The sequence below is a fragment of the Eleginops maclovinus genome, chromosome 23, assembly GCF_036324505.1.
Source record: "Eleginops maclovinus isolate JMC-PN-2008 ecotype Puerto Natales chromosome 23, JC_Emac_rtc_rv5, whole genome shotgun sequence".
NCBI classification, from domain to species: Eukaryota; Metazoa; Chordata; class Actinopteri; order Perciformes; family Eleginopidae; genus Eleginops; species Eleginops maclovinus.
Window position 1 is genome coordinate 3065697 of NC_086371.1, and position 71304 is coordinate 3137000.

Consider the following 71304-nt stretch of genomic DNA (forward strand, 5'->3'; position numbering starts at 1 on the left):
CATTTCCTTGCTTCCTCTCTCTAAACGTGGCTTCCTTGCGTCTCTCCCTGGTGGGAGGGACTAAGACGCAAGGAAAAGATGCAAGTGAGGGAAGCAGGGATGCAAGTTAATCGACTTGGCATGTACCCAATGAAATGAGGTGACAAAGAGGGGAGGAGACAAGGAGAGGAGAATAAAAAGGAGACTAGGAGACAAGAACAGTTGTAGAGAAAAGAGGAGACAAGGGAACAAGCTGCTTCATTCAGGCCTCTGATAAGTTAATAAGGATACAAGCCGATAAGGGAAGAAGGAGAGATTGGGCCTCTGGGTCTGTAATACAAAGACGTCTTTCATCCAGGGCAGGCAAGAGTGGTTAGGAAAAGGGGTTAGGTAAAGGGGTTAGGGAAAGGGGTTAGGATGAGGCGTTAGGATGAGGCGTTAGGATGAGGCGTTAGGATGAGGCGTTAGGATGAGGCGTACTAGCCTAGGATTCAGGAAGTGTTTTCCAGTTTGAGTGACGGACAGGAAGCATCTGTGTCATCATTAGTGTCCTAACCTCTGTAAATATGCATCTTTCTCCAGTGTGTCTCTCACTGAACACATGCATTATGGATGCTCTCCTCCCCTCCTCCTCCCCTCCTCCTCCTGCTCCTCCTCCTCCACCTTTTTATTTCATGACCAATGCAGTCATGTTCCCTCCCACAGTCTAAACACGGTGCTTCACTGCCATCAAGTGGCTGCAGATAAACAGTGAGTCTGCAGTTCAGATACTGTAGTCCGGTTTGGGGACGAACGGGTTACATATATGGCATGACACAATTACATTTAAAAATGGATATACAGTATTATAAATTGTCTTTATAGTTCATATTTGGCTTTCTTTAATTCTTCTTTATTTGCAATTCATTTTCTTGTTATTTCAGAAGGTGGAGAACGGATTCATGAAACAAAAATACTATACTTATGATTAATGTATTAAGCTTGAACAGCATTTGTAAATTATTACTGATAGAAAACACCTTGGCTTCTTCTTTTCTAACCTTGTTACAAACACTGAAGTAAAAACATCAGTTTGTTGTTTATTTTATATTGTTTTACTTGCATTTGATAATGAGGTAATCCAAAAGTAATGGAAAGTGAAGTAAGTCAACAGTGAGGTTATGCTGTTTGACTCAGACACCTTAGGTCTCTCTTCTTTCTCTGCATACTCTCATGTTTCAAATAACACTCAGGACCAGTGTTGCTCTGGCCCTGAGTTGTGGATCCCGAATGGTGGCTGTTGCTGTGGTCCTCAGACGTGGATCCTGAGTCTTAGCTGTTCCCGTTGTTGTGGTCCTTAATCATGGCTACGGCTTTCGCTATGGTCCTGGGTTGTGGTATGAGTCGTGGCTGTCGCTGGGGTCTCTCCACCCCCAGCACCAGGTTGCGGACTTTCGGTGATAGAGCTTTCAGTGTAGCGTCCCCTACCCTCTGGAACTCCCTCCCCCCCCCCGAAATCTGCAGCGCCCCAACTTTGGACACTTTCAAAAAAGCTCTCAAAACGCACCTTTTCACCAAGGCTTCCCCCACTAGATAGTTAGTTTGATAGGTTCATTATTCCGCTACTTGCCCCCCCGAACCTGTCTGCCTCTTTTCCCCTACTCCCCCCTACTCGACTTGTAAAGCGACATTGGGTTTCTTGAAAGGTGCTATATACATTTTATGTATTATTATTATTATTATTATTGAGTTGTGGTATGAGTCGTGGCTGTTGCTGTGGTCATGAGTTGTGGTAAGAGTCGTGCCTTTCACTGTGGGCCTGAGTTATCGTCTGAGTCGTGGCTGTGCTTTGGTCCTGAGTCGTGGATCGTGAGTCATGGCTGTTGTTGTAGTTGTGAGTTGTGGTCTGAGTCGTGGCTGTTGCTTTGGTCCTGAGTTGTGACTGTGACTGTCGCTGTGCTCCTGAGTTATTGAATGAGTCCTGGCTGTTGCTTTGGTCGTGAGTCGTGGATCCAAAGTCGTAACTGTCGCTGTGTTCCTGAGTCATGGATCCTGAGTTGTGGCTGTTATTGTAGTCCTGGTTTGAGTCGTGGTTGTGCCTGTCGCTGTGGTCCTGAGTCGTGGATCCTGAGTCGTGGATCCTGAGTCGTGGATGTTATTGTAGTCGTGGTTTGAGTCGTGGTTGTGCCTGTCGCTGTGGTCCTGAGTCGTGGATCCTGAGTCGTGGATCCTGAGTCGTGGATGTTATTGTAGTCGTGGTTTGAGTCGTGGCTGTGCCTGTCGCTGTGGTCCTGAGTCGTGGATCCTGAGTCGTGGATCCTGAGTCGTGGCTGTTATTGTAGTCGTGGTTTGAGTCGTGGTTGTGCTTGTCGCTGTGGTCCTGAGTCGTGGATCCTGAGTCGTGGATCCTGAGTCGTGGATCCTGAGTTGTGGCTGTTATTCTAGTCGTGGTTTGAGTCGTGGCTGTGCCTGTCGCTGTGGTCCTGAGTCATTGAAGAGGTTGTGGCTGTATCTAGAACTGTCTTTAGGATTAATATTATTACCAGTATTATTTGACAAGGAATTGGCCTTTCTAGTTTTGTATTTCTTAGCAAAGAAAGGGAATTGCTATTATTATTATTATTATGATGATCATCATAATTGTTGTTGTTGTTGTTGTTATTATTATTCTTTTATTGTATTTAAGGGTGTTTCTTTTTTTTAAAATAATTTTGTATTCACGTGTGCCAACATCCTTGTCCAAGAATAAAAATAGTCATTAGCAACATTATTATTATTATTATTATTATTATTATTATTATTATTATTATTATTATTATTATTATTATTATTATTATTATTATTATTATTATTTTTTATTATTATTATTATTATTATTATTATTATTATTATTATTATTATTTATTTATTTTAAAGCCCTGGTGTTGGATTGCCCTCAGGGAATTTCTTCTACTTAATAATGTTTTGTTTCATTTTAGTTGATGTGATGTCCATCTCCCCCACCTCTCAGCTCCCATCATGCCTCTGTGCTATTGACAGAGCATTAGAATATGATTTCAGGCATCTTCATTTGTTTCCCCCCCACCCCCCCCCCCACCCCCCCCACGCTGCTGGTAAACATAAATCACAGCATGCAGAGCCCAGAGCTCATATAAATGTCAGGAGAGACAGCGGAGCTCATAAACCCAGTGCCGCCGCTCCCATAACGCGCATTACGCGCTGTGCGTAGGGCACCAAGTGTCGAGGGGGCACCACCAAAAATAGCCTAATGAAAAATCGTCATAATAATTATAAGGCCGAAATTATTTCAGTAGACTATAGAAATATGAGGCACTTTTTAGGCATACTACTCAAAGGTACCGATGGTGCCCCCCTCTCCCCTCCCCCCTCCCCTCCCCACTCACTCATCACAACTCATAATGTTTTTTTATTGGGGGGGGAGGGCATCATGAAGGAATTATGCTTAGGGCACCAAAATGGCTAGCAGCGGCACTGCATAAACCTCTAATTTGATCTTTAGTCATCCGGGACACGGCGTGGATAAAAGCTCATCTCGTAAATCATGGTTTTCTGCTCTCTGTCAGCTGCCATGTGGACGCCAAATGTACTTAAAGTATCAAAAGTTAGAGAAGTCATTCTGCAGGAAAACACCTCCATGTGTGATATATATATATATATATATATATATATATATATATATATATTTAACATTATTGAATGTATTTTATTTTATTTGTATTATTATTATTATTATTATTTTCTACTTTTTAAAAATGTTTTTTCAATGCATATTTTTTATATTTATTGTTGATATCCAGCCCCTCCTTAGGAGTTTTTATTTTATTTTATTAGGGTTAGGTTTAAAATATTTTTGAATGAATTATTTATTTTATTTATGTTTGATATAAAGCCTTTTTTTAAATGAATATTATTATAATTATTATTTTACAAAGAAAAGGAGGATAAAATCCTAACCCAATGCAATAAAAAGATACATTTATGCAAGAACCAATAATAACAATAATAATAACAATGACAATAATAATCATAATAATCATAAAAAATACAACGTATTGTAAATAAATAGATATAACATTAGCATTGACATCAACAAATGACCACGAATAAATGCAAAATGATTAAAAACTCACACAAAATGACCAAAGAAACAATGCAACAAACTTCAAAGGGATGCAAAATGAGCAGTAGTAGAGCAAAAATAATTACAAAGGGAAACAAAATGAACAAAAACACAAAAAAAAACTATTGGAAAAAGACTACAGAGACATGCTAAACTACAGTCTCCAACAAAGAAGTGACCCAAGTGAAAAGTCAAATATCATCCAAAGAAAATATGTAGAAATGTAAATTGACATCGTGTCTATTGTGACTTCAGTGAGGGGTTTGTGTGCAGGCAGACGGAGATGAAGCCGCAGTTATGAACAGAGGGCGGTGTTCAACAAAGTGGCACAATTTAATTTGTGCAGCAGGAACTGCACGGCTGCGATAGACTCAGTAATGAAACCTCTCAGCTTTAAGTTCTGTCTACTTTATATTCACAAAGAGAAACGAGCGAGGCAGCCATTGTGGAGACATGCAAATACGCTGATCTCTTTAATACGAGCTGCACCCAATTGGAGGGCGACTTTGACAAGCAGAACAAATGCCCTGCGAGCGCAAACATGTGCAGGTCAGGAGGAGCGGCGCTGATGGACGAGGAAGCATTCAACTTTCTTTATCCTCTTTTCAACGCCGGCAGTCACATTCTGCATGTTCGCATACTGTTAAATTAGTCATCTGAGATTAGAGACGGCTTAAGGAAGGAAAGTTTTTCCCTTGAAAAGTTGATAAAGCTTTTCGACTTCATGTATACTGAACATATGCAAAAACAAAATGTGGGGAAGTTTGTATTTGTTGGAGAGTGTCTGAAGTTTGTTCTGTGTACATATACACTGTGTCCGGCTGCTATTCATTACAAACTACTTAATGTCATCGGGGGCCGAAGGGATGACCTGCAAAATGTCACTGAAAAGAATACAAAACGATTACAAACAGGTGATGAATAGAGACAAAACGACAATTGACAAACACATAACGCATTCAAACGACCCATAGGGACCACGAGATGCAAAGTTAGTACAAACAGACACAAAATTATAAGAAATAGAAGCAAAAAACTGTCCCAAAAAGATGCAAAATGCAAGAAAATAAGGAATTTGATACATAATGCAAATCATAAATGTAAAAGGACTATAAATGGATGCAAAATCACAGGGGGAGAAATCATCATGAATACATGCAAAACAACTAAAAAGGGAGACAAAATCACCAAACAGTAATGCAAATAGACATCCCTTTTTATGTTATTTGGTTGATTTATTCACATTTATTTCCCTATACTTCCATACTGACATGCCTACGTATATTTTATGAATTGGTTGCGTTAACACAGATGATTTTCAAATTAATAAACACATTTGTTTTTGTTCTTTAGTCAAATAACTTTCTATCAGAATTTGAAAAAACTGTTTCAAGTTGAAAGTCCAACAATCCTTTCTTTGCATTGCAAAGGACAGACACCACACCCTGCCTCTGAACATGCACTCTGTGTGTTATGCAGTACACAGGAAGAAGAGGAAGGGTTAGTACAAACGGCTGATGCCTCATTCTCTGTTGAGTGTAAACGAGAGGAGGCGGAGCAGAGATTGCTTCTGAGAAAGTGAAACCATTTGACATTCAGAAACACTGAGAGGCAAAATGGCGCAGCAAGAAAATCCGCTGGACCAAGATAAATTCAGCTGTTCGATCTGTCTGGAGCTACTGAAGGAACCGGTGACTATTCCTTGTGGACACAACTACTGCATGAAGTGTATTCAATGCCACTGGGATGAGATGCTAATCTACAGCTGCCCTGTGTGTAGACAGGACTTTATGCCAAGGCCTGTCCTGGCGAAAAACACCATGCTAGCAGATTTAGTGGAGGAGCTGAAGAAGACTGGACTCCAAGCTGCTCCTGCTGATCACTGCTATGCTGGACCTGAAGATGTGGGATGTGATTTCTGCACTGGGAGAAAACTGAGAGCCTTGAAGTCCTGTCTGCAGTGTGTGGCCTCCTACTGTGAGAAACACCTCCAGCCTCACTATGAATCAGCTCCATTCAAGAAACACAAGCTGGTGGAGCCCTCCAAGAAGCTCCAGGAGAACATGTGCTCACATCACGACGAGGTGATGAAGATGTTCTGCCGCACTGATCAGCAGTGTATCTGTTTAATCTGCACTATGGAGGAACATAAAGGCCACAACACAGTGTCAGCTGCAGCAGAGAGGACTGAGAGGCAGAAAGTGCTCGATGAGGGTCGAATAAACATCCTGCAGGGAATCCAGGACAGACAGAAAGATGTGAAGCTGCTTAAACAGGAAGCTGAGGCCATCGATCGCTCTGCTGATAAAGCAGTGGATGACAGTGAGAAGATGTTCACTGAGCTGATCCGTCTCCTGGAGGAAAGAAGCTCTGATGTGAAGCAGCAGGTCAGATCCAAGCAGAAGAGTGAAGTGAGTCGAGTCAAAGAGCTTCAGGAGAAGCTGGAGCAGGAGATCTCTGAGCTGAAGAGGAGAGAATCCGAGCTGCAGAAGTTCTCATCCACAGAGGATCACACCCAGTTCCTGCACAGCTACCCCTCTCTGTCAGCCCTCAGTGTATCTAAACACTTATCCAGCATCAAAATCCGTCCTCTGAGATACTTTGAGGACGTGACAGTGGCCGTGTCGAAGTCAGAGATAAACTGCAGGACATCCTGAAGAAGACATGGACAAACATCTCACTGATGGTGAGTGAAGTGAACGTTTTACTGCCACCACCAGAGCCAAAAACCAGAGCTGGATTCCTAAAATATTCACATGACATTACACTGGATCCAAGCACAGCAAACATACGGCTGGTATTATCTGAGGGAGACAAAAAAGCAACATTCTTGAGGATTTCCCCGTTGGTGTTGTTGCGGGTTTTTTACAGTTACCCAGGCAGATTCAATGTAGGGCCTCAGGTCCTGAGCAAAGAGAGTCTGACTGGACGTTGTTACTGGGAAGTGGAGTGGAGTGGGAGGGGAGTTTGGGTTGCGCTTGCATACAAGAACATCAGCGGAACAGGAAGTTTGGATGAACGTTTGTTTGACAGGTCTTGGGCATTATATTGTGACAATGACGGTTTTACCTTTTGGTACAACAACATCAAAACTCCCGTCTCAGGTCCTCAGTCCTCCAGAGTAGGGGTGTACCTGGATCACGATGCAGGTATTCTGTCCTTCTACAGCATCTCTAAAACCATGACTCTCCTCCACAGAGTCCAGACCACATTCACTCAGCCGCTCCATGCTGTACTTTGGTTTAATAATTGTCTTCCTGCCACTGCTGAGATCTGCACCCTCAAGTAGACAAGGGTCATTTAAGTCCAGCTCAGTCAGTTGCAATTATGTTCAGTCAGTTAACTTTGGGGTAAATTTACTACTGAAGTACAAAAGTTATTGGACAAAAAAAAGATGGCGAACAGTTGTTTCCTTGGTGAAAGTCTTGTGTTTGGTGTTCCTGCAAGAATGAAACTATGCTGATTTTAGAGCATATTTTTGGCTCAGAAACTGTTGGTGACAGCAGGTTTAACACGAGATGTACCTTTATTAATCTCTGTGGAGAAATGTGAGTGTTTATGCAGCAACAGAAGAGAGGAAAAACAGTACAGGTTCACACAGGGATATGAAACACAAATTAGAAATTTAAAATTCTAAAGAATAAAAAATATATTCAGATAAGTAACGAGAGAATTGTTAAAAATATACACATGTACAGTATGTGTTCAGAGACAGAGTGCAGGTCAAAGTTATTGTGCAAGAGTGCAGGCTTTATGTGCAGTCCGGGTTACTGTCAGTGAGTCACATGGTTAACCCCTTGGTGTGCAGCCTGATGGCTACAGGCACAAAGGAGTTTCCCAGGCGCGTAGTGCTGTGCCGAGGTGGGATGAGTCTGTGGCTGAACGTACTCCTCATCTTCACTAGCTCTGCATGGATGGGTGGGTTATCCAGGATACTGTCCAGTTTCCTCGTCATCCTTCCTTCAGCCACCTTTTCCAGATTGTCCAGTTTAACTCCAACAACAGAGCTAGCTTTCCTCAGGAGTTTGTTCAGCCTGTCAGCATCCCTTTAGTTGGTGTCCCCCCCAGCACACCACGGCAAAGAAGAGCACACTGGCCCCCACAGACTGGTAGAACGTCTGCAGCAGCCTCTTGCACACGTTGAAGGACCTGAGCCTCCTCAGCAGGTAATTCTGTTACCTTTAGAATTTATTTAGACTGCGTGTTGGATTCTGACAGCTAATAGTTGTGGCATTTCTTCCACTGTCAATCAACGCATTGAAACGCCTCTATTTGACTGCTTTGTTTACTTAGGTAACGTAATGACATTTGGGAACATTAAAGCATGAAGCAAGCAGAAATCTATTATCACATTTATGCTTTGTTATTTTGGGATATTATACAGCTGTAATTATCCTGATCATAATCAATAGGAGATGATTCATTATTTGGGATTCTGATCAAACAAAGGGATGTGTGGATTAAATGATTGAACCATTCATTTCATAGACTTACTTATGGGATGTGTGAACAAACTGCAGCATGATGAATAAGAAAGATAAGATAGACCTTTATTGATCCCTGTAGGGAAATGCATGTGTTACATCAGCAACAGACTAAGAGAAACATATGAGACACACAAGGATTAAAATAAAAAGAATGTACATATTTACAGATATGTGATCAAGGTTTAATATATACATTTAAATGTGCAGGTAAATTAACAAAGCATTTTTCTTCTTGTCTTCGTTTAAGGTATCATTTGAAGCTAATGTGAGGGTTAAACTGAGGCACTTCCTCCTGAAACACCATCAGTGTTCATGCGAAGAACTTTTTTTTTTCTGTCCTGCTGGATATCTTACATGTCAATATGTTTAATCCCAATGTGTATGAAATAATAATCTGAATTTGTAAAGTTACTAAAGCTGTCTTATAAATGAAATGAATGAAAAGACGACATTTGAGTTTCTAATTTTAATATTGCAGTTGCTGTTTTGATTAAAGTTTAAAATAAAGTGCTCAAAAACTGTTGAAAAGGCATTTATTTGCTTTTAATTTCTTTTATGTCTGTTGTGTTTTTCTGTTTTTCTGTTTTTCGTACTATTATATTTTACCGCGTTACCCGAATGATTTGGAAGTTTTATTGATACTTTGTACGTTGACAGTTTTAAATAAAGTTTTTCTAACAGAGCTCGGTCGCCGTTTGAACATGGCGGCCGTTAAGGTGTTGACAGTTGTACTTCTGAACTTCTCCTTCACTTTTGTCTCGTCTTTGTACTTTCACATGGGGGACACCGAGAGGAAATGCTTCATAGAGGAGATGACGGAAAAGACGGTGCTCATGGGTGAGTTTAACCCGGGATAAAGAGGGTTTAACCCGGTATAACGATACGTTAGCTCACAGGCAGATCAGCTGATCAACTAACTATGCGGAAGTTCCTTTAAAGGCACAAATGCACAGTAATAAACAGCATCAACTCATCGACTATAAATACAAGTTACCATCACATACACTGTATAAAGAGTTTAGTGGTATATGATTCAAGATTCCAAGGCTTGTTTATTGTCATATGTACAGTGGCTACTGTGTAGAAATGTCAATGAAAAACTCAAGACCCAACAATTCAACATGAATATAAGACATAAATCAATAAAACACATTTATAAAACAACAGAAAAGGCGCAAGAACAAGTTAAGTTAGCTCACAGCTGAGGAGTTCCTTTAATGGCCAAATGTACAGTAATAAACAGTGTTAAAGTAACTGTCAGATTAATTTACTGGTTTATCATGAAGGCTTTTTTTTAATCTAACCTGTATGAAGGCTCTTTTGAACAGGACACATAAAAACGCATCTCTTTGTTTAGACTTTATTTGTTTTATGTCTAAAAGGGAATATATTACAGCAAAAAAACAACAGAAAAACATTGGTATCTGCAACAACATGGGCCAATAGTGTCTGCTAAATAAGGGTATCGGCTGAGAAATTGGTGCATCCAAATGTGTATTACAGTATCTCTAATCGTGTTGGATTACCCTTTTTAATTCATGGGGATAGAAAGTGTTTAAAATCAGAGGAAACTAACTCAGTAACAGAAACACCGGAGTTTTGTGTCACAGTCCTGAAAAATACTACTAATAATATGGTCACATTTAAGTAAAATAGGAAACATGTTACAGGTAGGGTGGCCAGACGTCCGGCCTTAGGTCTGGACGCGTATTTGTCCTCCTTCTTGACTAAAGCCGGACGTCTGGCCACCCTACTTACAGGTGTATCGATACCTTTCCAGAAGTGGGATTAATTTTACATTTTATGTCACTGTAATTTAAATATTTTCCAAGGGAAGATAAGTCCAGGAATTTGGGATATTTTGCAAAATCACATTATTTAATAGGGAACTTATTTGGGGGAAAATACATCTACCAAAGAAGATTTAATGGATTTTAAAGATGTGTTACTATCTGCATATGATGTAGAAAATACTGCCTGAGCTACATTTTCATTGTACTCCTGCTAATGGAAAGTATTATCGTTAGTTTGACCTAGTTTCTCTTCGTGTTGTCGTCTCTCTGCAGGTACCTATCGGACCCAGCTGTTTGACCGGCAGAGAGACGAGTACCTGCTGGCCTCTCAGGACGTCGCTTTATCAGTCGAGGTCAAAGATCCTAATGACAAGGTTTGTCCTGGTGTGCAGTTGCTGACTAAATAAAAAATATATACATGTTTTTGACCCATCCTCCACACTCAGCTGGAGGTTTTTTACACCTGAAAAACTTAAGTTAGAAAACAGCATCCAGGGTTTTCACAGTGATTTTGTTTTACTAACCGAGACGGAATAAAACAGAAAGGATTAGCTGTTAATCAGTGTGAGCGTTGACATTAATCTGAAATAAAAGGACAAAAAAACACCAATTTGAACAAACGTTATAAATAACAATAATTACATTTTTCTATAAGTTTTGATTTTATGTAATTTTTTTGTTATTTTCAGAATTTGTTTTTTGCTTGTATTCATTTTTATTTTTAGGTTAAAAAAAAAGGTTTAGTTTATATATATTTTTAGTTTGTTATGACAAAAACAATCCCGGTTGGTTAACATCTGAGTAGAATACCTTTGTTAAATGATATAAGATATAATAACATTTTTAAATGACGTTTTTATTCAATTCTACAAAACTGCATGTTGAAAACAGTGTGTTTGATTTATTCCTGCAGCTGGTTCTGTCTCGGTCTCACGGCTCGGAGGGAAGCTTCAGATTCACATCGCTTGAACCGGGAGAATACCAGATCTGTCTGCAAGCAAACTGTTCACAGCGCTGCCTGCCTGCTGCAGTCCTGCTGGTGAGAGAACACGCTTTCGTAGAGCGGTGCAGAAATGAGTCCTAAACCCGGAAAGTACTTTTACCACCTGCGGTCCCCTCGTCTCGAAGTGAATGTTTTTTTGAGCGTGTTTGTGGTGAAATGACACCAGCACATATACAATACCAAAACCACGTCATCTTTAAACCGTAACAACTACCTTGTGTATAAAAGCTGAGGCATTGGAGGTTATTTTAAAAAATAATAACACATTTAATTTTTCAAGTTTATCCAAGATGAATGTCCCTCCTGCAGGCGGTTCACTTGGACATCAGAGCGGGCGAGCGAACAAACAACTACGCTGAGATCGCTGCTAATCTGACGAAGCTGCAGCTGAGAGTCCGACAGCTGACGGAGCAGGTCAAACAGATCCAGAGCGGACTCTACTACCACAAGGTGTGTGTCTGTGTGTGTGAAGATTTATTCTGGCAGTATGACACCATCTCTAGTTTTGTTTCTAGTTTTCCATTGTTAGGATAATTCCTTAGCAAAAACACTGTTTAATTGTGTTGAATCTGTGTCTGTTTGCTTTCCAGTTGAGAGAAAAAGAGTTCCTTGATGTGACACAGAGCATCAACATGTGGATCTTCTGGTGGCCGGTCGCTCGCTCGCTCTACGTGGTTTTCATCATCTGCTGGCACACCAAGTCCTGGTGAGACCTGCAGTGACCCAGATTCCTCCTCCAAAAACAGTTTTACTTTAACGTGGATCCTTTTTACATTTCTTCATCCATCATTATAACTTGTAAAACAAAGCATTGATCTCAGTTCGTAGAAAAACAGATTTACATTTTAATAGGAAAATACAAAGTTTTATTTACAACACTGGAAGAAAGCTCTGTACATTTGAACATGTAGTGTCCGCTCTGTGTTTCAGGTGACGTTCTCCTTCAGTACACTTTAGACCTACAAGGGAAACAGGAAAGAGAGGGACTTACCAAACTTGTGAATATTTCCAAAATCAAATACTTTTTTATAGGACTGACCTCCAATATTCGACTATTCGATTCGGAGAGGTCTGATTCGACTATGAACCTCGTAGTCGAATCTTCGTAAAATGTTGTTATACAACAAAGACCATACCATTCTGACTATATGGGGTGCCCGCGGCTGCCGAGCATTAATTGTTACATAGAATGTCTGTTTTTGTTATATAAAAGCCTATTTCAATGCAAAATGTGTCTATTTTATGTTAATAAAGAGTTCCAATGATTTGTTCGTTTAAATGGTAGTCTTAGTTTATTACGGTAATAAATCACACCCACTGCAGTTGCGCAATCCAAATGAGCGCAGGTGAGCAGCACACAGGACCGTTTTATTGGCTCACTATGGCTACTAAAGAGACATCAAATGTGTGGAACTATTTTGAAAAGGTTAAAGATGACCCGAAGAAAGTGAAGTGTAAGTTGTGTGAGCAGGTTCTTGCATATCACACGACGACAACCAACATGGCATACCATTTGAAGCGGGTAAGGCTTGTTAACTTTACAAACAAACAAACAGTTCTACCACTCTTTTATCAATACAGGCATTAAAGTATTATTGTTATATTATTCTATCATTTACAGTTACACCCGGAGTGTCATGACGACAACTCAGCCGGCACGTCTGCATCAGCGGCGGCCCCGAGATTAACGCAAAAAAAAACTTGATTTGAGACCACCACTTTCAGAGAAGAGAAAAAGGGAAATTACTGAACAGATTGCGGAGTTTGTGGCACTTGCTATGAGGCCTGTGCGCATTGTTGAGGGTGGGGGATTTAAAGAATTCTTGCGCACACTTGAGCCAGGCTACACCGTCCCTACAAGAGCTACGGTGATGGATATCGTGCACACAAAATATCTGTCGACACGGTCAGAGATATACAGGGCAATACAGGACTGTGAAGCTGTCAGTTTCACAACTGATGGACCTCGCTTCAGATGGAGGCTTATCTCACAGTCACATCACATTTCATCACTGGAGACTGGTGACTGGAGAGTTTTGTTTTAGAAACAAAAAAAATGGAGGACAGTCACACAGCCGATCACATTGCACGAGAACTGACGGAGATAATTTGCGAGTGGGACATTCCAAGTACCAAGATTGTTTCTGTGGTGCATGACAACGCAGCAAACATGGTTGCATGCACCAACCATGGTTGCGTGCACCAACCAGTTGGTCCAGCAGCCCTCCTGGGGAAATATGAAAGGGGTGCGCTGCGCGGGCCACACATTACAACTCTGCATAAACAGCGCTCTGAAGCAGGACCCCATTTGCCGCACTGTTGCTGCTGCAAGGCGCTTGGTTTCTCATTTAAAAAAAAGCGCAAAGGCCACCACAGCACTTCAAGATAAACAGAAACAACAGAACGTTCCTCAGCATAAACTGATGCAGGATGTTGTCACCCGTTGGAACTCTGTTTATTTGATGCTCGATCGCTTGATCGAACAGAAGGGGCCAGTTTCAGACGTGCTCACAGATGACAGTGTGAGCAAACGGTCCGATCGTGACCTGGAGCTATCCACATCACAGTGGCGCACAGCAGAGGACATTGTCGCTGTTCTCAAACCAATGATCACTCTGACAGAGCTTTTGTCCCAAGAAAATAATGCATCCCTGTCTGCCACTGTCCCCATGCTTATGAATATTAAAAAAAGACTTGGTGGTGCATGCGGACGACAGTCGAACCACAAAGATCCTCAAGACTACGCTGTCCGAGGAGATGGACAGGCGATGGGAGCTTAAAGGGCCAGGGCTGGAAAGAAGTGTTATGTCATTTTGCACTAGTTCCAGGCTGTTGCGATAAGTTTAATTATTTATTTATTTTATCCCGATTCCCGAGTGTAAACGGTGAATTGAAAGCCAAGAAATAGGTTCTTAACTCTTAACTTATCTGGCTTTAAATAAATAAAGGTATTTGTTTCACACCTACCATGTTTTTTGAGCTCTTTTGTTTGAAACGGAAAAATATAAAGATCTAGCTGCTATCTGAAAAAAAAAAAGGTTGGACTATCAGTCGACTACGGCAAAATCTGACGAATCAGATTCGACTATGAAAATCCTTAGTCGAAAACAGCCCTACTTTTTTATATACTGAGACCCCCCCACCCGATTTGAGATGATTTGGTCACCTGGAGAAGGAGGATAAGGAGAGGAGTCCGAGCAGGAACTCGAGGGCGTAGAAGACGAGCAGCACGGCGCTGAGGAGGAACTCCAGCCGCAGGACGAAGGTCTGCAGCAGCAGGTAGTAAACGGCCAGCGCCGCGCAGGGAAGCAGGATGAAGAGCGACGCACACGACGCCAGAGAGCGCTCACACAGGTTCCCCTTCCACCCTGAAAACCCACAATGCACCCTGAGGTCAGTATTGAGGGAGCCAGGGAGATGCTGCCTTAAGGGTCCAGTACATAAATACAACATCCTGCTATCTGGAGTTGTGTGAGTGTAATACTGCTTGTGTTCACATGGTGACAGCAAAGAGCAGCATGCAGATTTGTGGAAATGTAATAGTATGCATCTTCATTTAACGTAGTTCAGGTACAGTTAGATTTTTCTGTTTCACCGTAAAAGATCCTGAGGGTCTCCAGGCCGAGGAACAGCAGCAGCAGCACCACGTCCAGAACCAGGTTATCAGACGGGTAGGGCAGCATGATCCCTACACACAGGAAATACATACATGTGACCATACTCTCAGTATGCACTTTGTTTTCCTGACAGTTGTTGATTCACTTTAAGGAATAAAAACTGAAATGTTCCCAATGCTTGAAGCTTCATTTTGTTATTCATCTGTGCACTGGTATCAAGAATCTAATTCTACTGAAACTCTTACAATATAAAAAAAGATTAAGAGAAAAATACATTTGATGTAAAAGGACTAAATGAAGTAATGCAAGTGGTATTTCTGAAAACTATGAATCAAATGTAGTATCTTATATGATGTTGGAACACTCAGAAATCATCTAAAAGAGAACATTGATTTATCCGGGAGAAATATGAAAGCCTTTCTTGTCATAAAACAACAGATGTCTCTTCCAAAATGCATATTTAGAAAGACTCAGTTGTAGATGTACTGTTTTGTGTTTTCCTTTGCTGATTATGGTGCTCTCTGCAGCAAGTCACATTTCCCCCAGTGACAATTAAGATGAACTGAAGTGTAGTGTGAGGGTGTCCCCACTAGATGTCCCTGTACTACAATAAAAAGATCAACACAATGGCTTCAGTGTCTTCACAAAGTTATGTCTCCTCACAATAGGCGTCATTATACTTAGGGACGCTAGGAACATGTCCCCAATGCATTAGGATCATTTGTTGAAAATGTTCTGAAAATAGCGTGCACAAAGATGTGTACATGAACAGAACATGCTTCCAAAAGTTTCCAGACTTGTGTAGGTGTGAAATGCTCTGACAGACCTTTATAGATGAACATCAGGATCTCTGCCAGGTAGAAGGCCGCAAAGTACCAGACGTTCAGGTAGAGGAGGACCTGCAGAGGAGTGGACGACAGCTGAGGGAGAAGGAGTCAAGGACACAACAGAGGAACACACACACACACACACACACACACACACACACACACACACACACACACACACACACCAAAACAGTGGCAGTATGTGTGTGCATAAGTTTCATGTGAAGGATACAATTGGTTGGCTCCCTGCAGAGAAGAAGAAACATATATATATGATTCATAGTTGTTATAAATTGAATACATTTTTGCTTTGCTTTAATATACACGGTACAACTGTAAAGAAACCAAATGACTCACTGAGATATATGATATTCTTATTCTGATATAAAATGTAACATGTAATAGAGTATGTCTACACTCTGGTACTTCTACTTTTACTTAAGTACAAGATCTGAGTACTTCTTCCACCTCTGTTTATTAGTTATATAGAATATAGAAGTCTTTGTGAGAAGCTTCTTAAATGGCTAACATGCTAACGGCTGACGACCTTACCAACATACTTTTTCATTCTTCTATTTGTCACAAGGTAAGCTTAACCACAACCCGTTCAAGTAGTAAATAGCATTAGTTTAATATACTTTTATTATTATTTGTATTTCATGTATAAATGTTTTTCGCCACAAAGAGTGATGACTTACCCGGCGCCATGTTTGATTGCCATGGAAACAGCTTGGGCGGAAGAGCCCTTTCTTCGGGGTTAGGTTCAACCCGCAGCAGTTTCCCTTTACTGCCCTCTACAGTCTGCATGTGGGACTACTAGATAGATAGACGGAGCGACAGACAGACAGACAAACAGACAGACAGACAGACAGACAGTCTTTTGCTATGCTCAGTCATTTTTAATGTTACATTACACCTATGTTCAATCACTTATAATATTCGTCATACTTGCATTACTGTAGCTCATCTATGCTCCTGTGCATCCAGTTCCCATACCAGTAGCATAATCAACATGCCATTCTCCTTTAGCTGCTTTTATCCTACTCTGATGATGATTTAACATAAATATAATGTACATTTAAAATGACTTTAAGAATAGCTGAAGACAAACGATGTTACTCCCAGGTGTTGAACCAGAGACCCACTCATGAAACAACAACCCGCCTTTAGGCCATACTAACATACTCTAAGAATGAACGCCCAACAGTAGGTGTTGCTGTGATGTTTTTAGGAGTTAAATTGTACCTTTAAGCACACAATGAACACAAATGCGGTGTGCATATGTTCTGCAAGAAATTCGATTGGCCACAATGTTTTGTTTGGTGGTGTTGTATTCTGTGGATCCGACATTTATAACTAATGCAATTTCAATTCCTCTGTTTCAACAAGTCTGGGTTTCTTTAACAATATATGTTGCTATTTCACTTTCTTTCACTTCCTCTGACAAGTCCCACTTTTATTTGGAAGTTTACAACACAGCGCAACCCATCTCCTCTATCTTATTTCCCACATCAGTTATCGTATGTCCCAACGCATTAAAAACTACAACACCCAGCCACCCGTACGGCGCGCTGATTGGCCAGACTTAAACGAGGGTTTACGTGGCACTGCTGTTTTCACGCACGCGCAGTCTCTCGCTCTCTGCTCTGATGGTGTCTGTCAGGATGCGGTCGTGTGTGTTGTCGGTTTTACTCCTAAACGTTTTCTACAACGTCGTCTCCTCTCTGTACTTCCACATCGGAGAGACCGAGAAGAAATGCTTCATAGAGGAGATCCCGGACGAGACGATGATTATCGGTGAGTGAGGAGAGGAATTCAACCGGCTAATGTGCTAATGCTAACTAGCTCTCCAACTTGAGCTAATATTAGCTAATCGGCTAACTCAGTTCAAACAGACACACACACGGATCTGTAGCGCTGATGTGTTGATTTACAGCTCAGTATTTAGACTCACACACTCTTAGCAGTTAATCATACATTAAAAACTCCTTTTATATTTGCATAACTCCGAGTTCTATCTTGAATAAAGCAGCAGTTTAAGTCACATTTTATTAGCTAAATCTTTGTTGAATTAGTTAAATGTTAATGTTGTACTACTCTGGACACCCTTAGTATCATGTTAAGAAATGTAATATTCAACCTCCACTTAATAAACTAATTAAACTAGTTTTGAAAGTGTTTGACTTGGTGAAGTCCTGAGTCATGTTTCACACAGTCAACAAGGTCTGCGAGAATCAAATATCAGGTTCATTTGAGTTAACTCTATCAGTTATGCAGGGTGCACTAAAAGTTATTCCATAAAATGAACATTTTTACAAATAAATGTCAGTAAAATGGATTCATTAATGACGTAGATTAAACTGACAATATTATGGTTATGTAAAACTATATCTAGTTAAATGTCACTAACATGTTGCCCAGCTCTAAAGTCAACTCTTCCGGTGAAGAACAAGGTTATAAGTGACCTGACTTACCTCGGTCCACCTGTTTGTGCAAATAAAGCTCAAGCCTGTAAAATGAAGGGACTTTAACAAGTGGCTCAAATATGTTGGATGACCATAAAAAAAAGAAGTGCAGTCTGCAAAATGAATCCACAGAAACAAAGAGTAACATCTGTTTCAACTTAGCCAATAAAATCTAACTAAAAATACAACTGAAAAGTTCTCATTAGTTTTTGAAGCACTTGAACACATGTTCAGCTCTAACTTTTAGTACACAGGTCAAGTGCTGTAAACATTTGTACATATTTTGAATTGAAAAATCACATTACACACCTGTCCCCCTTTTACTTTTAACATATCATACTGAGTACACGTGCCCTTGTAATATCAATACTTGGATAAGATAAAGATAAGACAGAGTACAATTAAATACTGTACAGTAGAATAAATACTGCTGTTAAATACTATTAATATGGTGGCCTGCTGCTACCTCATTATTTTGTATACGTTCCCTTACTTTTTAGTGCTGCTAATTATTTCTGTTCCCTTTTCTTTGGTTTTCTTTATTAATATATGCTTGCTTTTCTATGTAATATGTTACTCCACCTATCATGATTTGGCCTGCACATTTCTTGGCTGTAGTAAAGGAAATGTTACTGCTGTGGGACGAATAAAGGACTTTCATACGACGTCCAACATTAGTCCATTAGAAAAAGATATCACCTCCATGAACCCCGAACCTCTCTCTGTGCATCAGTAAAGTATTTCTGACTCCTGACTCTGTGTTTTCAGGTAACTACCGCACTCAGCTGTACGACAAACAGCGAGAGGAGTATCTACCGGCCACGCAGGGCCTCGGCATGTTCGTCGAGGTGAAAGATCCCGACGACAAGGTGACCAAACACTTGCGACATCAACCTGAAGTACCTTCATCATCCTTTTACTCCTCAGCCTATCAGAGGTTAACCGCGTTGTGTTTTTCCTGCAGGTGATCCTGTCGCGGCAGTACGGCTCAGAGGGCAGGTTCACCTTCACCTCGCACACACCTGGAGAGCATCAGATCTGTCTGCACTCCAACTCCTCCAAGTTTGCGCTCTTCGCCGGAGGCCTGCTGGTGAGGAGACGGGAGTTTAAATAAAGTGGTGCAGGGTATATGCATGCACTATATAAAGTACTTAGAATATATAAGATTCTGCTAAATGAGAAGTATAGTTGATGCTAATACGTTTGCACTTATGGTTTGAATGCAGGACTAAACTTTTACCAGAGAATTTCTACACTAAATCATTTCTATTTTTAATAATTTGACTAAACATCCTTAGCTTGTGTTAACCACAGTCTTTGTTTCAGGCTTCTAACCAAAATAACGTCAAAAAACATTGTCTTCAAGATAAGCAAACAGGAAGTGCTAAACTGCCGACCCATTTCCTGGTTTTGTGACTCTCTCCTGCACCTCTCTCTAAATGAACTTTGTGTTGCAGAGGGTTCACCTGGACATCCAGGTGGGGGAACACGCCAACAACTACGCTGAGATCGCTGCCAAAGACAAGCTGACGGAGCTGCAGCTCAGAGTCCGGCAGCTGGTGGAGCAGGTGGATCAGATCCAGAAGGAGCAGAACTACCAGAGGGTCAGTACCAGGACCAGAGCAGGATCTATGTCTGCTCTGTAGTTAAAGGGACATGCAACATGGGACAGAGAAGGAGTTTCAGGAGTTGTTTAAGACGTTTTGACTCCATTGAAAGTTAATATTGATGTACGCTGGCTGCTAAAAGCTAACGTCAACTAGCCCTTCTCCTTCCAGTATAAGGAATACAAAAATCCTCGCTGCACAACTTTACAGATTTAAGATGGTATTTAAACCTGCTGCTGTTACGCATCCTGATATGTGTGTGTGTGTGTGTGTCATCCATCAGTACCGTGAGGAGCGTTTCCGTCAGACGAGCGAGAGCACGAACCAGCGCGTCCTCTGGTGGTCCATCGTGCAGACCCTCATCCTCGTGGCCATCGGGATCTGGCAGATGAGACACCTCAAGAGCTTCTTCGAGGCCAAGAAACTGGTGTAACCTTTTCCTGTGTGTGTATGTGAGAGCGTGTGTGAGAAAGAGGGTGTGTGTGTGTGATTGTGTGAGAAAGAAGGCGTGTGTGTGTGCCTGGTCTCTACTGATTGATGAAGTGCTGAGAAGAAAAACTGCAAGGAAGACGGGACGCAGGGAAATCCAGCTGCATGAAAAACATCTTTAGATAATAATAATATGAATAATTATACAAGGTTAAATGTAGACGCCTTCAAACGGAGTTGCTTTCACATAAAAACATTTCATACTCAGAATAAAATTACAACTGAAAAGCAGAAACTTGACATAGAAAAGTAAAACAAACATAAAACCACATGAAAGCAATTCTGAAACAGGTTTTTAAAAGTGTGTTTTTTAAATAGCAGCCCTGATCTTAGGCAGGCAGATATTATTATTGATATTATGATTATTGGTATTGGTGGTCCCGTTGTCTTTGCAGTAGACTATCAGGGGAAAATGTGACGACTCTATTTATTTAGTTCTGCTTCTCTCGTCAGAATTGAACCCGTCGGTTGAGTTTTTAAACCTTATTTCTGACTCCCCTCTCTGTGAGGAGGACCACACGTGTTACTGGCCAACTAGAGATTCCATTTTAAGCAAATTAAAATCTGGATTTGAGCAATTTTTAATCATATTGTTGGGCAAAATGCAGGAGTATAACGTGGAGACTCTGCAACAAAACTAAAACTCTTGGCACTGTTTTCAGTAGCGTTGATTCAGAGGGACTTCCCCCTCATGACTGACTCCAGCTTAACGTGTTTTTTTTCTGCGAGAACACAGGAAGTGTGTTGCAGACTTCTCATGCAGAAAAACACGTTTTTAATCTTGCCACAGGCCGCTGGGTCGCTGTTTTTTTTAAAATCCACCTCATTGCCACAGATCAGGTTTGATCTCTGTCTGATTTAGAATAAAACCAGCTGTGTTTCTTTACAAAAATCCAGCTTGTTGTGAAAACGTTTGACATGAAAGCATCAGATGTTGCATTAAAAATCTATCGGGACTCAAAAACGTATCCTATTTTGGCTTCTTGAAGAATATTTTGGAGTTTAAAACACAGAAACTGTGGCCTGATGATCTTAACCTCAAGGTTTTTTTTACTTCCTTTTAAAGTAGAACATAACAAATGTATTATTAAATCATTCAGCTTCCATTTAGTTACAAATCTGAGCCTGAGGAGTAAGAAAAAGTCCCCCATCTTTCAGATTTAAAATTCACATTTTTGAGAAACTCTTACTTAGCAAAGTGTTTCCCTCCTCAGCTTTAAAGATTGATATCATTGTTTTATTCTTTCTTCCTCTCTGGTGGTGTGTGTATAACAGTTTTATGTTGCTGGTAGTTTTCAGAAATGTTTTCCGGGGTTAGAATTAAAAAGGTTGGAAGAGGGCTTTGAATTTATTTTATTTTTAGGGAGATTTTTGTCCATGTGAAATCTGTCTGGAATTGCACTCAAAAATAAAGTTTGTCACATTTGTTTAAAGGCCTGATGGTTTCTTTCATTCTTGCAATATTCCTCAACTAAACATTATTAAAGTCACTGTAGGAGGATTTCCACGGCTGCCACTTTTATTATAGGGGAACAACTCAAACGAAGAAATGTATTTCACTTGTAATAAAGAAATTATGGTTCCTTACGTAAAAATGTAAGTTTTGAGAAGCTATTTCAGCTTTTGTACAGATCCAGTTATACTATTTTTCAAGGGTCTCTGCATCTGACCCATCCTAGTGTTGGGAGCAGTGTAGGGAACGCTGCCTTGCTGAGGTGACCTTCCAATTCCTAAACCAAGTCCCTATGGATGGAGCCACCACAGACCCATCCTTAATTAGAAATACTACACTGTAAAAAACATTTGGTCTTGGTTTGGATAAAAAAGCAATATGTTTTTTTATTTTCTAATTAAAAACAGTAAAACTATTCAGCAAATGGTTAAACATGCACCCAACAAAACCAAGTGACACTTTACCATGTTTTTTTAGGCCCCATCTCTACCTTATTGCTAAAACATTAAAACTTAAACCACCTAAATATTTATGCCTTTCATGTTCTGTTTTAATTGTATTTATTAATCAATATTTATAACAAAAATAATATATATATTTATGTAGTGTTTGTGGGTAGTAAGTTGGAATAAAACAATGACATGTATTAACAGTATTTGAGTACACGTAATTATATACAACGATAATTAATGTACCTTTTAATAGTTTAATATTCGCCATTAAAATGTTGTAAAAGTTCATTTATGGTATGTCTCTACAGGATGCATGTATAAAAAGAACATACAATTGTTATAAGCCCTATATTTAACTAATTGTGTGACAGGCACAGCATTTTTCAGAATAAACAGTTAAACTATTAAGCAGAATTTCACTTTCACAATTGATTTCATTTTCTTTCACCATTACTAATAACAATAGTACATGAGCATTATTATTCATACATATTTATAAGTATACATACTAAATACAGTTTCTAAGTTCAGTTCTTGAGCACAAGTAGTAATATTGAACTGTCACGTTGCATGTTAAAAAACTGGTAGGAACCTTTAGTTCTAGATGTTGCAACACGGTCTCAAATGCAACACGGACATCACTACAATCGGCTTTCTGTTTGATATTTTTCCACCGTGAAATTACCGTTAGATTTTATCTCTCCCGGTTCTGTGGTTCTTTAGTCTTATTCACTGCTTTAATCAAACGTTAACGGACACTCGGTGGCGGACAAAGCGGACCGAAAAACGGGGAGATATTTGAACCCGGAGCTTTGGAGCGTGAGAACCGCTACATGCTACGTGTACAGTAATAACAACTTGGAGGCCAGAAACCGCTTTTAAAGAACATGGATTATTCTCTTATTGTGACTTAAATAAGCAAATGTTTTCCGGCTCTAAGGGGCCGGGGGGAGTTTGGGTGGAGTTAGCAGAAAGTTAGCATGGAAGACAATGTGAAGGAAGATGAAACACTGATGTGAAAAACTACATTTACCTTTTTGTTTTTGAAGAGTTTGTGTTTTTAAAATTTAATCTCGAATCACATCTGGGTTTGAAGATGATGTACTCATCCAGGAGGAAGCCTGTCCTCTACTTCAAAGAGGAGAGAAGGTGAGAGGGATTTTATTCTGAATATTATTAAGGATTGGATTGTATTCTCTATTTCGATTGTTAAAGATTATATTTAATTTCAGTTATTTATTTCCAAATGTTAGAAATAAAGTTACTACATATTTATTTTAAGTAATTATAATTCCAGCCATAGTTAGTTTCACATCCTCCTTTATTTGTGATATTTAAAAATAATATATATTTTCGTTTTGTTTTTTATTATATGTAGTGTTTTGTTATTTTCTGCTGTATTTTTAAGATGCTATTTTACTTTGCTTTTACTACCGATGTATAAATGTGTTTTATGTTTAAGGTGGTTTTAATGGCAGATTGCTACACCATTCTCTTTTGCAATTTTTTTAAATTACATTTATTAATGTTATGTTATAAATTATATATATATACTGTTTTTGGTTTTGTTATTTTCTGTTGTATTTTTAAGATGATATTTAAAGTTTTTTTACTACATATATTTCTTTTTTTTAAGGTGATATAAAAACATTCTACTTTTGCGAATTATATTTATTAAAATTTGAAACATATATAGTTTGTCCACATTATTATTTTTGAATATACTTTGTGTAATGTTCAGTATCTGGAAACTAATGTTAGAATGAATCTAATATAACGCTGTAGATATACCTTCTTTAAATAGTTCTTCAGTATAACAAAAAGCTTAAAGAGAAGGAAGGAAGTTTTATTAAGATACTAAGTCGTAAAATCCTCTTTCTTGGCCTTTTTTTCTTAAAGAAATGAGATCTGTAAAGTTGCTCATCAGCCAGATAAGTGAGTGGAGACTGTGGATCATTATTGCATGGCTCTGATAAAATCACTCAAAAATATTGGAGATTTCTCTCAAATCTAAAGACACTTAAGCTGCTAAATGCTCCGCTATGTTCCCTAACTTGTCTCTGACTTTTCAAATGTATTTAATCCTAATCATTCATCTTTGTATAGGTACATTTGTTCAATCTTTTGGTAGATGCGTTGGGCTAAGAGGTCTGTCACGATCAGTCCTTTAGTTGGATTATATATCTTTTACACAATATATTAAGGTAAACAATTATTGCTTTTTCAAGATCGTGATGATTATAATATAAAAGCATAAATCGCAACTTTTAATTCTTAAGAAAATTCCAACATTAAAATTGGAATGTGAAAAAAACGGTCAAATATCATAAATTAATGAAATAAAAAATAAAAATATTTCGGATAAAAACTTTTGGCAAACAAAGCTTTATCACCTGGAAAGTAAAATTAAGAAATAAAATATCACAACCATAAACAAATAATATAAATATCGAGTTTAAAAAAGTGGCTGATTGTGTAAATGTTATTTTTTGTAATTGTGTTTATTGAAATCTTTTGAGATGTGATGATGAAGGCTTTTAAAAATGTAGGTTACTGTACCTCAAAAAATGCTGGAAAATTAGAATGTTACTCCTTGAAGGAAGATTAACCTTAAATAAGACAACAACAGATTTATGTACCAAGTTTAAAACTAAAAGAATCCATCCCTGCACAGGTGTGTAGGAATATGAGAAAATCCGATGCTGCATATGAAATCAAACGTATGAGAAACAAACAAGATAGAAAAGCTGTGTCCCTTGATGCATGTCAGTGTGTATCTGAACTAACCGCTGCATCCTTTTGATTTATCTGTGCACGTCGGTTTTATCTGTAGTTTGTGAACTAACAGTGATATTGTTCAGAGTTCTTTTTGCCTTTCTTTAACAAAACTGAGGTTAAATGTAGGATATATTTAAGAAAACACTGGGGCTCTGGAGTGTTGTAAGTATTTATAAGAAATGCTGCTCTCATAAAATGACTATCATTTTGACTCCAGGTTCCTCTCCGGTAAATGCACCGTGTACAAGCTGTTCGGGCTGTGCATGGTGCTGCTGCTCGTCTCTCTGCTGTGGCTGCAGCTCAGCTGTTCGGGGGAGATGTCCTCCCCCCTGCATGAGGAGCGCCGCCTCCCCCCGCAGCCTCCCTGCCCCCCCACCAACAGGCAGGCGGAGGACGACCAGTCGTGGGGTCCTCACAAGCTGGCCCTCATCGTGCCCTTCAGGGAGCGCTTCGACGAGCTGCTGGTGTTCGTGCCCTTCATGCACGACTTCCTGAACAAGAAGAAGATCCGCCACCAGATCCTCGTCATCAACCAGGTGGACCACTACAGGTGGGGGGGCGCTGTGACAGGGTTTACCGCAGCCATCGCACAAGCTAAGCTGTAGCAGCGTCACACGCATGAACTTACTTTGTGGATTGCTCATGTTTTTACTCGTGGTTTGAAATGTTTTTAGATGTGACGGAGCAGAGGGTTCTTCTTCTGTCAGTGTTCTTTTGGAGTGTGTGAATGGGTCATGTCTTTTACCTGCAAACCAAATCTATTTCCAGGTACAAATAAATAACCTGAACCCGAGGGAGTCTATAAATCATATTGCATACTTTCATGGATTCTCACACAATATCCAATGTTTGGTTATTTAAATTGAATGAGTTCAATCCGAGAGGATATTATTCCCAAATAGTTTGCATATTTTAAATATATATTTCACACTTTAACAGTTTTTTATTTGTCCATTTAATCACAGATAATATCCAAGTTTTAAATGTAAGTTTAATGTCAGAAAATATTGTACTTTATCTTGTGAATGTACAAATTTAATCTCTTCATTTAATTCAAAATAATCTTGTACATTTACCGCTTTAATCTCAAAGAATATCTACGTTTCTTTAATGTATTGGCCTGTTTAATGTCAGAGAATATTAAAGGTTTTCTAGTAAAAATATAACTTTTATTTCAGAGAGTAATATATTTTTGTCTTTGTCTAAATGTACATCTTTAAATTCATAATAAAAAATGTAGAAACGTGAAAACACCCTAAAAATGTGACCCTAAGTGTACCACTTTAACCCCGGAGAATATAAAAGGAAATGGCAACATTTGCAACCTGTCTCTCAGAGAATATCTCAGATTGTTCTCTTGAAAGTACCACCTCAATCCAAAGACCCAGTGGTATAAAGATATTCCTGTGTATTTCTGGTCAGTCAGTACACCTGTTCTTGTTCCAGGTTCAACCGAGCGTCCCTGATCAACGTGGGCTTCCTGGAGAGCGGGAATGACACGGACTACCTGGCGATGCACGACGTGGATCTGCTGCCGCTCAACAAGGCTCTGGATTACGGCTTCCCCTCCGAGGGGCCGTTCCACGTGGCGTCGCCCGAGCTGCACCCCCTGTATCACTACAAGACCTACGTGGGGGGGATCCTCATGCTCACCAAGAAACACTACCACATGGTACGGCACAAACACACAGAAATATACCATAATGTAATTAACTCTAAAGTCCCATAAGGGAACAAAGGTCACATTAATGTGCACATCAAAAACAGTTCAAGTAAGAAAAGAAGATATATTATATAATAATATATCTTTCTAGTGTTGCTAAAAAACAATTTAGAAAAATAATAATTAAATATAAATAATAATTCTAAATAATATATTGATTATTATTGATTATTACATTTTAAAATTGCACAGAAAAAAAATAACCTTATTTTTGTGTGATATAAATAAATATATTCATAAATAAATAATTATTTTTAAAAATGGATTATTGATTAAAAACATGTTTGTATAGTTTGCACATTTACAGACATATACAAATATATATTTATTAAGGCTGAATGTTTTAACGTATGAATGTTTTGAGTTACAGTCAAGCATTAACCCCTTACTGTCCCGTCCCTAAATAAAATTCTAGGTGAAGGGAAAACAGTTTGGGCACCCGCCTGTTCTTCTGCTCACAGTACATTTTTGCACAAAGTCAACCTGCAGAAAAAATACAACATTTAATTCTGGTTTTTATTTTCCAGTGTAACGGGATGTCCAACAGGTTCTGGGGTTGGGGCCGAGAAGACGACGAGTTCTACAGAAGACTGAGGAAAGCCGACTTGCAGGTCAAAAATCAACCCGTGGAGTTTGTGTTTTTATTCATGAGGAAGCTTTTGTTGGTTTACCAGTTTTATTGGTCAAAATTCAGGGATTTTTATGATTTATTTTCTGACATTGCTACGTAAAATGTGTGCAGTATTGGTCTTTAGTATATTACACTTTTTTTACTTTACAACAGCATTTATGAGTCAGTTTTTATCGATTAAACTCAGCTTAATTTTGTGTTGTTGTTTTTCAGCTCTTCAGGCCGAGCGGCATCACGACGGGATATAACACATTCCTCCACATCCACGACTCGGCCTGGAGGAAAAGAGACCAGAAGAGAGTCGCCTCGCAGAAACAGGTAGGAGATTTCAAATACACAATCAAGGATTCAAAAAATATATGAAAATCTAATGACTCCTTCCCATCTGCCTGCCCCTGCAGGAGCAGTTTAAGGTGGATCCAGAGGGGGGGCTGACGAACCTCAAGTACCAGGTGGATTCGAGGCGGGAGCTGAGCATCAGCGGCGCTCCGTGCACCGTCATCAACACCCGGCTGGAGTGCGACCAGGACCTGACGCCCTGGTGCCTCCTCACATAGACACGCAGGATCTAAAGGTCAGATTTCAAAATCCCGCGGCGACGCTCCGAGCGTTTCCACGCTAACGCTGGTCCTGGTTCGAGACTTTGCAGCAGAGGAAACCGTGACTGAACGGAGCAGAAACCCTGCAGAGGAACGTCTTTATGATTATCAGGTACATCTCAACAATAAAACTGCTGATTCACAAGGAATAAAAAACCGTCGGATGGTTTTAAGACTTTTAATTTATGGACTTTCAGCAGCAGAAACCTCAGTGCACGGACACGGACTTTAGCAGCAAACCACGGCTGTATTATTTCAGCGTTTTGGGATCATTGTTACATTTAAAAACTAACATCTGAAGTGTGTTTCATGGTACTTTTTTGAGTGTCTGCTGTTGAAATGCAGAGGGAGGAAGCAGTAAGTATGTTTTTCTACTTTGTATTTTTTGTGTCTTCAACAAAACTCGCCAAAGATTAAAAAATAATCAATGTATGAGATCTGGAATTTGCATTAAGAGAAAACCTCCCCAAATGTACTTTTAAAAAAATCAATCAAAGACTGCAGCAGAAATGGAACGTGCATGAAGCGGGAGAGGGAAACCTTTGCAGAGAAACATCTCCATTTTCAGGTACATCTCTACGGTGGCCCACGAGTGCAAACGGCCCAAAACTTTTCCATTAGAGAGAAAACCGCTGCAGTTTCAAAGATGTTGACTTAAGGGATTAGAAAGTTGGCCATAATATCAGAAGGCATCATGTTGTTAGAATAAGCCAATAAAAACGTAGATTTTAAGGATGCAGAGACAGTTGTCCAACTTCCTAATCCCCAAATGTCAACAAGCGCTCCGGTGCCAGCTGTGTGCGTCACTTTTAAGTGTCCCGGTTGTATTTTGAGCTTAAAGTAAACACTGCATGTTTCTTTAAGTTGGTGAAGGTTTTCTTGATTAGCACGTGTATGGGCACAGAAGTGTATTTAAATGTGCGTCCTCGCTGAAACTGAAGTGCGTTTCTCCTTTTGGAAATGTTCTGGTCCATTGTAGCGTGTTTGCTCCTGTGGGCCGCCGTACATCTCATCTATAACCCTGCTGATTCAAAAGAGAGTGGAGTAAAAAACCCACCGGATGGTTTTTCAAACTTTTGGGACACAGACTTCAGCATCAAACCACGACTGTATTATCATTATTATTTTTTAGACTGGGATTGTGCAAAGAGCAGTGATTTGAAATAACCTGCATCGTGCTGTTGCGTTAAAGGGTTTATTTAAGGGTTTTTTATCCACAGTTGACGATCATTTTGAAAGTGAGGACTAACATCAACCGTGTCTCATGTTGTTTTTATTTGCCTGCTGTAAGCTCATCTTTAAAAGGACTTTCCAAAGAGAAATGCAGAATTTATTTAGATCTGAATTTATGTAAAGGGTTTTGTTTTGTTTCGAGTATAGAAGCTGGACAAAGCGGGACAAAGAAACACAGAAGTATTGATCGATTTAATATCAATCAACGCTGCAACACATTTGTAATCCGGTACATCTCAACAAGCAAACTGTCACTGGTTTGTATTACTATTGTGGTGGTTCATTATGTTTTCTGTACTGGGATTGTGCTGGACAGTGATTTGAGATATATCTGCGCGACATGCGTCATACTGTAAGGATAAAGGGTTTACTAAAGCTTATTTATCCACGATGGAGGCTCGTTTAGAAATGTTAAAACGGAGTACTAACATCCAAAGTGTTTGGTGATGTTTTATTTTCCTGATGAAGCAGGAAGTATGTTTATTTTCTGTCCATCTTTAAAATAATTCTCCAAAGAAAAATAATGTATTTTGTGATTTGTTTTATTTGTTTCCTGCCCGTCAAACTTTTAAAAATGCCCTATTGTGCTTTTAGGTTTTCCTGTAGTGTGTTCTATAGGTTTTAGTGCATGTAAATGGTCTGCAAAGGCTAAAATCCCTGTGTTCCCTCCAAACGCCTCCATTGGACATTAACTTGATGAGTGACATCAATACGGAACACACTCGCTCCTATTGGCTAGTGCTCCAACACATTTATAGGCTAAGGGGCGGGACATCTCTAAGCAGTTGACCAATCACAACAGAGCCAGCTAGCTAACCAATCAGAGCAGACTGGGTTCTCGTTTCAGACAGAGGGTGAAAAGAGATGCTGCAGCACAGGCAGTATGAAAACATAAAGACCTTTCTGAACATTAGAGCATGGAGACATGTCCCAGGAGAGACACACATACTGATATGAAGCTGAAAGTGAAAATTAAACCTAATCCTCCACAAAAAGATGCAAAACCAGCAGAATCAGATCAGCCCTGGTAGTACAGTTGTGGTTTTTGGGGACGATCCAAAGACAAAGAGACAAAGACAAAGGGACGATGAATCCACCCCCCACCCCCGCCCCATTGCCACCAAAGCTGTTTCCCCCAGGGTGCAATTTTCACCTTACGTCTGAGGTGACTGCGATGAAACACCTCTCCGCTGCCACAAATAGACACGCTGCAGCTTCATGCTAATTTTTTTATTCCCCGCTCGGTGATTATAGATCTATATTATACCTTCGCAGTAATGTATGATTGTATTGTAATAACTCGGAGAGGTTCGCACATATTTACAGACGCTGAGGGCTCAGGAGCAGATATGGTCCCAACACTTAATTTTCAGCCTTCGTTAATTAATGTGGAGGGTTTATGCTTCTATTATGGAGCAATTAGCAAGGAGTAAAAGATAAACTGAGAGCATGAAATGTTCCCTAACATGACTAAGAAAACACTGAGGGACCAGACGCAGGCAAAACACAAGCCCACTGTCATCCGGTGCTTTAAATACAACCTTCATTCACTTTGAAATGATGTACAAAAGGCTAGAAAACAACCACATGAGGCGCTGAATGCTGAAAGGAATGATGAAATAAATACAAAACGAACAAAAACCAAGACATTACAACATAAAATAACTATGAAGAGGAAACCAGCACCAATAGATGTAAAATCACAAAAAACAAATGCACTTTTTAACCCAAAGTGACTAACATTTGATTCAAAATGACCTCAAAGAGACAGGAACCCAATAAAAAAGCATGGACATTGACTTAAATGACATAAAAGAACAAAATCTTAGACATAAAAACTAGAAATAAGTACAAAAAACATGAACAACTTGAATGAATCGTCTAAAACCAGATGCAAATTGAAATAAAAAGCAGATAAATATCTGGGAGAAATTGGACAAAACTTCCAAAATATACTCTCTGTGGAATATGAAATATCTGCAGAGGATACAGTCTATACAGATAGTTTTGTAGGTATATAAAGTAAAGTATAATAAGAATAGTGAGAGTAGTAAAAGCTCTCGTGTTGCCCATGAGTGTGATGTGTGTAGTTCAGCATTCAGCCACAGGGGGGAGCTGCGCTGTTTGTTATGAAGGAGCTTCTTCATTTACCCAGGAGAGGAAACACCTGAGAGGAAAACAGGTTGAAGTTTCTGTGCCCTCTGCATAAAAACAAGACAATAAAAGTACCAACAAATATAATTAAACATTATATTTTAAATGAAGTGTTGGGTATTATATTTGGCTGTAATTATAGTGATGATAGTGAAGAAACATGTCTATTTTGTTTCCTTTTTTACAGCTTAAACTATTGGCAGCAGCACGATTAAAATGTTTGCAGACATAAAAGTAAACTGTAAATAAAATCAGAAAAATGTATTTAATTACAGAGTTCTACTATATGGAATAAACTGTTGAGTTTCCTTAAATGCAGAATCAATTCAGAAAACTTAAACGCGCTTTTTCCAAATTCAGTCCAATAAGTATTAGAACAAATGTCTGAAAATGGTGTGTAATTTTAAATATATGAACAAATATTGGGAAGATGTCCAAAACTATGTAAAAAGATCCAATAAAATATAAGAACAATAAAACATTTGAAGGATGTAGTGAAAAAGTATAACTGTTACAATGGGGAGTATTAAATAAACTATGTAGAAAAACCTTTAAAATATACTTTAGGAAATACCAATACATTTGTGTAAAAGTCTGAAACTACTAAACATTTTCAGCCACACAAAATAAATGTGATATGTCTGATGATAAAGGAGAACATGCTTAATTTTCACGATGTAGCGAGATGATGTGTAAAGAAAAGAACGTTAGCTATCTGTCTAACAAAATGGCTAGCTACGTAGGAGTTGAAATAACCCACTGAGCCACAGGTACCTATAAACAGGTATCTGAGCAAAGTTATATCGTCTCCCCCCCCCTATAAAACCATCCCCCCCGCACAGTGTCTCTGTCTGAGTTTTGGCATTTTTGGCATATTTGTGCTGCAAGTGAAAACACGTCTCTGTGAAATATAGTTTAGCTAATGGTGCACCTCCTGCAGCAATTTGTCTTCCACAACAACACATAAATTACCGTTTAGGAGAGGACTGCCCCCCCCCACACACACACACACACACACACAACACTGAGTGACAGTTTGCGGTCCTGAGGGGAAACCAGGGAGTCCCCACTTAAATCAAAACTTTGATTTACAAGAATTTCCAGTAAATGACAGACTTTGGATTTCCCTCACAAATCTGTCGAGCACGGCAGTAAATGTGTGACTGACCCAAAGTGTTTAATTGAATAGTCCAACTTTATCAACGCAGCGCACACACAACCATTTTTTGTGAAGCGCTTTTAAAGCTGCAGGTGGAGAGAAAATCTTACCCATAACGACAAGTCTACAAAAATACAATCATTATTTTATGGAAAATTATTCCTAACTTAATCTTTATTCTGGAAGTTTTGATTTTTCAAAAAATATTGGAATGTATTCTCAAAAGGGCTTCATTTTTTGTAATGCCGAAAAATAGAGATTTTATTCTGGAAATTCAATGAAAAAAATCCTCCTTTTAATTAATTAATTTATTAAAACTGGCACTACGCAACGTTTAATTTTTTAATTTAGGGAATGTCTGCTTATAGATAGATAGAATCGGAGGATGAAACCCTCTTGATTTGTCACATACATGCACACAGCAGAGCACACACAGTGAAATCGGTCCTCTGCATTTAACCCATCCTAGTACTAGGAGCAGTGGGCAGCTATCGTGAAGCGGGGAATGGGGAGGGGGGATTGGAGGTGTCTGGTGCTTTGCTCAAGGGCACCACAGCAGGGCCTAGGAGTTGAACTGGGACCTCTCCAAGTAGCAGTCCACCTTCCATATTTTTCAAGTCTGATCGGGGACTTGAACCGGCGACCCTACGATTCCCAGTCCAAGCCCCTACTGACTGAGCCACTGCTGGACATGATTTCCCTAAATGCACTCCGTCCTTCCTTGGTTAATTCTTTCCTTGGTTTCTTCCTTGGTTCGTTCTTCATTTCTTCCTTTCGTTGATTGCTGTTTCTCTCCTTTCTTGTTTCCTACATTCATAGTTTCTTTCTTCATTCCTTCCTTCCTTCCTTGCTTGGTCCCTTATTTCTTTCCTTTCTTTGTTCTTCCTTTCTACTTTGTCTCCTCTCCTTTCATTTTTGTCCTGATCCTCACTGTCTTTCGTTCGTTCCGTCAATCCTTCCTTCGTTCGTTTGTTCTTATCTTTCTTCCTTCCTTCCTTCCTTCCTTCCTTCCTTCCTTCCTTCTGTCTTTCATTCCTTGCTTCCTTGTTGAGTTTGTTCTTACTTTTCCTTTCATCTGTCTGTTCTACTTCAGTTGGTTTCAACCTCTTTTTTTCCCTAAACGTAAAGAAGTCCCTGCGCTTCTAAAACTTTGACTTTACTCTCAGCATTTATTATAAAATGCTTGTGCATTTTTAAGGATGAGTACTTTTCCTTTTCCTCGTGAGTTTTGTTGATAATATTTGAATCCTTCAGTAAATGTTATGCTGATGAGTATTTCTACACTGTTGTATTTCTACTTGAGTTCTTCTTCCCCCTCTGAAATCGACGTACAGTACGACCTGCTTGGCCGTATTCCTTCCCTCGCTCACTGACAGCAGATTACTTCCAGAATACTTCAGAGGGTTCAGGTCTGTCAACACCTCGCTCATTGTTCACCGCGCAGAATCACAAATGGTGAGTGAGTGCCAGAGAAACATCTTCAGATCTGAGGAAACTCAGCCAGCTCTCTTCTGACAGACGTCCGTTTAATGTCTTCCCGCCGGGTTCCTGAATGTCGTCCAACTACGTTTCACTCTGTCGTCAAAAACAATCAGGGTAATCACAGGCAGTCAAAGGGATGCATGCAAACACGACTCCGTCCTGTTCCTCATTCCTCTCTCAAAAATGTAACTTTTGACTGAAATGCTAATATTATGAGGCAAGGAAACAAGGCGAGTTTGAATTCTAGCTTTCGTACCGCCGATTAAAAGCATCAACCTCCTTTCCTTACAACCTTGATTAGTTGTGTCTGTTTTTAAATTCTTTATTGTTCTACTCTTCTTCCTTCCTTCCTTCCTTCCTTCCTTGGTACTTTCTTTTCTTCCTTCTTTCCTTCCGTCCTTGGTTCCTTCTTTCTTCATTCTTACCATATTAGGTTCTTTATTCCTTCCTTGGTCTTTTTTTCCCATCCTTTCCACCTTGGTTCCTTCCTTCCTTCTTTCCTTCCTTCCTTCCTTCCTTCCTTCTTTCCTTCCCTCTTTCCTTCCTTCCTTCTTTGGTACCTTCCTTCCTTCTTTGGTATCTTCCTTGGTTCCTTCTTTGGTTCCTTCCTTGGTTCCTTCTTTGGTTCCTTCCTTGGTTCCTTATTTCCTTCCTTGGTCCTGTCTTTCTTTACTTCCTTCCTTTTGTTAGTTTTTTCCCTCCTTGCTTCTTTCTTGCTTCCTACCTTCCAACTTTCTTTGGTTGTTCCTTCCTCAAAGGGTTGTGCTTCCCTTCCCTCCTCGGTCCTTTCTTTCTCTTTTTTCTTACTTCTTACTGTCCTTCCTTACTTCCTTCCTTCCTTCCTTCCTTCCTTGGTTCTTGACTTGCCTTCTTTCCTTCCGTCCGTCTTTACTGACTTCCTTCCTTCCCTTCTTTTGTCCTTTAGTGGGTTTGTTAATTTCTTCCTTCTTTTTCTCTTTCTTGTTTCCTTCCTTCCTAGTTTCTTTGTTCCTTCCTAACTCCTATGGTTTTATCCATCCTCCCTTTCTTCGTCCCTTCTTCCTTTCTTTCCTTCCTTTCTTTATTACTTGCTCCTTCTTTTCTTCTACCTTTCCTTCCTTCCTTGTTTCGGGCCATCTTTTCTTGGTGGGTTTGTTATTTTCTTTCCTTCGTTCTTTTTATAAATGCTTAGAAGTGATGAACATTATTAGGTTATATAATCCACTTATGCTTTATTACTAAACTCTTTATCCATTGTCTCTCTAACCCGTCGTTATGGGATGTTTTCTGTTGAATATCTGAGTGTGTAAACTCCCGCAGAGACAGACTCAGAACGTACTTTCTGTCGGATATGAAAATATGACTGCATTATAGAATAACACCTCACAATTTATATTATATCCGTTCGGCCGGACACTCAGCAGGTGTTTACGGGGTCTCTGATGCACGATGCGTCTCGGCAGGACCTCGAACGCCACAGGGATCAACGTGAAAATGACCTTCTAGTCTCCTCGCTAAAGATGGAAATTTCAATATGTAGCTGAGGTTTTTACAGACAAGCCCACAGACGTCCTCGAGTAAAAATGAAGATTAAGAGGCTTTTTTTCTAGCGACTCAATCCACATTTTTTAATATTGACTTGGGAGTAGTTGGCAAATGAAGGCGATTGCTGTTTTATCTCCCAAAAAGTATTGTCAGATAAAATGAGCTTTTTTAAAGTTTATTTTTATACAAACTTACACTTAATTTAATCGTCCCTCTTAAATAAAGGAGGAAAAATTATCTTAAAGAACCAAATATGGTTTGAATAAGTCCTTTTTCAAATGCATAACAATGTAAATGTAAATGTACTTTATTTATACAGCCCTTTACAACAATCCTTTCGGAGTACCAAAGTGCTTTACATAGTGTAACAATAAAAAGACAGAAATAAAAACAATTTAAAAACAATAAAAACAGTGAGAGCAATAAAATACAGCAAAGTCAAATAAAATAAAATGAGATAAAAGCGCCATCGTTCTACTGGGTATTAAAAGCCATCCTAAATAAGTAGGTTTTTAGCCTGGATTTAAAAAGGCCCGGGTCCGAGATGAGACGCATCTCGGTGGGGAGCTTGTTCCAGAGCCTGGGAGCAGCGACGGAAAAGGCTCGGTCACCCCAGTGTTTATATTTTGATCTGGGCGCTTCCAGTACAAGTTGATTTGTCGACCTCAACGCTCTACCTGGATCTCGGATGGTTAAAAGTTCGGATAAATATAATGGGGCAAGGCCATGAAGAGCTTTAAAAACAAACATTATAAGTTTAAAATCAATTCTAAAAAGGACAATAACATTATTTACAACAAATTCTGACTCAAATCTGGATAGAACTGAATGTCATGTCACATATTATTACAATTCAAGAAACACTTTTATGTAAAGGAAATCACACATTTAAATTTGATTTTATGCAACCAAAATGTGTGTTGTTTCACAATAAAGGCACTTAGTAAAGGTACTTTAAGTTGTAGTTAAGTATGTTAGCGTGCATATACATTTACTTAAGTAGAAGATGATGTGTGTGTACGTGCTTATACGCATACATTAAAGGGATAAACACATTCATGCATTAATGATCTTGTGTTGAATGTATGTAATATATCTCCTTCTTGGAAAGTACTTTAATCATATTTTGATTCAACTTCAAATCAAGTATATTTTGAAGCTGGCCAGCATTTCTGAACTTTGATATTCCTACATTTAATTAAGTAAAATATGCAACGATGCAATTTATTTACACTTCTTGCCCATTGTCTTATAGAGATGACCTTTATTGTGAGAACAGGAAGAGCACTTTCAACAGACTCAAATGTGGACGCTGGTAAGGTAAGTGACTCGGATGCGTTGAGGTAAAGCTGCTGATGGATGGTGCCGTCAACAAAACTAGTTTTTACTTTTGTTTTTCCTCCTCTCGTTACCGTGTATCCGGACGTCGCTGCACGGTTAAACACGTACGAGGACAAAAAAACAGCAAAAGCATGGCGGACGGTAAACAAACAGCAGCGAGCAGGGAGGCGTTTAGCAGCTAATTGTCTTCACTGGGGAGCTGTTATGGCCTCCGTTAAAGCCTGTAAAGTCCCCAGGCCTTTGAGGGGGGCTGGAAACTTACGCGGCTACAGGAAGAGCCCAGGGGCATACCCAACACACACACCTTTACCTGCACACACACATGTTTGGGCAATCTTGTGAGAGCAGAGAAACACACACACTGATGTAGAAATGAGAAGAAATGCATGAATGTCCCTCAGCAACACACACACCTGGAGACAAAGGGAGTGTCTATCACCAACACACACATGCGCACACACACACACACACACACACACACACACACACACACCTCCTCGTGACACCTGTCAACACGATAGGTGAGGAATAAACATCCTCGGAGCAGGTAAGATCAGTGGATCAGAGAGAAAGCTGACAGGTCAGATCTCAGATCAGCTTCCAGGCCAGAGCGAACGATGGACGAGGTCAGATTAGATCAGATGCTAAACCAGCAGCACCGTTTAAGGGCTCATCACGCTTCTTACAAAGGGCTTTAAGGATAATCGATCAGGAAGTATTTAGATCTATTACTGCAACATTAAAAACAATCTCCAGCAGGGGGCAGAAGTCTGGGGTCTGATTGTGTAGAAGTCTATGAAAAAAATACCGTGTTTTTCACTTTCAATCCCTTGAATCCCTGCTTTGTTAAAATTGTGATAAAAGTGACAAATCTCCATAATTACCCAGAATCCACCGTAATGATGCTTGTTTAGTTCAAACCTCAACAGTATCACGAATACAATAACTTGATCATCATACGCAATTATTTGAATAGCACTAAAACTACAAAATGTAAGTCGTGAATGTAAAGGAAACAGTGGATAAGGTTGAATTAAATTAAGCCTGATGCTTCTGTTGACTAAAACCAATTACAACATGTATTGGCCAGAAAATCTTCAAAAAATGCAAAAAGGCTGCATTATTTTGCACCACTGTGTCTAGATTTGATTTTCAGTAGTGATTGAACGCTTCAATGTCAAAGTATTTTCATTCAGACGGAAAAATGTACATTTGACGTTACTCAAATGTACTACAAGTTTTTAAAACAGATTGTAAACAAATGTATGTAAATATCGTTCATCCAAGATACAATCGTGGTGCTTTGAAAACAGATCATTCTGCCTGCAAGATATTTTAAATATGAACTAAAACTTTTGACTTTTGTTGATTTTATTGGATCACATTGGATCTTTTCTACATTACACTAAGGCTGTTATCATGATATAAATACAGTTCTATTCCTGAAGACGTATTCTTCTACTTTTACAAGCCACAGGTAGGCAGCAAAGTGTTTCAGTTATTTAACAAAAACATCTGGATGTATATTGGATAATCCCGGCTGTGCAACAGAGCGAAAAGCTGCGAGAGAATACGTTTGAAGATGAAGTGATTAATGAGAATTAGCAGGAATAAGTCATAGTTAATTAGATTGACTAACTTTGTGCAGTTGTTTTGACTTCCTCTCCTCTTTTCTTTCTGTCTCATCTTTCCTGATTTTGAACCTGATCACCTTCACTGTCTGAAACTCATCCTCGTTAAATCTCCTGGTTCCAGTGCTCCATAAATAAAAGGCGTTCCCGCCTGTCGGCTTCACTTCCTGCCTGCAGCTGTCTGACAGCCCACCTCCAACACTAAACCTGAGGGAGGTGGGGGGGGGGGGGGGGGTTACGGCTACTTAGGTGGTAATATATCGTCCTGGATGCCACAGGTGTCTTCCTAAAGTGGTCTGGATCAGATAAGATCCGACCCTCCTCCTCTTTCCCACCTTCTACCTGCCCCACTCCCCCTCAAATACATTCTGAAAGGTCTTCAACGTTTTCAGGCCACTGACCCGTTAGCTTAAAGTACAGAATCAGAATCGAGTTTATTGCTTTGGTGGTGCAAACTTAAACAACATAAGACGATAAGTTCTCAGAGTAGGTCAAAAGTGCAACGATATTTAAAATATGTTTTTTAACAAACTACTTAGCTTTAAAAAAAGAATGAAGACAACTTTAAAGATACAAAAGGACCTGAAGAGCTAAAAACAACAATAGTATAAAACAATATACGACAAACTACAGTAAAGTATATTTAGAATTGGATGTGTGGATGTGTGCAGAAATGTGCAAAAATATATTCTGTATACAACTGAGCTTGAAAATTGCAAAACAACAACAACATGTTTACATGAGGGCATAAAATGCCATGCTATTCAAAGGATCATATGTAGCTCTAACTAACTCATACACAGCCATTAAGCATAGGTTAGCTTAGCTAGCCTACAGGATTTGCATGACGATTCATGGGTTATAATTCGACAAGCATCCATGTTGTGTAAACCTTGTGTTTTTTGAGTAGAGCATCTAAAATGCCATGTATGAAACAAACTATTTTATGGTGCATCGGTACTAAGCTAAAAGATCTAGCTAGTTAGTACGCAGTGATTAGGCCTAAGCGTAGGATAGCTAGCTCACTCGATTTGCACGAGGATTCAGAATCAGAAATCATTTACGTTGTATTAGCATTGAGTTTCCTTTTGTGTAGAAATGCCATGTATGTACAATATTAAGCTAATGAGGTGATAATAGTTAGCCATAGCTAGCTAGTACGCGTTGATAAGGCACAGGTTAGCTATGTCATAATATGCAAGAGGAGTTTTGGGTGACAGTTGGACTAAATGTTGTGTCAATGAAATGTTATTGTGTGCATGTTATCTAAAATACTACGATTACACATGCCTTTATGATGCACACAATATTAAGCTTATAACATAACAACACCTAGCCAAAGCTAGCTAGCACACAGTGATGCAGGCACAGGTTGCAGGATTTACACGAGGATAAACGATGTTTGAATTTAGTGTTTTTTTCTGTAACATTCGATGGGTGCACCTCATTAAGCTATTAAAATAATACAATGCAGTTGTAGCTAACTAATTCAGTTAAGCACAAGTAAGCAAGTAAGCTAGCTCTTTTCTTGGGATTTCCTTTTGTTTTTAACTTATTGCATGATTGCTGGGTATTGTATTAGTCCACACTAAATCACACATCATGACTGCAGCACAGACAGCTCGTTGGCAGTAAAAGTTATACGTTGGTGGCAGCTACCAATTAAATAAATTCATAACAGGGACATTTGGATGTCATAAGCGACTTTAAGGGGGACCAACGTCGCACTGTGTTTGGTGGCATGCAGCAGATCCTCCTTGTAGTCTTCAAAGTGAGGAGCAGACGCTCTTTTCAGGAAGGAAATGTGAAAATAATGATATATTTAGGCAGACACTCCTGGTAGTGAATTTACAGACAGATGGACAGACGGTACACCTCGAGCTAGTTCAGCACGGTGGTATGTTTGCAATCTTTTGAAAGATGGAAATTAGGTAACGTGTGTGAGGAGGGAAACTAGGTTGTAGGTCTTCATACCTGTTGAGGATAATAACAGGTATTTTAGCAGCTAGATGAGTCGCTGATTGTAGCAGAAGGCATTTTTCTCTCTCAGAAGGAGAGGAAAGGAGGCTCTGGCATTTGGAAGTGTAAACTAGTCGTGACAAGTGGCCATAAATTACAGTTTGAAACACCCATTAAAACTCATCTAACACTAGTAGTCACTGATGCCATCTATCAACATACCTGAATGACAGTGACGGCGTGTTTGGCTGCCGTGATGAATGTGGCAGCTTTTGGACGTGGTGGAAGTCGGAGGAAACATGCAGTGATTCAGTCAGATATCAATGTTGTAAATGAAGCAACGATTACAAAACCACTCAACACACCCGCATCATAAACCTGCCAAGACGGAAGGAGGATTAAAGACAGTAGGAACAATAGAGGCAGTATGTAGGTAAAATACATAGATAGATCAGCAACAATCCTGCACGTACATTGGACTCATGTAACCCAAAGAATTGAAGTGCTCCGTATAGAACAATATATTACAATTTATGTTATGAAACCAGTTCAGTGTATGACTGCCATATTGACTTGTAACCAGCCAGAATATCCCACCAAATTGTCAATAACAGCCATCAAAATACATCCATTTAAGAGACTTGTCGGTCAAGAAAGCCCGTTAATAACTTGACACAAACAGTGTGTATTGACTCGTGTGTTTCAACAACTTTTAAATAAAATATTTCTATATTTAAGCTTTCTGTTATCTACAATTCAGGAGGCCTACTGTTGATGTGTGCTAGCTAGCTGTCAAGCTAATGGTCAAATAAACATGTAGCAAGCCACCATAACAAATAAGTAACTATTTAACTGCCAAATAAATAAGCTGACACAGTGTGTATTGACTCCTGTGTTTCAACAACTGCTACATAAAATATTTTATATTTAGGCTTCATGTTAGTATGTCTACAGTATGTCTTGACACGTTCATTAGCTTTTTAAATGTAGGCTCCTCAAAATTCGGCACTGGGAATAAAAGTTGCGAGTCATACGGTTACATGCTGCTATTCCGACATACCTCTACTCTGACATTGACGTCTATGTCAGAGTAGAGGTATGTCAGAGTAGAGTAGAGGTATGTTGGAGTAGCGGCATTTCCATTTTTTTTAACACGTGCCACTATTCCGACATGGTGCGTTGGGTCTGCATAGCTCCACTTAAGTGGAAGCATTCGGAGCGGTAGTTGACACTGTCAGACAGGCAGGGCCCCCCTCCTCCCTCATGGACGCTTCTGATAGCCCTCCCGAATCCACCGCCGCTGCTCCTCCGAGTCTCTCCATCGTCATCCCATCAGCTCCGGTCTGCAGCTCCGCAGAATTGGGAGCAGCCTCGATGGCTTGCATAGCTTTAACTTTCTTTGAGCGACTCCCTTGCAGATCGGATGCAGGGCGATCGGACAACAACGAAGTTGAGTGTCAACCAGTCAGTGCGTCCATTACAACAACAGGCTGTATTATATTATACAAAATAAACTGAATATGTTAAAAAAGTATACGTTAAAAAGACACACAAACAAAAATGAAAGAAAGACGATGCCCCGACGCGCCTGGGTAGACTGTCGGAATTGCGGTACTAAAATTGTGTCGGAATAGGGGCATGACGGAATAGAAGCATGTCGTTATAGGGGGATGTCGGAATAGAGGCATGTCGTTATAGGGGGATGTCGGAATAGGGGGATGTCGGAATAGAGGGATGTCGGAATAGGGGGATGTCGGAATAGAGGGATGTCGGAATAGAAGCATGTCGGAATAGGGGATGTCAGAATAGAAGCATGTCGGAATAGGGGGATGTCGGAATAGAGGCATGTCGTTATAGGGGGATGTCGGAATAGGGGGATGTCGGAATAGAGGGATGTCGGAATAGAGGATGTCGGAATAGAGGGATGTCGGAATAGAAGCATGTCGTTATAGGGGGATGTCAGAATAGAAGCTTGTCGTTACAGGGGGATGTCGGAATAGAAGCATGTCGTTATAGAGGGATGTCGGAATAGAGGCATGTCGTTATAGGGGGGATGTCGGAATAGAGGGATGTCGGAATAGAGGCATGTCGTTATAGGGGGATGTCGGAATAGGGGCATGTCGTTATAGGGGGATGTCGGAATAGAGGATGCACCCTGAGTCATACAGTAGCTTGCAAGCTAACAGTAACATTAGCTTCTAGCCAGACACAATAAGCCACCATATTTGCTTTTTACATTCAATTAAATGAGTTTGTTCATGAAACATCTAAACGATGAATTGACTCCTGATTCATAATAAAGCTCATGTTAAATCATTCTCCGTTTAGGCTTGAGAAAGTCCGCCCAGTCATGAGCTACTATAGCTAGCATGCTAATGCTAATAAAGGCCAATAGCCATGTTTCCTCTTTGTAGTCAAGTAAAACAAACTCTTTTTGTCATTGTGTGTATAATCCTGCAAGCAGAGGAAGCTACTTGCCAAATGTCAATCATGTATCTGTGACGTAAACACTGACTGCACACACCTTGTTTGTTCTGGACCAGACCCAGCAGCCTGTGTCTGTGTCTGTGTCTGTGTCTGTGTGTGTGTGTGTGTGTGTGTGTGTGTGTGTGTGTGTGTGTGTGTGTGTGTGTGTGACAGTGCATTATAATGAACTAGGGTGTGACTTTTATTATATGCCTGTCCATCAGAGCGTTGAAGAATTTTAATTGCAACCCCTACTTTCCTCTATTGTGAGTAACACGCAATCTATAAATTGTTGTAGTTGTCTGGGAAAGTCTGGGTGCAGCACTCTAGTTTTTACAACAAAATACCCATCATTGGTGTAGTTCTTCTAGGTTGCTCAAGTTAATTGTAGCTCTCTCTTTTATGACAAGCAATTGAAGGTGTAATTTACCTTTATTAGCAAGGCTTGACAGCCGAATAATCAACATCCTGGATAAAACTACCTCATCAGACCAATTAAATAAGACTTTATTGTTTGGTCCTTATTAAAAATGTAAATATGTGTAATTTTATGTTGTGGTATTGTATGCATGTTTGCTCAGTCAAGTCCAGATAAGTATTCACATAATTTCCTGCAGTAATAATTCTAATACCACTGAAAATACTACACTACACCTAAAAGCCCTGCTTTCAAAAACTTGCTTTAATAAAAATATAAACACATTTCGAAGGATTTTAGGAGAGCAACGATAAAGTTTGCTAAAAATCTCCTGCACAGTCGTACACCTGACAAAAACTCCTGAGATTTTAGACATTTTTAAAACAAAATATCGTCTTTTTGATATTTTTTACATCAGAAATGTTCTTTTGAGCCAGTCATGTACATCTGTGGAAATGTGTGTGCAAATCAACGTCTGTGGTTAAAAATATGTAATCAAATCTGTGTGTGTGTGTGTGTGTGTGTGTGTGTGTGTGTGTGTGTGTGTGTGTGTGTGTGTGTGTGTGTGTGTGTGTGTGTGTGTGTGTGTGTGTTGCAGCCAGCTTCATGCAGTCTGCATCACAGATGGGCGAGCGACTTGATACCCTCCTTAACTCTAGACGTGTCAGAGAGAGAACAAAAAGAACGAAGTGAGAAAGAAGGTGTGTGTGTGTGTGTGTGTGTGTGTGTGTGTGTGTGTGTGTGTGTGTGTGTGTGTGTGTGTGTGTGTGTGTGTGTGTGTGTGTGTGTGTGTTGAAATAAAACACAGACATCAGTTAAAGCTTTCGCCGGTTAACCTCCTTATGAATATTACAGCAGCAGACACTGGGGACAGACAGGGTGTGTGTGTGTGTGTGTGTGTGTGTGTGTGTGTGTGTGTGTGTATGTGTGTGTGTTATACATGGTGTTGAGGGGGGTGCACCGCCTTCAGCCATTGGAGGTGAGAAGAGCTAATCCTGAATTAAATGATCTGGCACTTTACAAAATACACGACAATTACACAGATAATTATACTAAGACTTCACACAGAGCCCACGGGTCACAATTAACACACACACACACACACACACACACACACACACACACACACACACACACTCACACAAAAACAAACCTACTGCTGAGGTGAAGTGTGTGCTGATTAGTCTGCATGTATAGCACACACTGAAATGTTTGCAGAGGCAAATAAAAAGTATGCACCAAATGATGAAGACGAATTTCTGTTCTTAAGATATTCAGAGAGGAAAGGAAACCCTTTTCTACATAAACTGATTAAAAGGAATTTACAATTCTTCAAAATTAAGCAATTACTGATTATTTTGTAGTGTAGAAGCAAATAGAAGGTATTGTATCTTTTATCAGAGGAACTCAGTTGGTGACTTGAGACGCACTGATGATGACGTCAGCCGATTCCCCTGAGCTAACGGCTAACTAGCTCTACACATACAGAGAGGTGTGTGTGTGTGTGTGTGTGTGTGTGTGTGTGTGTGTGTGTGTGTGTGTGTGTGTGTGTGTGTGTTTGGCAACTGTCTCCTCACGCCCATCTGTACCTGCAGCTTCGCTTCCATCATTAACGAAACCACCGGCAGAAGCTGCTCACAGACACACACACACACACACACACACACACACACACACACACACACACACACACACACACACACACACACACACACACACACACAATGTCAGGTAATAATAAGTCATATGATACTCGACTCTGCACCAGCGGGAAACTAGCAGGATTATTTTACTATAAATGCTTAGTACTAAATTTAAGGTCTTAACCTTTTTCAATGGATCTGTTCGTTAACTAAAGCTGTTAGATAAATGTAATTCAGTTAAAAGGATAGATTTACCTCTGAGTTTATATTCCAGTAAAGAAGTTTTGAGGTTTTCCCTTTCCTGTATTTTGCATATAGGTTTTTGTACAAGTACATTTTTTGCAAAGGCTAAAATCTGTGTTCCCTAACGATCGCGCTCCAACACATTGTATGTGATAGCCTGAGGGGCTGGACATCTCTAAGTGGTTGAAAAATCCCAACAGAGCCGGCCAGCTCACCAATCCGAGCAGATTGGGCTCTGGTTTCAGACAGAGGGTGAAAAGAGGTGCTGCAGCACAGGCAGGATGAGAAACATAAAGAGCTTTCTGAACATTAAACATGGAGACATGTCCCAGGAGAGACACTACATACTGATATGAACCTGAGAATGAGCAGAAAATGTCCCCTTTAGTATCTGCTCATTACGAGAAAAAAAAACATACCCTACTCTGGAAGTAAACCAAGCTAAGAGGAACTCACTCATTCACATGTAGAATGAAAGCTTTGCAGGGATAAAGGACAGATTTAAAAACAGTTTAATGTGTTTGTGAGCGTATGTCATGTGTGGCACGCTGCTACTGTCTGATATGTGAAGCTGCAGCAAAAAACAACAAGTTGTTGATTGTAATTGGGCCTAAATATGACAGCATGTGTGTGTGTGTGTGTGTGTGTGTGTGTGTAGACAGTTTTTATTTTGTGCATCACATGTGATTCATTTGCAGTTTACTCTCTTACTGTGAGAACCGGAGGCGTCAGCTCCACTTCCTCAACATGTTGCTGCAACATATTTCACGGCGCAGTCGAGCCAAACTCGCTTCGATTGCACAAAGTCGGCCATTGTTTTCCGACGCCGTGTCTTCACAGCGATGATGTTGTTGTTGTTGTTGTTTTCTGATGAAAGTTATTTGCAGGACTCCTCGTGAATAACGGGACATATGCTGCTGAATGCCATTGTTGTGTCAGGCTACCAAGAAACTCGGATGAGATTAAAGAGGTACATTTAATAGAATTCTGTGGGGATATTTTGTAGATTTAAGTGGTAAACTAATGATAAAAAGTGTATATTAAACAAAACAAAACCGGTACATTTATAAGAAGAACATTTTAATGTTGTTTAAAATGAAATTGGTAATTGTGAAGTAAAAAAAGGGTCTTTTCTTTGAGCTTAAAGTAGTCTATTTATTTATTTCCAAGAAAAAATCTGAATATTGCCTGAAAAAAATCTCTCACTGATTTAAATACATTTACATACATATTTATTAAAACAGTAAATGTACTTAATCTGGATAAAAATAATTAAGAGTAAATCAAACATTTGAAAATGAACCCCAGATTAGTGCAAAAGCCCATTTGAAACCATCCATTTATGTCCCAATCTACAAAATGAAACCCAGGTTAAAACGAAACAGCACGATGTCCCTTTAACTGTACGACGGCCAAAGTCAGACGTGTCGCTGGCGTTGCGTTCGACGCTAATGAGTCTCCATATCACCTAATTGTCCGACAAACTGTTCCTTTAATATCCGCCAGTGTGTTTTGCAAAGTGTGTGTTTCTTTAATTTATGCAGGAAAATACAAGACGCCTTCTGCTGAGCTGCTTCACAATAACACACATCTTCCGTCCGCCGCCTCCTCTTTCTTTCTTTCGCTTCCACCTTCTGTTCTCCTCCTCCTCCCTCATTTCCTCTCACTTTTCCTCCCCCTCTCTCCCCCTCTCAGACAACTGTGACTGTTTTAATTCTGACCGCTGATTAGCCCGAATCAATTAAGTCCTCCACGCCGTGTCCAACAGCAGAGCAGCATGGGGTATTTAGAGTACTTAGGCTCCCATTCACTGGCTCCAGCCTCTTAATCACCCTTTAATTACAGACTACGTCTACGGGGGCTCAAGTGGGACATTAGGCCGAGGGTGGGAAATGAGCCGGACGCGGGAACGAATCAGGCGAGTCGCCCTCGAGTCGCGGCTGCGGTGGCGTCCTGTTGGTTGATTGCACACGAAATCTCGCCGTGTGTTGTCAGGAGAAATCAGGAGTCAGTCATAGTATGTTACCCATAAACACGGACGTTTAAATGTAATCTGTCATTTAGAACAGCGATATGAGGGCCATTCAAGGTAATGAGATAATTAATAAAGTTTGAACGCTAACTCGGAACATTCTCAGAAAGAATGTGAACCTGTTTATTGCTCTGGCGCATTCGAGAATACTTTCCCATAAATTCACAACTTTGATTTCAGAGGATTTCAAGGTTTCTTAACTTTGAAATTGTACAGTTTATATAGTAGATTTTCCTGGAATATTACCTCATTTATGATCTGTAAAAGTAAAAAACCTGTTGATATTTTATGGTAGAGGATTAGGGCCACAATTTATTTGAGATCTTACCAAAGGTGAGGTCTAACTTTAATCTCAGAACTCCCTAATCCTGGCCCTAATCCTCTTCCATGAATCCAAGTATTTGAACACGATAAAGACGTAAAACCTGTCTATACTTTACTGATTACTTGTTCTGATTCTCCAAAGGTAATTTTCTGTTTACATATATCCTGCATGATGGATTACTATCGTGCATGTAACCCCGATCCATGTCTGTCCCACGATCCACTCCCTAAACATCTTAACTTAAACTCTAAGAAACGTCCGCAGGAGGAAGTTAAACTCTCGCCTTTTGTCCCCGCAGCTATCAGCGTTACTAATCCTTTTTGTGTTTCTCTTGTTCTGCTGTTCAAAGCGACGGCAGGGATAACATCACTTCATTGACAATCCCCCGTTTGTCAATTAGAACCTTGTAGTCCCTTAATCTCCCGTGGCACTGCTCGGGGTTTCCAAGCGTATGAAGGGGGGAGAAAAGCGGAGAGCTTTAATGCCGTCTAATGACGTTATGAGAGGAACAGCCCCATGCCGCTGGGAACCTGATAATCCCACTTTGTTCCTTTAGGATTTGTGCAGAAAAGCCTCCTGTTGCTGATCCCCCTTCGTGTTGCGTCGACACAAAAGGGCCCCCCGTCCACCTCTCGTTCTCAAAACACCTCTCTCATTTGTCGGGCCGCGCACTGTATTATCAGATCCTCAATTAGCAGGAAAAGCTTGTGTTGATCACTTCCTGTGCGGAGGTGAGCGCGCATTCCTGCAGGCCGCTTTCACGTCATAGAGTAGTGCGGGGATTACGTGTTACTGTGGTCGACCCTGAAGGTAGCATCTCCCTGGTTGTTTCCACTTTAAGGCAATGGGATTTTTACATTAAATTTAACTGATTTTCGCTAGTCACAACAATGGCGGATCGTGCCATTTCCTTACGAAGCCAGATTGAATTAAAGAACGACTTTTCCAACTTATTTTCCAACTCTTCTCCAGAGTGGATCAGCTTATTAACCGTAGCTGCTGGGGAAAAGCAGTCATTTGCTGTCTCATTGTCACACAAATAGCATCCCCAGTTGCCAGTCATTGACAATGTCTGGCAACATAGCGCCATGCATGATGTTAGCATAGCCACCAAAGCCGGTCAGTGCTATCATTGCATCATAAACTGGTTTCTGCTGGCATATTTTACTGTTGTGTTTTTTTTTATTTGATCCATCCAAGATAAAAACTGCTTATGTTGATGGAGTAGTTATAGGGGGGTTGTGGCAAAGTCCATAGGGACTTGGATTGGGAACTGAAAGGTCACCGGTTCAAGTCCCTGAAAGACCAAGTGTTACTGAGGTGTTCCTGAGCAAGGCATCCCACTGCTCCGAACACTAGGATGGGTCTGAGAATGTACACTTCCCCTCTGTGGGACGATAAAGGATATATTCTTCTTTTTGTTGTTGGATCCAAATGGAAACCAGTTTTCGCTGCTGCTGTTGAGACCTGAAAAACTCCGAACCAGCCCTTGAGCCACTTCAGTGGAAAATGAGTAAGAGGGGTACTGAATATACACAAAGTTTTTACCTTTATCTGGAGTTTTGGAACATATGGAGAAGTGGTTAATGAATGCAGCGTCATTACGGACAACGAAACACGGATATCATTAACAACAACGAGGTGGAAAACTGTTAATTTGTGCCAAAAGAAAACCACCAACTGTCGCCTCAAACCTGCACAGAAAGCCCCGATGAGAGTTTCATGTCACGTCCTTCTGGTGGGGGGGCCCTCCAGAGCGCCTCCCACCTCTTTCAGCCTCATTCTGTTCAACGGACAGAGCCTTTGATGAACCTGTCCTCCCATTTCCGCTGGACTAAATTCTGCCAAATCCTCAAAATTCCCCCTCCCCTCCCCTCTCAGGGGTGTCAGAGAGTAGGGGCTGAAGGGGGGAGGACAGGGGGGAGGAAAGGTGAGAGAGCCAGGATCAGAGAATAGCTGCAGCTGACAAGAGTCTTAAACTGACAAAGGAAGTAGTAAATAGGAAGCTGGAGAACTCCTGAAACTTTGAGCTGCAGAAAAAGAAAGATGAATTGAAGTTAAAGATTAAGAAGCGTTATGAAACCAGAACACACTCTCACACAACTAATGCAAGGATGCCTTGATGCCAATACTTGTGTACTTGTACTTGAGTAGCATTTTGAATGCAGGACATTTACTTGTAACACTGTTTTTGTAATTTAATATTGCTATTTTTACATTTCAATTCTCGATCATTGGAAGACAACTGGAGCCACATCTATGATAGCTAAGATATTACCATTTGTACAATGGGGAAAGGTCTTGATACATTTGGGGGCGGGGGTGTTGTATCATCAGCCAGAAAACAACACTTTTTATTTATCGTCTTTAAGGTAAAACATACTTATCCACATTTATTTGATCTATGTTTATCACATGATCGGGATTTTATTACCATTTACATTCTAATGTTTGCAGAACTGCTGTCAAACTCAGAGTAAAAGTAGAAGTACTCAGATCTTATACTTGAGTAAAAGTAGAAGTACTCAGATCTTGTACTTGAGTAAAGTAGAAGTACTCAGATCTTGTTCTTGAGTAAAGTAGAAGTACTCAGATCTTGTACTTGAGTAAAGTAGAAGTACTCAGATCTTGTACTTGAGTAAAAGTAGAAGTACTCAGATCTTGTACTTGAGTAAAAGTAGAAGTACTCAGATCTTGTACTTGAGTAAAGTAGAAGTACTCAGATCTTGTTCTTGAGTAAAGTAGAAGTACTCAGATCTTGTACTTGAGTAAAGTAGAAGGTTTCAAGGTTTCAAGGTTTTATTTGTCATATGCACAGCAGATACAGCGTATATGTTGGCAATGAAAATCTTATGTCGCGTGCTCCTCCAACAACTCAACATACATGGTGCAAATAAGATAAATAAAATAGTGAAAAAGAGAGAAGAATATTTACAGTAACAACAATAAAGATTTGAGGATGTGAAATATATACATATGTGGAATACATTGAAAGTATTTAAATACTTTACTCTGTTGAATGAGGAGGTATGGGCAGATGCATATATTATGTATAGCAGATGTATATGGCAGATATGTATCATATATAGATATGTGTACTATAAACAGATATGTATGGCAGATGTGTATAATATATATATGTATGTGTGTACTATAAAAAGATGTGAGTAGACATTCACAGAGCTCAGGAGTTCAGTAGTCTTATAGCCTGTGGTATAAAACTGTCTCTGAGTCTGGTGGTCTTGGTCCGGATGCTGCGGTACCGTCTGCCAGACGGCAGCAGACAGAACAGATTGTTGCTGGGGTGATGGGGGTCCTTTAATATCCTACCGGCCTTCTTCCTACACCGCTGGGTGTAGAGGTCCTCCATGGATGGCAGCTCCGTCCTGGTGATGTGCTGAGCAGTTTTCACCACCCTCTGTAGAGTCTTACGGTTGAGGGCGGTGCAACTGCCATACCAGGCGGTGATGCAGCCAGTCAGGATACTCTCGATGGTGCACCTGTAGAAGTTGCAGAGTATCCTGGAGTCCATGTTGAACTTCCGCAGCCTGCGGAGGAAGAAGAGCCGCTGTCGAGCCGTCTTGGATATGACCCTCAGAAGTACTCAGGTCTTGTACTTGAGTAAAGTAGAAGTACTCAGATCTTGTACTTGAGTAAAGTAGAAGTACTCAGATCTTGTACTTGAGTAAAGTAGAAGTACTCAGATCTTGTACTTGAGTAAAGTAGTAGTACTCAGGTCTTGTACTTGAGTAAAGTAGAAGTACTCAGGTCTTGTACTTGAGTAAAGTAGAAGTACTCAGATCTTGTACTTGAGTAAAAGTAGAAGTACTCAGATCTTGTACTTGAGTAAAGTAGAAGTACTCAGATCTTGTACTTGAGTAAAGTAGAAGTACCAGAGTGTAGGAATACTCTGTCACAGTAAAAGTATTCTAAATGTTCCTCCAGTGAAAGTAGAAAGTACTCTCCTCTAAATGTACTTAAAGTAGCGACAGTAAAAGTAGTCATTGTCTGATTGGTCCATTTCAGAATAATATCTCTGATATGTTTTATAATGATTGATCATTAAAGTGTTCTCAGAGCTGGTAAAGGTGCAGCTAGTTTGAATGGCTTTGTATACTGCAGGGTAGCTGCTGGATTTACTGCAGGGGAACTCAAGTCTGATTTAAGGGCTGATTATATTTACCATCATTAATCCTAATCTGCCTAGCAACTAAAGGGATTAAATAAATTTAGAAGAGTAGAAGTACACCATTAACCTACTTACAGTACCTGAATAAATGTACTTAGTTATTTCCCACCTCTTGTCAAATTAATAAAGACACATCTGCATGTCTAAATTATAGACCAATTTGGATGCATTTTATTCACATTTTCCATTTCATTTCTATAATCCTGTTAGTTAGTTTGCTCCATTTCCCCCAAAACGTAGCTCTATAAACTCCTATATATCATTATTGTCATTCCCCTCACAAAGCACGTTTACATCTGTGATATTTCAATGCATCCTTTCTTGCATTTTCACCAGATGAGCAGTTATAATTTCCTGCTCTTTAGAGACTCTATTGTCTCGGCATGTCAAGGAAGAGGCTGCAACCCCCGAGTGCCAAGAAAATATTCAGAGGAAAAAGACACACAGATGGCGGCTCGGTTTTAAAACCAGTCCTCTGTGGCTTGAGAAGAAGTCGCAGAGCGTCCGTGGTTCTGTCGGAGTCGCAGATGCGGCTACATATGTTTTGTTCCCCGTCGAATGATCCCGTGTTGAGGGGAGATGAAGCGAGAGGTCGGGGGTCGGATCTGATCCCCGAAGGTCTGCCCACTCTGATCTGTGGGTTTGTTTGGATGACACTTGTGGAGATGTACTCATCTGTGGCTCTTCTGGTGGGAAACTGATATGTAGGCTCTCTTCAAAGCCACCAGACTCCACTGAAAAATACTATTATTGTCTTTTACTTCACAGGAAACAGGAGTGGCTGGTCTACCACTTCAACAAAACCATTGGACCCCTTTGTTCACACCCTTCTTTTTAAGGTGTTTAGTTTTGAAAGTGAGGGACAGTAAATGTAAATAAACTCAACTTTTCTTTTTCTTTTTCATTTTATTCCTCCAGGTCTCTCTTTTCTTTCCTCCTCTTTCTCATCTCAGACACCTGCAGCGCCTCAGGGCCGATCTGTCGTCCAGCGCTAACTCCAAACACACCGCCCTGTCACACACACACAAACACACACACACACACACACACACACACACACACACACACACACACACACACACACACACACACAAACACACACACACACACGCACACACACACACACACACACACACACACAGGAGGAAGTGAAGACGTGTGACACCTCAAGTGTTTTTCCTAAAGGTCAAAACATCTCAAAAGATCCCTCTTCTCCGGCAGGTAAAGTTTTACCCATCAGCCCCTCCTTCATGCACTTATGCCGAGTGTACATTACAAGAGTTTTGCCCCTAATTTCAACTCGCCGACAGTTATTGAGATTTCCCCAAAAACATCTGGAATCAGAAGAACATTTGGGAGAAAAACGAACTAAATAATCATGTAAATAAAGTGATATTTATGGGGCTAAAAACAAAGAACGTAAAATACAACTGTGTGTAAATACTGTATATAAATAATGAGGCGGTGTACCAGAGAGGCCTCAATATAAATATACATATAATTAGGGCTTCACAAAGAAAGGTTATGCATTAATATAACGGTAACGTATTTAAAGACCTCGTTTTAATTATTTCTTCAATAGTTCAGATTCTTTAATTGTGCTTTTACGTTGCATAACAGGCAAAGCTCAACCTTACCTTTTAGACAGATTTAAATAAAATGTGTGTAAATAGGGCTGTAGAGAAAAACCCAACAGACAACAAACCCCCCCCAAAAGATAAATAACTATAGAATAATCAATGAAATGTATATTAACACATTAATGATCAGGACTCCACACTTGTGATCTTAATTTATAATGATTAATTATCTAGTTGAATATCTCAAATGAAAATCAATAGTGGTTGTGGTTGTGTGTGTGTGTGTGTGTGTGTGTGTGTGTGTGTGTGTGTGTGTGTGTGTGTGTGTGTGTGTGTGTGTGTGTGTGTGTGTGTGTGTGTGTGTGTGTCCACTCCCAACTGGTCTAGTGATGGTGGGAACCGAGCCCAACCCATTCACCCACAATCCCCCACACCTCCATCACCACCACCCTCCTCCCTCCTGCCCCGCCTCCCCCCTCCCCGTTTAGCTTTGACACCTCAGCTGTTCTGCAGGCTGCAGAGAGGAAGGTGTGTGTGTGGTGGGGGAGAGAGAGAGGGAGAGAGGGGGGGAGAGTTGATAATGAAGGTAGCATGTTGTCACCACAGATTGTTGCTCAGGTTCTTCCATGATTGCATGTTAGTGTGCTCCATTTACCCCCCCAAAACACACACTAATACTCACACATAGCACCATTATGAATCAAATCTACACACACACACACACACACACACACACATGCTGGAGGAAATCATACTCACATGATCATTTTAATGTGCCTTTTCTACATTTCAGAAGCTAACTTTTTGATTGTATTGGTCTGACAGCCTTACAGAGGCCCCATTATGCTGTCCCTTTCCTGTAGTGTGTAATAAAGGTGTTGTACATGTGAACGGTCTGCTAAGGCTCAAATCCAAAAGTTCCCTCCACAGGGACTATCTCTTTTAAATAGTACTAATAATACTCTTTAAATTGTAAAGCTATAGTCCAGATTTCCTAAGATTCAAAGTAAGCTATGTTCTGCTATTTGACACACAGGTATTTCCAGCCTCACCACTCCATCACCACACACACCTCCAGATCAGTTACGACTCAGTGGAAATGATGATTGATCCGTTTCATCATTTTATGAAACAAACTTGTTTTCCTGTGAGTTGGTTTCACTGTAAGCTAATTTCAAATCAAAAACTTTAAATAACTTAAACATTTTTTCTGAGAAATCCGTTTTTTTTTCATGGTTTTTGGAGGATTGTTCTAATGACTACAATACCCATGATCCTTAGCTGCTAACAGCTGCTTAAATTACTGAAGTAATCTAACATCAGACAGTGACATGGTATAAACTGATCAATGTTTTTTAATGAGGACTCAAAGTGTAATCTGATAATAAAATAACTCTCTCTGATTGGATGTTTCTTACTGAAATGCACCCTGGGAGTTGTAGTTTACTATAATAAGAATTACTTTATTAATCCTAGACCGGTACATTACTGAACTTCACACGTTTTGATGTACGCAAGCTTTTACTTTTGTGCATGAAAGGAGTACATAATGTCACAGTAAAGAAGCAACGTTTTCAGTATTTGTAAAATGTGTGTGAGTGTGTGATTGTGCTGCAGGTGAAAGGAACTACCCTGGAGGTGTTGGTGATCGAGGTGACGGATAGGTGTATATTACAGGATGTATATTTGTATGTGTGTGTGTGTGTGTGTGTGTGTGTGTGTGTGTGTGTGTGTGTGTGTGTGTGTGTGTGTGTGTGTGTGTGTGTGTGTGTGTGTGTGTGTGTGTGTGCATTCATTAGCTGCTCTTTGTTGTGTTTTTGCACATTGCATCAGTGTGTTTGTGCAATCATGTCTGTTTTTTGTGTTGATGTGTGTGTTTCACACTGCTGTAGTCAGCAGCTGATGTGGCAGCAAGGCATTAACACCTATTTGTTCACTGGTTCAAATCCCACAGGGGTCGCTTGTCATAGATATCCTTAAAGGACGGCAGATTCATTAATTGTCCTTAAACCTGCAGCTTTTGACAGCTTTTTTTAGTCCCCTTTGGCTCCTTGTTTTGGTACATTTCCTGTCTGGTTCAGGCTCAGATGTTTTTCAAAATAAAAGCCAAGATAAACCCACTGACTGACACAGTAAGAGACTAGCAGGTGAACATAGGGGAGCTTAAGCAGCAGTGGTGTCATCAATGGCCCCTTTAAAAGTGTCTTTATATTTATATATATATATATATATATATATATCAATATAAATATATATTTATATTGATATATATATATATATAAATTTATATGTATATATCTTCACTAATTTACATCTAATATAATTTATTTAATACATACTTTTTATATTTTCTATTGAAATTCTTCACTTTTTTACATCTTAAATCAAATGTTATATATATGAATGTGCTGCACCCTGTAAAACTGGAAACAGGAGAAACTAACGGATATATTCTAAAATAAATTACATAGATATTTAAAAATGAGAAAATAAATGTTTCATGTTCATGCGAGAACGTTTACGAGTTATATAAATATACAAAGGGGAATATATCACAGTAAGAAATATGTGGTAGAAAACCTGTTTTTAAAACTGTACGGATTCCTCTTTTAATAAGTGGTTTTATTGTGCAGCAGTCAGAGGAATGTGCAAAGGAAACATGAAGATAACCACGCTTCTTGTTCATTAGTAAACACTGATTCATATGTTCATAAGTTGAGATGACAAATCATATTAATATCCCTCCCTCCCCCCAAAAAACTTGCTAATGATAGCAAACAGGCTCCGCTTGGCTGCAGATCTGCATCCGTTTGCCACCATCGTACTATCTCTCTCTGAAAGTGAGAAGTTGATTGGCTGTCAACAACTTTCCACATTTCTCCTCATTTTTTTTTTTTTTTAACCATCCACACTCTTTTCCTGAAGCCTAATTAACACTAAATATGCCACCGGGCAAAATGCATGGCAATATTTGATTACATGAACGATAAATTACCATCAACAACACATTGGAAAATAGTGACAATGATAATTATGTACAGTCAAAACCACAGTGTCAGAGGGTGGGGGTGGGGGCTGGGGGACAGGTAGAGATGTAACACAGTGCAAGCTGATCTCGTAATCACCGCTAACGAGTAATCTGCGCACCGGCCAATTATATACGTCAACAACACCTGATGATAACACTTTATTATACCGTGTTAACTCCACGTATTAGAGGATGTTCAGGTGGAAGAGGATGACGGGTATGAGGTTAAATGGTGTCTGTATGGCATTTAATTAAGCTAAGAGAGAGCAGCATGGTTAATATAAAAGCAAATAATTAGTTTAGACGGACAGACAGTGGTGGGCTGTAATTAATTGTACCTGCCCATAGGCATATCTACATACATTTATCATAGTCATTATTATTCATACCGTATCTGCCATTCCATTGTTTTCAAGTAAATAGGCCAAAAACTCCTCTGGGTTCAGTATAGAAACGGTGTTCTTCTGTTAGCCGTTGAGATGTAAAGTACAAGCTGCTGATCAAGAAGAGGAACCCTAGTTTGTCATTTCATTAATCGAACAGGTGTGTCATAATCACGAGCTGTTGCGTCTGTTATAAGCTGTGTAAAGATCTGTACATGAATTACAGATTTAGTTATTGTGCAATCATGTCATCGCTTAATGATAGCGCTAGAAACCATCATTCAGGCTTAGTGTAGCTCTCTAGATTTTTAACAAATGAAAACAAGAAAAGCTTTTGGTGAAGCTTGTGAAAACACATGAGTTAAAGTCCTTATGAGTTGTTTACAAAATAACAAATCGTCCCTCAATTGTTGTTTGTACTATTTGGCTATGCTAACGAATGCTAACGACAGCGAGACAAAGGAACGTACAAGCTTTATCGCTCATCTTATTTATGTTAATAATCTACATTTTCTTAAGTACTTGCTTCTGTCTGCACAAACTACAGCTTTTTCTCCAAAATACTAGTTTTCTTCCGTAGATGAATGCAATTTGTTTTGTCATTCTGGTTCAAGATCGAGCTCCTGGAAGACTACGATGATGGACAGGTGTTTAGCTGCTAAATGGCGATAAATCTGGGGGTTGTGACATGTCGTAGACACGATCATGACATATTTGTCTCTTTGGTTCTCATCTTTCGCATCCTTTCATTCTCTTTATATTTGTCAACATATTCCCTTCATTTAAGCCTTTCATTCGATTCTTCTTCCTCTCTTCCGTCTATTTATGCTGTTTCCTCCTCTTCCTCTCTCTCCTCACCTCTCTTTCTATTTATATCGTCCTTCCTCCACACTCTCACCCTCAGACTCTCTCCGACGCTTCCTCTTTCCTTTCATTATCGACACATTTCGCCTCCTTCATTTCTTCTTTGTCTCTTCTTTTAGATCCTTTCCGTGCCCAAACGTCTCATGCTTTTTGTCTTTCAATTTCCTTTCTCATTTCTCACATCCCTTCTTCTTTTTCCTCTGATCAATTCCCACATGTTCTCCTCCATCATATCACCTTTTCTTTGTATTTATCCACCATCACGATCCTGTTTTTCCTTCTTCCATCTTCTATTTGGCTTATAACGCAATGTTTGCAGGCTCCTCCAACAGTGCAACATGCAATATACTCAATATAAAATAAGAAGTAAAGAATAAAACAGTGCTAAAGTAACATAATGGTGCAGGTAGAATGCAGGAATAAGCAGCAATATGGGAAATATGTACATGTAGATGGAATAAGTGGAAGATCAAACAGAATTGTCATTGTCCTTTTTTTCTTGTTATCATTTGCATTTTCTGTCCTTTCTTTTTTGACATAGCTTTTCATTTTTTGCTGGTTTTTATTGTTTCATCACTACTTTTGAACCTTTTTCCTGTAGTGCACATCACTTTCCACATTGTTTTCTTTCTCAACTATTTGGTTTACATTTTCATTGTGACCGCGCTAGCAACAAGCTAACGTTCTTTTAAGCTAACATTGTTTTGGGCTTGTTTTGTTTCCTAAACGGTTCGTTATTTTCCTGTTTCAATATTCTAATTAATGTCTCAGAACCCTTTTTCATGTGCATGTTCCTCCTCTTCATATTGTATTCAATTCTGGCTCTTTTTTTTTGTCACTTTGCAAGGGACTAGCTAACGGTTTATCAAGCTAACGTTACTGAAAGACAGGTGCACTTTACCATCACACTTACGAATCAGTTCCCTCCACTGTGCTGATTCAGAAAGTGCTTTCTCACATTACCTCTCAGATTGTGTGATTATCTAGTCAGTTTAGCTTGTTGGCGTTAGCATAGAGAACAGAAAGTCTTGTTTACTGATTTACTGGTTAGCTATGTTAGCTAGCTAGCTTACAGCAATACTATGGGAAGGAATCATGTGATCATGTTGTTAAACTAAGCCGATAAAACCTATATTTTAGGTTAGTTTCCATAGATAGCGCTCAGTTCCCAAATGTGTGCTTCACTTTTTAGTGTCCCCTATAACAACCTAGATTATTGTTCCAAATGCACGCTGTAATAAAGAGGTGTGAGTATTGCACAGGTTAAACAGCCTAAGTATACGCCTGTCTTCCTCTCTTCTTCCAACACATTTTTAATTCTTCTCAGTCGCTCTCTTTTCTGACACATTTTCTGCCTTCCCTCTCTTTTCTGTAATGACACACACACACACACACACACACACACACACACACACACACACACACACACACACACACACACACACACACACACACACACACACACACACACACAGCAGAGGTGAAGTGGAGAGGCTTGTCTTAGCGTGCCATCTGTCCTCGCCGCTGACGTTGGCTCTAATTACTGCGTCTCCGCTGGCTAATGCCGCCTCATTAGGCCGCCGGAGCATGTGCAGCCGACACAAGCGCCGCCGAGAATTTGCACCGAGAAACGCGAGCTCGAGCCATTATGGGATCATGAAATCTGTCTGGTGCGACAGGCAATTCACACCAGCGGCTAAACGCTCATTTTGCTTTTCTCTCCGGCTCTCTCTCCGTGGTTCTTCCTCTATCTGCTGTGCTCTCTCGCCCCGGCTTTGGAAGGCGCTTCGAAGGCCCGCGTCCAAACCACCAAAACAAAGGAGTCAAGAAGGAGTCGTGCTCCAACTGAGAGACTCATTATTGACGAGAAAAAGTGGAAAGAAACGGTGTATATTTAGTATAAAAACGCTGTAGAAGTTCAGGACATTTGTGGGGAACACTTGTAAAAGAGAGGGTGTTATATTATGAGGAAATAAGTTTGAGTAAAGACTAATCAGTATTTGGGGGTAGTTGTTATATTTCAAGCAAAACATTTTGGGATCATTATTAAATGGAGAATAAGTCAAGGTTTTTGGAGAAAAAACAGATCTTTTAATATTTCTTTGAAGGTCGTGAAGTATTTGAAGACAAAAACAAGTCTTGGTATTTGCACAGGCTGGGGTTGAACCCAAAACTTCTGGTTGAAACCCCCCCCCCCCCCCCCTAACAGCCACAGTCAGCCTGGACTAAAGACTTCTAAATAATATTTTTGGTGAAAAAAGTGGGGAAGAGTTGAAAAAATACTTGGCTATATCTGGATAAAAAGGTGATTTTATATGAGGAGAAAAATATTTAATATTAAGGGAAAAAAATTGAATTATTTGACAACATTTTTTTTAAATATTAGGGAAAAGTTTGCAGTATTTTCACCATTCAAACATTCATGTTTCGGCGTTTAGTTTAACAAAATGTTTCAATCATTTTAGCACTTTAGTAAGTTATAGTATAAGATGCTGATGAAGCTCCGTAACCAGCATGATATGTGTTTGTTTCCGTGTCAATTTAGATGTCATGGCCTCAAGGAATTGTGGGTATTCAGGTCAATTGAACTTGTTTTTAAGCAGGACATACTATTCTCCCCATCCCTTGTATTGACTCTTTAAAATTAGAGAAAGTAAGTCATTAAAATAATCAGGCTTCCACCCGGGCGAATAATCAAACACCTGCCAACAATGCTGTTTATTCAACCCTTTTCTATTTTAAAAATACTTTTCGTGTGTTTCTTTGCACCGCTTCCAGTCCCTGCAGCTCCTTCGCCATGAATCACCTGACAATCTGCGAGATAGAGATCTTTCTGTTAGCGGTTTCCTCGCCCTGACAGCAGTAAATCTGCCGAGGAGGATCCATAATTGCAGTTGAAGAGTGACGGACGTCTGCTGTCAGTAACTGAATTCTTTGTTTATCCGAGATGTTCACCAGATACTGGTTAAGCAGAACAGTTGGCAGGTGTTGGCTCCAATAATGCAAACAGATGCTAATTTATTCAGCATGGCGTGAGGCTGGATGTTTTGAAAATCACAAGAAAACTCCAGGGCACTTTTAAACAATTAAAATGTCTTTATTTGTATGGATTTATTTAGTCATTAGTCATGTTAGACTTTAAAAACTCCTACACAACCTTCCCTTTGGTGAGGTTTAATTCATATCCTCTACCGCATGTATTAATACACTCAAATAGGTCATTTGTATATTATATTCACATTTGTTTACAGTCATTTTGTGTCTTTTTGAAGTAATTTTGTGTATTTTCTTTTTCATTTTGTGATTTGTGAGTCAGTTTGTGTCCATTTGTAGTCAGTATGTATCTTTTGGGGGTCATTTTGTGACTTTTCTTGGTCATTTTATTTATTTCTTTAGTTATTCTATGTCTTTATGTAGTAGTTTTGTGTCTTTTCTTAGTAATTTTATATATTTATGAAGTCATGTGTCAGTTTGAGTGACCTGTAATTTGGTGTCTGTTTTTACTCATTGTGTGTCTCACTATAGTGATCTTGTATCTCATTGTGGTCATTTAGTATTTGTCTTTTAATATTGTGTTTAATTTACACTTAAAATACAATAAGAGACCAAAGTTTAGAAGCAAAACACGTACGATACAAAATCCCATCTTCCATGAATCTCTCTCGGAAAGCCCAAATCCGGACAGACGCCCACGCTGCGACGTCAGGCCGGAGCGGGTCCAAACTCCCACCGCCCATCCTTCAGCCCACGTCCGACCACATCATCTGGGAGGGAGCCGGGCTCTGGGCGCCGGCGTCTGTTTGGGTCAGGCCTCTCACTCCCACCATGAGAGGAGGGGAGGCACAATCATCCCTGCAAACGCCGAAGAACAATGGACATGAGCCGGTCCAAAAATGTAAAACAAATCAGTGCAGAAACAAAGAGACACCTACTCTTATTGTGGATTAAAGGCAACTTCATGATGGGTGATTGTTCTTAAAGATATATTAGAGAGTATGGCAAGGAACCAAAAGTTTGATTATTCCTTTTTTTTTCTTGTTGTTTTGTGTTTATTCTTTAATCATTTTGTGTCTTTCAGTTTTTTTGTTTATCTTTTTGGTCATTTTGTGTCTCTTTTAAGTCATTATGGTTCTCTTCATAGTCCTTTTGTTTGTCTTCATAGTCCTTTTGTTTCTCTTCATAGTCCTTTTGGTTCTCTTCATAGTCCTTTTGTTTCTCTTCATAGTCCTTTTAACCCTTTTTGTAATGTTGTGTCTATCTTTTATTCACTTTGTAGTAATTTTGTGTGTTTTTGAAGTCCTTTTTTGTCTATTTTTAGTCATTTCTTTTGTTATTTAGTGCTTTTTAGTAATCCTTTCGTGTTTCCTTTTAATGATATTGTTGCTCTCCTGTTTTGTTCTTACTTTGTTGTCTTTTTTTAGATATTTTGTGTTTTTTTTAAACAATTGTATGTCTTTGTGTTGTCATTTTGTAGCTTATTTTGTGTCTCTTTGCAGATATTTGCTTCTCTGCTAACTCCACATCTTTAACGCACTGATTCATTACTTAAATGCAATGACAAACAGATATTTCTAGTCTATTTTTAGTAGAGATATTCGGCGGCAGATGAACGTCTCAGACTCCTGCAGCAGGTGGAGGGTGAAGTGTCAAGCTTTGTGCAGAAAAAGAAGAAGAAGAGGAAGCAGTGACTGGACGTTCGTCATTGTGTTTGCAGCCGGCCGTTGGCGAGCGGGAGTCGGTCCAAACATCTTGTGTGGAAATACATTTTTCGGACCGGCCATCTGCAGCTCCAGGCCTTCGGCAGCCAAACGCAGAAACACTTCAGCTACTGGAGGAAATCAGAGGATAAATGTGAGTGTTACTTTGAGGAAAAGAGTGAAATACAGCTAGAAGTACAGCTTTTCATCACATCTTCTAATTGTAGGCCCAGATGTTCATTGTAAATATTGACCTAGTGTTTTGTGTACAACAAAAAGAGACACAGAATGACTCGTGAAAGACACAGTATGACTATAATAGGACAGAAAATGACCACAAAGAGACACAAAATGACTAAATAAAGACACAAATTACAATAAATGCTCAAAAGATGACTTCAAGGATGCAACATTACTACACAGAGACAATAAATGACTGCAAATAGATACAAATTGAATTCAAAATTGACTTAAAATGATCAAAAATGACTATGAAGATAGCAAAAAAATGTACAACAACGACCACAAAAACACACAAAATGACCAGAAAGAGATACAAACGAACTACAAGACGTAAAAATAAGTGTTTTAAGGGATTCAACATTCAGATCTTCTAATAAAAAATCTAATTAAACCAAACAATGAGTGAAAAAAACACCTTTCATGTGAAATTCTTCCTTCTATTTTGCTTGCAGACTTCAGGTAGAGCGGTGTGTGTGCGTTTGTGTGTGTGTGTGTGTGTGTGTGTGTGTGTGTGTGTGTGTGTGTGTGTGTGTGTGTGTGTGTGTGTGTGAGATCCTCGATTGTTTAGGCGAAGGTCGACGGCTCTACTCCTGCGACGGAGCTGACACCTCTCCTTCAGGTGAGAACACTCAAACAATCCCACAATGCTCACACTCATGTTGTTGTTTTTTTCTGCATCAATCCGGTTAGAGGTAGACAATTAGTTCAAATTTGACTAACTAACTAACTAACTAACTAATATTTTAGCTTTAAGGAAGACGATCTCCCCCATGATTAGATAACATAAAAGAAAAAGGAATATATGTTTTGAATACTTACATTGATATATGTATTCTGCTTACCTCGTTCACACCTCTGATGAAACAGATGAGGTGTGTGTGTGTGTGTGTGTGTGTGTGTGTGTGTGTGTGTGTGTGTGTGTGTGTGTGTGTGTGTGTGTGTGTGTGTGTGTGTGTGTGTGTGTGTGTGTGTGTGTGTAAAAGTGAGATAATTGATTTGGACATTTGCCAGGAAGCAGCGCCTCATGATGTCATCAAACAATGTACAAGCAAATGATCCCAAATATAGTTGGTTGTTTACACCCTGCTACTGCTGAACTGCGTTTGAGCAGAAAGTGGGGAAAGAGACGGGGCTACACAAGGTACAAATACAGTCAAAATTGCCTATGTTGTAAAATGTTGAACCCCAATTCCCATCAAAAGATAACTGGGCCTCTCCAGGATGAACCCTGCTTGTGTGTGTTCCTCAGGTGGGCATGTAACCAGGTCACGTGTTCTGATGTGATCGTACATGTCCCACTTCTTCCACACACAAACGGCTGCCGCGTTTTTGTGTGCCGCTGTTTGTTTCCTGCCTCTCTCTCTCTCTCTCTCTCTCTCTCTCTCCACCCACCCGCTCGCCTCAGAATCTGTTTCACTCACTAAATTGGCTCCTCAGACACCCTTCCCCGTCTCCTCATTTAAAAAGTGAGAAATTATAATTATCTGAATTATGCTTTTAATGATGCGTTAATTAGAGTCATGGAGTGAGATTAGCCTATGAAGTATTACTTGTGAAATCCTTCCAGATCCAACGCGAGCTCCTCGTGCGGGCACAGGGAGAGAAATGTTGGTGTGCTCGGTGATTAGCGCACCAGTAAATAACACAACAGATTGCCGTGCATATGCTTACAATTACAACTTTTAAACCAACGCTTAAAAACTAACACCGACTGTCTTGTGCTGGCAAGAGGTTCCTGTACTCACAGCCGCAGTCAGCTTCCTTCAGAGGCTCTCCGTGCAATTCTCACCAAATGTGAACTATAATTATACCGTGTGAGCAGAGGGCTGCAAGCTGAGCGCACGCTGCATATGGAGACGGTTTTGAGGAGCAGGTTTTGGGGTGAAAGATGCACAGGGGAGGTGAATAGGGCAACATTTTTAACTTTAAGATGTCATTATGAAACTTTCCTAGTTGATTATTGACATTAAGACAATTGTTCTTAGTATAAGTTTTCTGTAATGTTGATTTTGAATATCCTAAATAGAGGCAGTGGTGCAGTCTGTAGGGACTTGGCCTTTTGAACGCAAGGGTCGCCGGTTCACGTCCCCGGTCTGGAGAGGTGCCAGCTCTCCTTCTGATCCCTGCCAAAGTGCCCTTGAGCTCGAACTAGCTGCCCAACTGCTCCCAGTACTCAGCTGGGTTGAATGCAGAGGCAGAGTTTTGTGTGTGCTGTACATGTATGACAAAAATAAAGAAGGTTTTTTAAATATCTGCCTATTTGCATCCATTTGCAGAACAGAAATGTCAACATTGGATAAAGCCAGGTTTGTTTTGGACGGGATTTTAGATATTTTTAGATTTTATTTAGGATTTGACCATAAATCAGAAAGTCCTTTCAACATACATGAATTTATTTTCTCTGGTTTAATGATTTCATCGACACAATCCCTTTGTTTCAGCAGAATCTCAGCTAAGAGGCATTCCTCACTGATCATATTTATAGCTCTACATCTCACAACAACAACAACACATTGTAATTGAAGATGTCTTTAAAAATGCACACCAACAGAACAAAATGCCCCCGAGTGAACTCTGGTACTAATTATTATTTCATACAAATACATGAAAACACATCTCTATCAATGTTTTAGAGCACAGAAAACAATTACATATTCATGCAGAGAAACAAACATCATGAGCAGTGGGGGCTAAACACGCTAGCGCTCCAACACATCGTGCGGGATAGGCTAAGGGGCGGACATCTCTTAGAGGTTGACCAATCACAACAGAGCCAGCCAGCTAACCAATCAGAGCAGACTGGGCTCTGGTTTCAGACTGAAGGTGAAAAGAGCTGCTGCAGCACAGGCAGTATGAGAAAAATAGAGAGCTTTCTGAATATTAAAGCATGGAGACATGTCCCAGGAGAGACACTACATACTGATATGAACATAAAAATGAGCATACTAGCAACATGATAAAACCTAACTCCAGCATGAAGCACGGATGAGTCTGGACTCTGCGGAGGAGAGTCATGGTTTCAGAGACGCTGTAGAAGGACAGAATACCTGCATCGTGATCCAGATATGCTTCAACTCTGGAGGACTGAAGACCTGAGATGGGAGTTTCGATGTTGTTGTACCAAAAGGTATAACTTTGATAGATGTTAGGGAATATTTTGCTCAGGTGTTTAACCTTTGACACAGTTCATCATTTTCTCCTTCCTCTGTCTGTAGTCCCTTGGCATAGTTCTTGGCCTTGTGGTTGCTGTAATCTCCCTTAAGGAGGGGTAGCTTGGGAGCTTTATTGATGCCAGTTTATGACCGAGCACAAGCTGACCTGAGATAGTTTATTGTTCAGGGACGTCTAGAAGCCCTTCTTATCAGGAACGTAGGTTTCCTGGCGTACATTCTTTTCCCATGTGCGACATAGATTTAGGATCCATATTTGTTTAGTCTCGCTGATGTAGAATGTTGATTATACACCATCTGAAGTGGTTAAAACCTCTGACTGCAAAACAGATCCTCAGAATTGGTCGGGCAACCACTGTGCCAACACGTGGCTGCAGCAAATGTCTTGTCAATTCTGCGGCCCTTAACTTCATAATAAACCTTCACTGTTTTCCATCCACTTCCAGCTCTCCCCTTGCCTCTGAGTTTTGCCTCCATTGCTTCAGAAAGTTTTCATCACAACAGAGCCACGACTATAGGAAATGGTTCCGTCAACGTGCATTGAATATGACTCATGGTAACTTGTGAGTTTTGGTTTTCTGTTTCCCTCAGATGATTCATCAAGTGAATGCTCTAAGAATTCAGCGTCATCCAGAACTTCCACTTCACTCACCATCAGTGAAATGTTTGTCAACATCTTCTTCAGGACGTCCTGTAGTTCATCTCCGACTTCTGACACGGCCGCTGTCACGTCCTCAAAGTAGCGCAGAGGACGGACGTTGATGCTGGATGTGTGTGTAGGTTCACTGAGGGCTGACAGTGAGGGGTAGCTGTGCAGAAACTGGCTGTGATCCTCTGTGGATGAGAGCTTCTGCAGCTCAGATTCTCTCCTCTTCAGCTCAGAGATCTCCTGCTCCAGCTTCTCCTGAAGCTCTTTGACTCGACTCACTTCACTCTTCTGCTTGGATCTGACCTGCTGCTTCACATCAGAGCTTCTTTCCTCCAGGAGACGGATCAGCTCAGTGAACATCTTCTCACTGTCCTCCACTGCTTTATCAGCAGAGCGATCGATGGCCTCAGCTTCCTGTTTAAGCAGCTTCACATCTTTCTGTCTGTCCTGGATTCCCTGCAGGATGTTTATTCGACCCTCATCGAGCACTTTCTGCCTCTCAGTCCTCTCTACTGCAGCTGACACTGTGTTGTGGCCTTTATGTTCCTCCATAGTGCAGATTAAACAGATACACTGCTGATCAGTGCGGCAGAACATCTTCATCACCTCGTCGTGATGTGAGCACATGTTCTCCTGGAGCTTCTTGGAGGGCTCCACCAGCTTGTGTTTCTTGAATGGAGCTGATTCATAGTGAGGCTGGAGGTGTTTCTCACAGTAGGAGGCCACACACTGCAGACAGGACTTCAAGGCTCTCAGTTTTCTCCCAGTGCAGAAATCACATCCCACATCTTCAGGTCCAGCATAGCAGTGATCAGCAGGAGCAGCTTGGAGTCCAGTCTTCTTCAGCTCCTCCACTAAATCTGCTAGCATGGTGTTTTTCACCAGGACAGGCCTTGGCATAAAGTCCTGTCTACACACAGGGCAGCTGTAGATTAGCTTCTCATTCCAGTGGCGTTGAATACACTTCATGCAGTAGTTGTGTCCACAGGGAATAGTCACCGGTTCCTTCAGTAACTCCAGACAGATCGAACAGCTGAGTATTTCTTGCTGCGCCATTTCCGCTCTCAGTGTGTTAGCGTATACTTTTTCTACCTCTGAACAGATCCGAAGAACAACAAATCCCTGCTACGTCTGCTCTTGTTCACTTGCTGCAGTGAATGAGGAATCAGGTGAGAGTCGCTTGATGTTAGAGGCAGGGCGTGTTATCGGTCCTTTTACAAGATGCAATTAGAAAAGTTGGACTTCGACCTTCAGCTGACGGTCATTTACTGTTTTTACATTTTACCCAATTTTTTTTCAGTTTGAACCTGCTCCTCGTCTGAAAACAGTTGAGTTTTTTTGTGAAACGCGTTTTTGCACCTCAGGTTTTGCTGCTTTTTGCTCTGAATCTTCTTCAAAGTCTTTTCAATTTTGTTAAAATCAGCTGACTGCATCAGGTGGTTGTCACACGTAATTGCCATAATATACTTTAACCACAGTTTAATCACTTTCTCACATCTTTAATGATTTACTTTGAGGCATTTGAAGCAAAGCACTGTGTCAAGCTTCAGGTTAAATAAATATCATGTCAATTATTTAAACACAAACCACCAATGGATTCCTCTTTACTTTTAGGTCAAAGCCATAGTAAGCATGCCTCATTATGCATGGGAACTGTGCACTGTATTGCAGTAAATTGCTTCCAGATAATAAAACCTGGGTTGTATTAAACTGGGATGTCTATTTAAGTAGCAAACAGCAGGAGAGCAGCTTGAGAGTCAGAAGAAGAATTTGCTCATTATGTCCCTGACAAAATGACAGAAGAAGAAGAAGAATAAAAACAGAGCTTGTTGCACATTTTAATAAGTGATAATCTGTGTGGGAGCATTTGTTCTGGCAGAGAAGGAAGCAAACACAGAGTGATCATTAGAAATGTTGTGTCTCTGCAGCAGAGAGACAAACCCAAAGCAGTTTACTGCCTCATTGCACTTTATGTAAAACACGTATGCCATTATTACCCTGCCTGTTCCAATCAGGTCCTCACATTTACATGAGGAGTAAATCAGCCAGCATGGTAAACACTGTTAATGCCTCCATTAGTGATGAGGGTGCTCACATCCTGCAAAGTTAAAATGACTCTCTGCATTTAGTTTAGGAATCCATGTGTTTCCTTGTTGTCTTTACCACCATAGCCAGCATTGCATTCATCTTCTCCCATAATTACCCTGTTTATGCAATATATAAGTATGTAAACATGCACAGAGGTCTCCTCCTCTCCTCTGTTTCAATCCTGTAAAACACTGAATACCATTGTCCCCATAAAAATCTATATTCCATATTTGAATATACAGTATATATATTTGCTCAGATTTTTTAACATGCAGTGTTCAGGAAGTATTCATCCTGTGCCAACTCATCAGAGGTCCCATCCTCTCCAAAACTAACTAAACATGCAAAATGAAGTTCAAGTTAAAGATATTGTATTTCTTTGGTGCAGTTCTGTGGTTTCAAGGGGGAGCGGCTACATGCTAACGGCTATTTCTCTTCCACGTTTGTAAATTATTCATTTTTATTTGTCTTAAATTTCCACATTAGATCATTGACTTTTATATTATTTCTCTTTACATTCCACATGTTTTGAGTGACGTTCATATAGTACAATAATTAAAACAATAGTTTATTGATTTCCATATTCTATAAACTCATTTTAAGTGGCAGTAAATAGAAATATTGGAGTAAAATGATGCCTCTTATGAAAAGCACTTCTTGAATCCGTAGACGTCGAAACATTTTATTGTTGTGTACCCAGACTTCAGGTAGTAAACTCAGAGAATCTGTTGCTCAGAGGACAAACGGACCATGCAGTGAACATTTGGGTAATCCCCGTCTGTAAAAACACTGCCCGCAGGGTTTTGAATTGGAGGCATGTTAGCTGCTGGCGATGAGCCGCGGGGTCTTCTCTGTCCAAACCCCGCGAGGGAAATCAGGCTGCTAATTTGCAGGATGTGGCGTCCTCCTCCTGGGCTTTAAGCATGCATGGCTGCAGCTAAACAAGCAGCCTTCATTGTTTTTAAAAGGACCGGCTAACGAGGCCTCCTCTCAACCTGCTGCTACCTTTTTACACAAATTAGCTCAGCGCACTAACTACTGTCTTTACTGGGAAAACTGAGGGTGGAAAACACACAGTCACGTTTAACAATCACTTTGAATTCTGCAAGTTCCAGGAGGAACAGCCAATGCTCAAGCTAGTGCTAATGGGGATCCTGAAAAAGAATAAGAATATATCAAAGGTTCAAAGCAACAGTACTCTTTGTTCATTTTCATTTTTTTTAAAGTTACAACCTCAGTATTTTCCTGCCTGGTTAAAGGATATTATTATCAACTATCAAATATTATAACAAATATGAAATATGCACTTTAATGATCATTTCATTTGTAACCGCGTCCGTGCACACGGCCTCAAGTTAGCTGTTCTACTGATCAAATTTGCCCTTTTTCTCACATCTATCAAACAGTAAAACTCCTCAGATTCAATTAGAAACACGATGTCAACAAAAAGGATCAAGACAAGGATTTACTCCCAAGAGTATGATATTTATCTATAAATATCAGACACATTTAATACATTACAAACAGCACTTCAACCAGTAAAAGCAACAATTTGAGGAATTCAGCAACAAGAGTATTATTTAAAATGGTATCCAGCCTAGAAAAAACTGACTAAACGAGCGCAGACAATTACTGTTGAGAGGGGAAACAAGCAGGTCAAATCTAAAGATTACTCACCGCCACAGCAAACTGAAAAGAAAGGGATAAATTAGGAAAGGTGCAAAAATAACTAAACACACACGCACACACACACACTTAAGGGGCAGTGAAATGCAGGTGAGGGCCTAACACCGCTGTATCCCACCTCCCAATGCTGCCGCTCACGTCTCGTAAAAGACACAAAACACAACAGTGTATCAGCTCATTGGATCCAGATTTATAGAGATAATAAAAACACTAATATTCTTGGGAGATTAGAAATTGGAACAATAATGTAAACATAAGCATCAAAAACAAACTACTTGCCATAGGCTCTTCCACACGACCTAATAGGAAATCTACAGGAAGCTGGGGTTCCCGGCCAAACATCAAAGAGAAGGGGGATTGGCCTGTGGTTTGATGTGGAGTAGTATTATAGCTAAACACGACTTGTTGGAGATATTCTGGCCATCGGCTCTTCTGTTCAATGGTCAGGGTGCGTAGAAGGTCGTGCAGGGTTCTATTAAAACGTTCACATTGGCCATTACCTTGCGGGTGATAGGGAGTGGTTCTGGACTTTTTAATGCAGTAGAAATCACCCAGTTGCTGGATGACTGGGCTCTCACAACTGCGACCCTGGTCAGGGTGCAGTCGAGCTGGGACACCATACTTGTAGAACCACTCCTTAACAGGCACCTCCGCCACTGTAGCAGCTCGCTGGTCACGAGTAGGGATGACCTGGGTAAATTTCGAGAACACATCAGTTATTACCAACACTTGTTCTCTAGCATCCCTCGCAGGCTCTAACAAAGAGAAATCTATAGCCAGTACCTCGTCTTGAGGCTAACAAATGGCCCGTGGGGGTTCTGACTTGTGGTTGTGTATTTTTTAGCAACACTGCATATCTCATATTTGGCCAGTAGCATCTCTGCCGGATCAGCTCAGTAGTGCGCTCGATACCTTGATGGCCATGGTGGTTGTGCAGCTGCTGAAACACTTCCTCCCTCAAGCACTCTGGAAGAACCAGCTGGTCAACACGCTCTCCACCATCAGGCCGCTGGTATGTCCTATACAGGAGGTCCTGTTTCATCGTGAGGCGGTCCCACTGGCGCAACAACCCAAGGGCTGAAGGGGGGAGACTC

General features: G+C 40.1%; 6 protein-coding genes across 6 annotated transcripts; 4 read left to right on the top strand and 2 right to left on the bottom strand.

Annotated features, from left to right (window-relative positions):
• The first annotated feature begins 5691 nt into the window (after positions 1-5691).
• Positions 5692-9118, top strand: LOC134859383 (tripartite motif-containing protein 16-like). Its single transcript, XM_063875847.1, is given in 2 exon segments — positions 5692-6727; positions 6730-9118. Coding segments are annotated over 2 exon segments (1671 nt in total). The 5' UTR covers positions 5692-5715; the 3' UTR covers positions 7389-9118.
• On the top strand, positions 9059-12661 carry LOC134859384 (transmembrane emp24 domain-containing protein 9-like). The gene is made up of 6 exons (XM_063875849.1): positions 9059-9423; positions 10653-10753; positions 11293-11418; positions 11692-11832; positions 11973-12088; positions 12313-12661. The coding sequence occupies exons 1-6, from the start codon at positions 9288-9290 to the stop codon at positions 12314-12316; spliced, it is 624 nt and encodes a 207-aa protein (XP_063731919.1). The 5' UTR covers positions 9059-9287; the 3' UTR covers positions 12317-12661.
• A 30-nt stretch (positions 12662-12691) lies between these two features.
• tmem216 (transmembrane protein 216) lies at positions 12692-16602 on the bottom strand. Its single transcript, XM_063875850.1, has 5 exons — positions 16525-16602; positions 16059-16072; positions 15826-15919; positions 14978-15070; positions 12692-14750 (listed from the first exon to the last, which is right to left on the bottom strand). Exons 1-5 carry the CDS (start codon positions 16532-16534, stop codon positions 14545-14547), a joined length of 417 nt encoding a protein of 138 aa, XP_063731920.1. The 5' UTR covers positions 16535-16602; the 3' UTR covers positions 12692-14544.
• Positions 16603-17430: 828 nt separating this feature from the next.
• On the top strand, positions 17431-21824 carry LOC134859717 (transmembrane emp24 domain-containing protein 9). The gene is made up of 5 exons (XM_063876382.1): positions 17431-17623; positions 19060-19160; positions 19256-19381; positions 19749-19895; positions 20182-21824. The coding sequence occupies exons 1-5, from the start codon at positions 17476-17478 to the stop codon at positions 20329-20331; spliced, it is 672 nt and encodes a 223-aa protein (XP_063732452.1). The 5' UTR covers positions 17431-17475; the 3' UTR covers positions 20332-21824.
• Positions 21825-22904: 1080 nt separating this feature from the next.
• Positions 22905-28447, top strand: b4galt7 (xylosylprotein beta 1,4-galactosyltransferase, polypeptide 7 (galactosyltransferase I)). The gene is made up of 6 exons (XM_063877119.1): positions 22905-23441; positions 25288-25620; positions 26517-26742; positions 27321-27404; positions 27638-27742; positions 27826-28447. Exons 1-6 carry the CDS (start codon positions 23389-23391, stop codon positions 27979-27981), a joined length of 957 nt encoding a protein of 318 aa, XP_063733189.1. The 5' UTR covers positions 22905-23388; the 3' UTR covers positions 27982-28447.
• A 37064-nt stretch (positions 28448-65511) lies between these two features.
• LOC134859880 (E3 ubiquitin/ISG15 ligase TRIM25-like) lies at positions 65512-67576 on the bottom strand. The gene has a single exon (XM_063876627.1). It carries the CDS (start codon positions 67490-67492, stop codon positions 66269-66271), a length of 1224 nt encoding a protein of 407 aa, XP_063732697.1. The 5' UTR covers positions 67493-67576; the 3' UTR covers positions 65512-66268.
• Between the last annotated feature and the right edge of the window lie 3728 nt (positions 67577-71304).

Coding starts and splice junctions, on each gene's coding strand:
- LOC134859384 (XM_063875849.1), top strand. CDS start 9,288: ATGGCGGCCGTTAAGGTGTTGACAGTTGTACTTCTGAACTTCTCCTTC. Junction 10,754..11,292: donor TCAAAGATCCTAATGACAAG/GTTTGTCCTGGT, acceptor TTATTCCTGCAG/CTGGTTCTGTCTCGGTCTCA. Junction 11,833..11,972: donor GCGGACTCTACTACCACAAG/GTGTGTGTCTGT, acceptor TTTGCTTTCCAG/TTGAGAGAAAAAGAGTTCCT.
- tmem216 (XM_063875850.1), bottom strand. Junction 15,071..15,825: donor CCTGATGTTCATCTATAAAG/GTCTGTCAGAGC, acceptor TCCTGTGTGTAG/GGATCATGCTGCCCTACCCG. Junction 14,751..14,977: donor GACCCTCAGGATCTTTTACG/GTGAAACAGAAA, acceptor GTGGGTTTTCAG/GGTGGAAGGGGAACCTGTGT.
- LOC134859717 (XM_063876382.1), top strand. CDS start 17,476: ATGGTGTCTGTCAGGATGCGGTCGTGTGTGTTGTCGGTTTTACTCCTA. Junction 19,161..19,255: donor TGAAAGATCCCGACGACAAG/GTGACCAAACAC, acceptor TTTTTCCTGCAG/GTGATCCTGTCGCGGCAGTA. Junction 19,896..20,181: donor AGGAGCAGAACTACCAGAGG/GTCAGTACCAGG, acceptor GTCATCCATCAG/TACCGTGAGGAGCGTTTCCG.
- b4galt7 (XM_063877119.1), top strand. CDS start 23,389: ATGATGTACTCATCCAGGAGGAAGCCTGTCCTCTACTTCAAAGAGGAG. Junction 25,621..26,516: donor AACCAGGTGGACCACTACAG/GTGGGGGGGCGC, acceptor TTCTTGTTCCAG/GTTCAACCGAGCGTCCCTGA. Junction 27,743..27,825: donor GAGTCGCCTCGCAGAAACAG/GTAGGAGATTTC, acceptor CTGCCCCTGCAG/GAGCAGTTTAAGGTGGATCC.
- LOC134859880 (XM_063876627.1), bottom strand. CDS start 67,492: ATGGCGCAGCAAGAAATACTCAGCTGTTCGATCTGTCTGGAGTTACTG.